The following is a 72,089-nucleotide window of genomic DNA, read 5'->3' on the forward strand; positions in this document are numbered from 1 at the left end:
ACTCCTTTTATTTTAACTCACCTTAGACACCTTCACTTCATTAATATGTTGCCCTTCTATGCCAGTCTTATCCCAGATGTTTGTGTGTAGGTCACATTTGCTCTCTTTGTAACTTTTATATGTTTCTCCGGGGCCAATGCCCCTACTAGGTTTGGTTGTGTATGTTGCTGCTCTCTTTTCTGTCTTTCAAAACTTTTATAGAGTGTCAGCTGTCTATCTGCTTTAATATCATAAACGCTTTTTAGTGGCTACAATTTTTCAACCTATATACACTATTAACCAGGCCTATTAAAAAAAACTAAAAATACAATGAATTAATTAATGAAATACAAAATCTTAGAGTTTTTTTTTTTCTTTGCAAATGAACCTGAGCACTGAAAATGCAATGTGTGTGTGTCTGCATGTGTGTGTGTAGGTGTGTGTGTTTGTGTTTGAGCAAAACAGCAATAATCCATATGGATTGTAGGCCTTTTGGTTGTTACATCATTCAATTTATGGCTATTTCTGGGACACTTTCCCCCCCAAGAATCACTGGATCCTTCCTGCTTATAGGCTGTCGTTTCTGATCCTCGGGGTTTGGCGCATGTGTGGGATGGCACTGACTGAGTTTAAGATTGAAATGTTGAATACTTTTTTCCCCACCACCTTCTGAACGTGCTGCCCGATACTATCCCGATCAAATAATCTCGACCTCAGAGCCTCCGACACTGAGAAAAATGCTCAACGAACAAAACAAAACAAAAAAAGAATACTATATACTCAATGACAACTGGTCAAACTGTATGCGGATATGTTGACTCTTTTGAATATACATGTTCGCACATCTTCACTGCAGAATAATTTCAAACGAATCACAAAAGCAATCCTCCGTTTCCTCTTAGCAAACACAAAGCAGGATATGACGTCAATGAACGCTGCATCTAAAGAGCGTCGTTAGGAGGAAAGAAACAGCACAAATATACTTTCATGAGAATACTGAATGATAAAATGTACAGAATATGCTTTTTTTTTCTCCAAACAATCAAAATGAGTAATGCATACCTTTGACTCTTTTATCTTGTAATGCCCTAGCTCTAGAACATGTTCTGACACTCTCTGAAATCACAGTATTTTTCAAGTCAAAACCATATCTACAATAATCAGTATTTTGTTTTTAACCGTAATGAAAAAAAAGGAGCCCTCTCCCTCAACCTCCAACCCCCCACCCCCACCCAATCCCCACCCTCCCGCGAGGACGCGTTTCTAAAAACAACATGAGAAGAGAAAGGAATACAAGGGTTGTGTTGACTCTCGTCGAGAATGCGGCGGTCGTCCCCCATCCGAGCGGCCCTCTAATGGAGACCATTAGGCCAGAGCTGATGTCTGATAAAGAGAACGATATCACTTCAAAAAACCCAAGGAACAACACATAATCCAAACAAGGTTGCTGTACATAGTAGAACCGGAGATTTCCGTGCATGTTATCCATGGGTGATGGCGGGGGTGGGGGAGGTGGGGGATTCGGCTGTAGCGGTGCGTGTGGGGAGCGGGCGGGGGGGTGCCAAGGATCTCACTCAGCTGATGCCTGAACAGACAAGCCACCACTGATTTCATGAGCTGCAGAAGAGGATTTTTGATTACAGTAAGTATCAATAAAAAGTCAATGGGACTCTGAGACATCGTTTCTCTCTCGAGAGCTTTCGCTTTCTCTTTTTTTCTTCTCTTTTTTTTCCCCTTTTCTTTTTTTTCTTTTTTTTTTTTAGCAAAAATATCATGCAGTCTTTAGTTCCAAAAACCCCCTGGTGGGATCTCGTGTTTGTTTTGTTCGTTTCAGCAGGAAAAAGAAACTCAAAGCCTCCAAATTCTTCTTTCACAATTATTCTTAAACATTCAAGTCATCCTATTAATACTTTGTACAGCAGAAAGGTCTTTCGGATTTCACATGTGTATATATAAATATAATATATAGAAATATGCATATACATATGTTCAACTCGTATATGTGTATACATATTTTGGAACTGTATCAAAGCCAATTTAATGTGCTCTCAAAATATGGCCCATGATTCCTTGTGGGATGCACATCATTTCACATAGTACAACCAGTAGATAAGGTTGAAAAATCCAAAGGTGATAGGGAAAATGACCCGGGACCACTTGTCAATGGTGCTAACATCTGACAGGTTGGGGATTTTCAACTTGAGCTTGGAGGAGCGTCGTCTTAGCCGACAGTTGGCCCGGCTCCGCATGGCGCTCCGATCCAGCGAGTGGTGGCTGAAGCCATCTCGGGGCGCCATGGGCTTCCTGAATTGGACCCCGGAGCTGTCAAAGGACATGACCGAATTCCGAGAGTCACTGACGCTGCTCCCCACGTCAGAAGGCATCACTTCGTTATTCATCTCCAGCGTGGTGAGGAGGATGTTTCCATAAGCATCCACCTGTGCGAAGCGGCAAAAGACACAAAGATTCAGCGAGGGCTGAAATGCCAAGGAGCAGCCCCATTAATCCCATTAAAACTGATACTTATGTTAAACCCCCCCTCCCATCCCACAAGCTGTCAAGCTTAAGCAAAATGCAGGGATGATATGGAATGTCATTTCTCGCATGCAACAGAAATAGTTAACAAGACTTTCTTTATATATTAGTGCTATTATTATTTTCTTTGTTTTTAACAAAAGTTACTTTATCGTGAGGTCTGGCCTACAGCTGATATGATTGCTAAATAAATGTACCCCAACTTTTCTTTGTTCCTCGAGATACAGATTTCTTCGCTGTGTAAATGACCTGAAGGTGTTGGTTTGAAACGGCACGGAAATGGAGTCCTTGCAATGTGAAAGAAAAATGAAGAGAACATTAAACGGCTATAAAAATACTGGCAAATAAGCACATTTTCTCAGAAATTACACAAGGCATAAGACATAGAGTTAACAGGAACAACTTTTGAATAAGCATAGCATTTTTAGTACCTCACACACAGGAAAACAGGAAGGGGGGAGGGGGGGCTTTTTTCACTCCATTTTAGCATCTGTCATTGGCAAATTGCATAAGTGCTGATGCTTCCTTATCTTGCGTTTTGATGTTTATCCAATTTTTCTTTTTTTCATTTTGCAGGAAAACAGGCGCTGAAATATAAGGCCGGCCGAGTGAGAGTGAATAAAGCCTACAGCATAAACATAGACAACAACCTAAATAAGAAATGGGAATGTTTACACCACTGTTGAGTTAGATGAATAGGTATCTCAATGAAAAAGGCTATGTTCGATAAAAAGCAGTCAGTGCTTGAGGGAGAAGCAATGGATGATGGTCGGTGAATGCATATTAGGCTGTGGTGGCATCAGTATGCTTGTAGAAGATTACTTCAGGGACTAGTGTATGCATATGTGTCTTTGGATAAAATGGCTGTGGCTCAAAATCTTATGTGCAGAACATCGTTGTTTTGTACTTGAACTCTGACTGACACAGAGAGGTGGAGTACAAAAAAGGGGGGAAAAAAAAGGGAGAGAGAGAGAGAGGCGGCAGATGAAGATGCAAACCTGTTCCCTCAGGCGCTTCTCTTCGTATCTTGTGCGCTCATTGTTGGCTTTGTTCAGCCTCTCGCTGAGTTTCTTCTGTTGCGCAGGGCCCCGACCAAAGAACACGTAATTTACAAAGGCATATTCAAGCAGGGCCAGGAACACAAACACAAAACAGCCCATGAGGTAGACGTCGATGGCTTTCACATATGGAATCTTTGGGAGCGTCTCCCTAAGGTGGGTGTTAATAGTGGTCATGGTAAGCACCGTTGTCACACCTGAGTACAGCAGCACACACACACACACACAGAAAAAAACGCAGAGACCGTCAGATACTGCACATGTACACGCTTTTACTCCAAACTGTACATCGTGTATCGTTACTTACTGCGTGGTGATAGAAGTGGTGAAAGGAGTGAGCAATTTACTTTTACTTAGACAAAAATGGCATTCCAGTGTTCTTTTCTCCCTTTTAATCTTGCATTGCTTTGCTAATATAGCAGTATCTAACTAATATTTGCCTTTAATGCGTGTTAGAGGAGATAAGGAGAAAAGTGGGATTGTTAAGTAAATGTAATTGGATACATATTTTTACTAGAGTCCATTGATTGGCTCCAATGTAGGAGTTACAGTTTGCCGCTTTCACAGGGCCTCTGTCACTAACACAGAGAGACAGCCAACCATTCACATCTATCTCCAATTTACAATCACCAGTGAACCTAACATAAGCCTGTCTTTGGACTGCCAGAGAAAGACCATGAAAACATCCCCATGCAGAAGGGCCCAGCCGGGGGGTGGATTTGAAGAGAGGATGCTGCACCATCATCGTGCCACCGTGCCACCCTGAGCACATCTTAGAGTTACTATCATAGCGTTAGTCAAGATTTTGATGCACTTTATTCAATTATCATGGCAGACAATGCTCTGAGAATACTTGAGAAATTGGACAAGCGTCATGAAAGTTACCAATCTTGGTAGTGTAGCTGGGCCCCATGTCACTACTAATTATTTGCAATAAAAATAATATATTTAAAATAAAGATTTTTTTAATACTGTCTCACTGAAATAGTTGCGTTATTCTATTTTTGGACTAATTTCTGGGAACAAAAGAAATTCCACATGATCGCAATGTCCTGTTGAAAATATCTGACACTATGACCTTTAGGTGTGCATTTGTTGTAATTATCTATAAGTCATTTGCCTGTATATGCTTCAGAGTTACACAGGAACAAGTAACACTGCACGACAGCCACATGTTGTTCATTCCTGTGATAATAAATATATTCTAGCAGGGATAGTTATGAGTTTAATAATGCAGCAGTGGCTGCGGCTTACCCAGGGCCACCCGAGCTGCAGAGGCATCGTAATTGATCCAGAAGGAGACCCAGGAGAGGATGGTGATCAAGATGGAGGGCATATATGTCTGCAAGATGAAATATCCAATGTTCCTCTTAATCCTAAAACTCAGTGAAAGCCTTGGATATGCACCTGTAAGGAGAGAGGATGGATGATTTTGGAAAAGAGTAGGAGAAGAGTGAAAACACATTAATAAAAAGAAAAAAAAGAAAGAAAGGAAAAAAGAAGGGAGAAACGTTGGCACAATTTAAGTGTTCCAAACTCTGCACTTTGACAACACGCAGGGTAGTCATTTCTCCATTTGTTCAGATGGAGCACTTAATTTCCCCAAAGCGATGGATTCCTTTCCAGGGACAAGTTCGATTCCAATTAAACATGGCAGAAAGTCGCAAACGAGGCAGATTTTTCTGCAACCCCCTATCTCAGCAGGCAGCTCCAGCATCCCTCTGAGAATTGTCACAGTGAGCTGCTCTGCTTTTCTTTTGCACTTTCTCTGTCCTCTAAACATTAACAAACGGCCATTTTTAAAGGTGGATAATTGCAGTGCATGCCTATACACTAAGAGAGGAAGGAAAATGTGTGCCGTAAGTCATTTATTGCAGAATCTTACCAGAAAATGTTTTCTAGGAAAACTATCAGCCAATGTAAACACTGATGGATGGTTTCTCTGCTGTCTAGACTAGATATTTTTTAAAAAAAACATAAATAAAACTAGAATACAATGATGTGCAAAACATTTTGAACACAATATTTAATTGGAAATCGTGCAAGGGCATGTTTATGTCTAACAGAATTTTATTTTGAGTATGAAACTGTCAGCAAAAGTTGCGACAGGGGCATATTTACCACTGTGTTGCGTCTCGTCATGTTTTTAAACAAAAAAATGAGCATTTGGGAACCGAACAGATGAAATTCCACAGGTTTGAAAGGTGAATGTGTTATCCAGTGTCGGTTTTTACTTTTTTACTCTGGACTGACGATGTTATAACTCCAAGAGGATTTGGTTGGACATTATTCTGCTGAAAGTACTTTCGGCAAAAAGCGCTGCTTCAAAATCTTCATGAATTTTATTGAGTATTAATGGGAGCTTCACCGATGTAAAGGTTACCCGTGCCATTGCACTAATGCACCACCACACAATAGACACTGTAGTTGTTGGCTTTGGACCAGTGTGTTACCTGACTTACCACCTTTAAGTCACCGATCTGTCATCTAGTCATTGGGAAGAATAATGCATCTGTAGTGCGTCTCACCAAAGGACAATTTTCCACTTTTTTTTTCTTTGCATGATTTTCACTTGTATTGTATTGTAAATGTAGCAACCTCGAATTACCTGTAAATCTTTTAATGGACTGGTAAATTCGCATAAATGCTTTATCAAATGTGATAAAGTACATGCCAGATAAAGAGCAGCAACAAATATTATTGGAAGTCGACAAACTCAATGAATTATTAATCATACATTTGACTTTTTCCTCTGTTTACCCTTGTCTGGTTGCTTAAGGGAAGTTGGAATCAGCTGAAACAAAACTAAAAGGACATTCATGTCACACGTCTAAGGTCGCTTTTACATCTTTGCTTGTTGAAAGTCCGATGAGAAGATTAATAATCCGTACGCTGAATACGAAGCACAGAGAGAGTGAAGTGTTAGCTTAACATAAATACTGCAAATAAGGATAATGAGCTAGCATGCCTGTATTCAGAGGGGAAAAAGCTCACCTACTAATAAAGCTATTTATCTCTCTCAAGCGCTCTAATTAACACATCTCATCCCCGGAGTCACTGACGTTTGCCGAGCAAACTGACAAGATTGCAAGGAGGCACTGCCACAGGCCAAGAAGTATACAGTACAAGGCAGTATAAAAGCTGCTGCTTTTGCACTTTTTGTTTAAAGTAAACAAGATATGTTTTGTTAATTGGTAGTTTAATTCCTGGAAAAAACAGCCTCCCTCTCATCATAGCTCTCCATCTTCATGGTGCACTGTGCACAGCAGTGGTTTTCTTGTTGTTATGATTCTTTTAATAGCAATAATGATAAATAAAAGCTAAATCAAGAGTTTTAGAAGTGTTGCATGAGTAATCCTGATGAGACAGTTAACTCCATGAATAACCAGAAAAGGAGACTTGTTCATCTTCATCGTATTAAGTTCTCTATTATCTCTAATTTGTGAAAAAAAAGATGTTTGCTGGACCATTTCAGGCTTCCATAACCAGCAGCTCAGTTTCTAAATTTCTGCATTTTTATTGTGCTTGTATGCAGGTTCTGTCTAAATAGATGTGAAGCATTCTTACCTGTAGTAAAGATGACCTCCTTGGACACCAATTGGGTGGCCACGATGGAGAACTGAGGTAACTCTAACTTGTCAACGCCCGTAACAGCATTGTCTCCTCCTTCCCAGAAGAATACAATGTCATCTGTTGTATATCCATCTGTGCGAAGGTCAGGGCAAATGAGAAGTCAGGGGAGGGAGGTGTAAATGCGATAAAGAAATCCTCGTTAAAGTCAACCACATTTCTGTATGAAGTCTGATACATGAGTATGGATAATAAGTCAGGGCCTGCACTGCTTTCAAGTCATTGAGAGTTCAGGAACATTGTGTCTTTATATGTCTGTTGACTCCCTTCCTAAAATAGCTTCACTCTGATCATCTTAACAATTCAACAATTCAGCTGCAAGACAAAGGAAACGAAAAAGTAATTCTAAGTTTTTTAGATGGTAAAAGCGTCTGTCTGTCTGTCTGTCTGTCTGTCTGTCTGTCTGTCTGTGAGTGAGGTGATGCCACCAAAGCTGAGGTTTGTAAAACTAACACAGCATTTTATAAAAAAACAAGAAAAAAAAAAAAAGAACATCATATCAACAGAAAAGCATGGTGGTGGTAATGTGATAGTCTGAGGTTGCTTTGCTACTTCAGGAGCATGAACCAGGATTCGCTACCAGAAAATCCTGAAGAAGAATTCCCTGCCATCAGTTTGTATCCTGAAGCTCATGCATACTGGGGTTATGTAGCAGTCAAAGTCCAGACTTAAATCTAATTGAGATGCTTTGGCAAGACCTTAAAAGGGCCAGACCGTTCCTGCTAAAAAACAAAACAAAAAAACCCTCCAATGTGTCTGAATTAGAACAATTCTCCTCCACGGTGATGCGAAAGACTCATTGCCACTATTTGCAAATGCTTGACTGCAGTTCTTGCTGCCAAGGGTGGCTCAAAAAAGTGCATGTGGGATTAGTTTTTCATAGGGACGGGAAGATTCGGATAGTTTCTTCTCCTTAATAAAAGCTATCATCATTTAAAAACTGTATTTTCAAAGCTGATTGTGCGCTGTCGATCTTGCGTGCTGCACAATAACATTTAATATTTAGTATCTACTGTTATCTACTGTTAGCTAGTTTATTGTGATGGTGTTGTATTTATTATGTTGTTCTTTTTTGTTTGTTTTCTCTTCTGTTCTTTTTTTTCTTCTCTCGACAGGTGATCCAGGTGTTTTTTTTCTTTTTTCTTTGTTTGTTTGTTTGTTTGCTTTTCTTTTTTCTCTCTCTCCCCTCTATTTTGTCTTTCTCTCCCCTTCTTTCTTTCATTCTTTCTTTCTCCCTGTCCTATCCCCCAGTCATGTCTGTCCCGTCTGTAACAACTGAAAATAAAATAAAATAAATACATAATTATATGAAAGGTCAATCAAATGGACCAATATGGCAAGGCCATGATGATCCACTTGGTAAAGTAAGTCCACTAGGCATCTTTTTTGGCCTTCAGACAACAATTCTGATGGCTAAAGATCCAAACGGGACAGGCCAAAAAAACCAAACAAAACAAAAAAACCCCAAAACAAACAAACTGTATTTTGGGTTATGTTTGTCTAATATTAAAATTTGTTTCTCAATCTGGAACATTTATGTGTGACAAACTTTCATGTTTTTGTTACAGTTTTTCATTTGGTGCTTTGGTTAAGTGTAGTCAGGCAGTGGGAGCAGGAAGAACACATTTTTGCTTAAGACTTAAATCTACCAATCCATAATCACATGCTTCACTATCCCATCTCCTGTGAAGATATAGCCCCGTATGCATTAATATCTACATAAATTAACATATACTGTATCATAGGTATGACGCTCCCACATATTCTCAACTGGCAGTGCAATTGAAAGTGACCACAGTTAGATTTATGTCAGTAGGCCAGCATGCGTTCACTGAAGAGCCGTTTCTCAGTCTGAGAAGTATTGCTCCATTTCACATTCTACTACTCTGTGCTCAAACCTGGACTGCATTCAGTAAGGGACCAGGATTCATTACTATTAAATCTCTCTTTTAGGTTATAGGAAATGGGACATTGTCCATGAAATTGAAACAAGTGGCTGACTAATAAATCAAACTGATGTTTAATGTGCACCATTCACTAGTGCATAGCTTCCATGGGTGTAAATAGCAGAAATTCATGCAACTCTTTAATTCACAGCCTGTCCATATTTGATTGCTTATTGAAATCCCCGAGGGTAAACGCTAGGCAGTTTTATCTTGAACAACATGAACCACAAAATATCTGGTGTATTGAGCAATTGGATTTGATTGATGGAACGGTCAATGAAAATGATCAAGCAAATACAATTTTTAATTACACTGCAAGCATATTTTTCTCTCGGATAATGATTTATTGAAATTAAAGCATTTGGGGGAAAAGTATGAGTTGTATTTTATAAGAAAGTTTAAAGTGAAGTGCAGACTTTTAGTTTTTATTTCAAGGGCTTTTTTTTCAGTAACTATTTGGGAATTACAGACACTTTTAAACACAGCCCACTCGTTTTCAGAGGATCAAAATGAATAATTAACACAATTTTTAATATAAGGATTGTTTTTTATACTTGGATGAAAATCCTTTGACTGGCTGAAGTCTTGATTGTGGTTCTCTCTGCCTTCAGGTTTGTATTTAGTAACTGAAAAGCATGCTCTGTTGGATTGAGACCAGGAAATTGATAAATATCCCAAACCTTTCCTGGTCTTTTTTGATACTTTGTTGATGTTTGTAGTTTTGCATTGTGCATCTTTTGGCAAATTATGGGTAGAGCACACGCTACTTTGAGTTTATGATTGTTTTTTACTTTGTTTTATTGGTTAACACAAGTATTGTTTAATGGCTTTGTGTTGTGGTAGTGGTAAGACTGTTTATTAATCCTTCAGTGAGCATGGCTAACTTATTAGTCTTTCCCAGAATGTCAAACTGCCCCTTTAGGACATATTGGATAAGTTCCTATTTTTGAAAGAATCACACTACCTTATTCAAAGTATCTGGGTCCAGACTACCTTCTAAATGAATCATTGCTGATAAGCCCTGAATCTGGTGCTAACTGGAACCTAACCAGTAACTAATTACTGCCTTCTTGCAACCGATATATTGGTTACATGTCTTATGTACAAATTATTCATTGAAATGTATGATGTGGATGTGATGGGTAGAGTTAGTATATTATTTATTAATGCGGACACTATGTTACACATTGAAAGTTCACTACGGTTTGCAGTATTAATTACTGGCCTTTGCCACTGAATAATCCACGGCTGGCTTGGTCCATCCGTCACGGTGATGGCGGACTGTGACTATTAAAACTGGGACTTCAGCTCAGCCAAAACTTAGCCGCAACATTAAAAAGGCAGCAACGGGGCAAAAGATTTTGCCAGTAATAGGAACTATATCTCGACCTCACTTCCTATTTCATCAACTTAAGTGATGTCGTCATCCAAATAGATTCAATTTTCCTCCCTTTTCCTGTAAAGAAAGCAGACAGTTCGAGTGTATCGGTGTTTTCCCAGACTACTGAAAGGAACCAAAGAAGTTATCTAATTTTTGTGCGTGTATTTTATTTCAGCTCAGTTTTGCAGTCATTTACGGTCATACTAGTTTCTCTCCTCTGCTTTCTTTGTTGATCTATGCACCCTAAAAGCCCTTTTGGATTGATTACTGTCTCTTTTGGAAATGAGTAATCAATGCACATCATCAAGCACTGCAACTTTTTCTTTTTCTGAAGGCAGTCATGAAGTCATATACGCCGAGGGTTAAACATCAGACAATTGCCATACATGTGCAAAGATGACAGATATGTTTCTAATTCCTCATGCTACAAAATAAACCAAAATAAAACTTTCTGTATTTGCATCTGATTCAATATAGATTACCTGTATTGTAGTGATTAGCCAGCAAAAAGTCATGGTTGAACATTAGGGTGGAGCATACTGGGGGCTGTCTGCATTATGCTAAACTCTTGAACCTTTTATGCATCAGTTTATGAAGTAAAATTATTATCAGGCCTGGGGTGTAAAAATATGACAAAAATTCTAATATAAAATAGAGTTAAGCTCCCAAACTAACCATACTGCTTTTAAATAATTATTCTCAACTTTTCTTCCTCCTCACAGTTTGGGCCACTCTCCTTAAAAGTTGCTTTAGTTCATTGAGGCTGCAACATTGATTCTATTTCATCCATCCTGCTTGAGATTATTGTCCTGCTACATGGTCCAGTTTCGGACAAGGTTTAGTTGTTAGACAGATGGCCTCACATTTGATTGTACAATCATTTGATATACAGAAGAGTCCCTGGTCATGTCTCCAAAACAAGCCCAAATCTTCACCCTTCCACCACCATGCCCACATGTTTGTACTGATATGTTGTTTTTATTTTTATTTTTCCAAATGCAGTGCATTCTTGCATACTTTTCTAATTGTAGTGTCATGAACTTTAACATTTAACATGCTAACCAAGGCCTGTAGGGTCTGAGAAGTAGCTCTTGGGTTTTTTGCTATTTCTCTGAGCATTGCACAGTTTGACTGAGAACAAAAATTTATACTTATGGCTGTAGGTATGTTATTTTCTTTTGAAGGGTCTTTTGCATTACTCACAGCTTTCAATTTCCAGGGTGCAGTTCTGTTCATCAAGAGGGTACCTCCTTAAGTCCATCATGCAAGCAGCAGTAGTGGTTATCCTGTGAGACAAAGACAGAATACAGACATGAAGACCTGGTACAGATGAGACCAGATGAGGGGAGTAGTTAAAAAGTCCAACAACAAGGAAGATCGTGCAGTGGGGTAAGGAGTGGTCTTTTACCTTGAAGTTTAAAGTTCTAATCCTGCATGAATCCAAAACTTGCGTTAACCTTTTTACGGCACGTGTGAAGCTCATGGTCAGGAGAGCTGCAGGAAGTAAATTTTCATTTTTTAAATTCTTCCTTTTCCTAACATTTGGACATTTCTCCTTTAAAATAGAGGTCATCATTTGTCGTGTTGTAGATAATAATGAACCATTAGTATGACGATTCCATAATCAAAATTCCCTTTAAGAGTAATTATTCTGCAGGTCACTGATATGATGACAGTTTGTCAATACTCTATCTGTCCCTATGGGTCTGAACATACATAGCTTTGTAGGTTCTTTTCTATAAAGAGGAAAATGTGAGACTTCAGTGTGATTTATACATTTGTGATTTTTGAAGTCTGGTGATGTTATTTTGTTTTATGTGGATCACTAACTGCTCAGCGCCTGCATAGGATTTTGTCGATTTATGTTATTTATTGCTTGCTCTGAGATATGCATTTCTGCCAGGTAGCTTTAGAAAAATGTATGCATAGTAGCTTAATGTCAATAAATCAAGGAGCACGGGAAAGCAGCTTTGGCTACAAATTACACATGTGGGGGTCTTTGAGATATTCACCGGTGCAGCAGATTTTAGTTATTACATTTCTGCTGTTTATACCAGCTAGTATGGGTTCATCATACCAGTTCTCATTTGCTTACTGTTGCCCTGTGCAAGTAAAATATATTTACAGTAAATTAACTTTTAGGTCATCGCCTCGTGACAGAAGCAAGCAGCACATTCATGTGAGAACATGATGGCATCTCATGAAGTTTCAGCTTTTAGAGGATACAATACATTTGGGATACACCGACTCACATTAGCCACACACGCTGCCAGAGTCCATGGTTTTATACTAATATAGCAAGCAAATGTACACAACCATCTACCATAACTAGAATTAGAAATACATTAGATAATAAGCTCTTTGTGCTGGAAATATATTGCTTGAACACAGAGTCTGTAAATTGGTCATGGTGGCGTGAACACAGTTCTGCTGGCAGGTAATTGGAAAACAAAATATGTTCTGCTGAAGCTGATTTGGCTATATTTACACCCGGCATGTGTGGCTACTAAAGCCATGATGGCAAAAGGCACCATGAAGGGTAATGAAAATTATACATATACATAAACAAAGTGTGCGACACGTATGTGTTTATTATTCACAATGACACTGTGTTGTATTCTGCTGCACAAGCAGTAAGCTGTTCAATCTGCATGCTGTTCTGCTCTACTGTACCACACCTCCCTCTTGTCTCACAGCGATCTTCTGCTGAGAGGGTATAGCAGGGCCACTATTGTTACACACTGTGACAAGATAACATCATGCCTAATTACATTAACAGAAAAGGTCCCTTGGCAATCGTGATTCGAGACCCAAAGTTGAAAAAAGTTAACAATAATTACAGTTTAGAATTGCTATATGAGTCCATTTAGTCGGTTTTTCCCTGCACTTGTAATATGAGCACCATGAACACCATGTTAGAGAAGACAGGGTTTGGAGTAAAATAGATTTACGCAAACATGCAACTGGGATTGAAGCTCATAGATAAAATAAACAGCTGAAAGGAGATAGCGCAGCAGTCCTTCGATATCATGATTACAATAATAAAGACAAGGAAAAAGTAGAACATCCGCAGTTAAAAGAAACATTGGCTACCAGTTGGAAACAAACAGAGGTCTCCTGGGTTGCATTTGAATGTTTTCTCTTGTGTTTTGCAAACCTGTCCATCCACCCAGACCACCTCCCTACATACCTTTACCTGTGATCACTACAGTCTACTACAGGGGTGGGCACCGAGGGCCGGTGTCCCTGCAGGTTTTACATGTGTCCTTGAACCAACACAGCTGATTTAAATGGCTAAATTATCTCCTCAACATGTCCTGATGTTCTCCAGAGGCCTGGTAACGAACTAATCATGTGATTCAGGTGTGTTGACCCAAGGTGAGATCTAAAACCTGCAGGGACACCGGCCCTCGGGGCCTGGAATTGCCCACCCCTGGCCTACTACTACTACTTGCCTGTGAGATTGTTTTTTGTTTTTTTTATGGCATCATCATATTAAAAGTTGAGTCCCTTGCAGTTCAGACAGCAAAAAGAACACAGAGACAAAAAAGGAAGATAAATTATCAGAGATCATTTCAAATCATCTGGGGCTTCTGTTATAGATAGTCTACATAGTAGCCAGGTTTGGTCTTAGTGCTGAAATTGCACAGAAACTCAAGGAGTCAACAGAATTTGAGCTAATAGCCTCGTACGAACAGAAAGCAGCCAGTTTCCATTATCAATAATCTTGTCTCTTGCCTATAGATTATTCATCATGAAGTGCAGATATCTGCAGTTTTATGCAATCAAATCAAACCCTGTTTTGTGTTTTTTACATTGATTAAATGAACAATTTAACATTTACCTTTACTGCAGTTAAATTTATTAATTAAAATAAATAAGGGTAAAATCATAACTCTCTATGTTTTTTAATGACTGCACAGCAAACACATCAACAAAACATCCAAAAAAGAGTGCTAACGTTATGGGAAAAATGGAGAAAACTAATACAATTGGTCCTTTTTGATCATAAACAGGAAGACAAATCCTGTCAAGACACTGTTACTATTCTTAAAAGACAATACCCCTGATACAGCAGCACAGTGGAGCAGTGAAATCCAGGCAGCTGCAGAAACAGCAGCTCAGAGTAATGGACAGAAATGAATTCTTTACCCCTCGGCAAAAAAAAAAGAAGAGAAGCCCACAAGAAATGAAATTGACTTTATATGTGACAGTTAACAAGGCAGGAGAGAATCATCATTGAGTAGGCACGAGCTTGGATGGCTCACAGCGAGGGGCTGGGATTTGGAAATGTCAGCAGATGTAGGTCAGCAACTTCTAGTCCCACAAGAGATGGTCAGCAGCCTCAGACCTGTGCATGCACTGCAGTCTGACACTCAGCACTCTGTACGCTCTGGATTTTAAGTTTATATGCAATGCAATTTAGTTGTCTTTGGAGGTAAAAGACGTATGGTGAGGTATGGGAAAGGGAAGCCCATCTCAATGGGTCGGCCATTGGAATTATGGCATCTAACGCCTAAAGAAACCTTTGTGGTCAAAATTCTGTTTTGATGGAACTTTGTAGCTTCTTTTAAGTCACTGCATTGCAAAAATGATTCATGAGCAAAAGGGCTGACTAGTATGCAGCCAGTAATATAAAAAATAAATAAATAAAAGGTTCATTCCACTCATTTCAAAGAATTATGCCAACATAACACCACTACTAAAAGCAATCTGGAGGTGGATCCCAGAGGCTCGGCACTACAGACTGGTAGGCTTTCAGATATCTGAGCAAAAGTTGTGACGCCTACGCAGTCTACTCCTGTATCCATCCCTGTGTGGTAGTTTGCTTACCAAAGAAGATCACTGTAGTATCACAGTGCTTGGCTTAATAAACAGAGCAACATGAGAGAGCAGATTTACAGAAACGGGAAGAGAGAGAACAGAATCTGGCGAGAGCTTAGCTCAACAAAGCCCTCAATGCTCATATTGGCTCGTTGGTTGTATGTAGAATGACCTGTTACAACCGAAAACAAAGAGCTTAAAGAACCAAAATGCTGTAATGATGGAATTTCATTGTTTGCTTTTTTCTTTGTATTTGCATTCATACAGTTCCTTCATCTCTGGATGCTTGTGGGCAAGCACAGCACTCATACTTCATTTAGGCAAAGATACCAGTGTCACAAGCATTTCAAGTAAGTCTTGAACTCAAAATATTAAGTTCGAAACTTTTCTGTGTGCGTGTATGCCTACCTAACTTGATCCTCAAGCAATAGCTGAAATAAAAAAAAAATATATACTAGAAACTGAATTGTTAAAACTGCTTAAAAGGGTTCAAAGCTAAACTGTATGGACTATTACCTGAACAGTGCATAATCCTGTTAAAGTATTACCCTAAAAAAATGTTAATTAAATCTATGAATAAAAGTAATGGGGCAAAAAGTGCCTTTTATCCCACTTTAATTTATTGCTGTTTTTAAAGTACGAGAAAAAAGAGACAGAAGTACTTTGAAATTATGCACAAGCCTAGTTAGACTGTCACATCAGAAGAACTGGTCTGTGATCTGAACCATTCTTGGAGCGTTGATCATTGCTGCATCCACAACTCTCCATTGCAATTTGTGTATTACAATACGGAAAATTTAGAACTAAGGATAATTATTAGCATTTACTTTATTAAAGTAAATTAAGTTGTAGCGCAGAACAGAGTAGTCTTTGAGTTATAGGTCTGAATATAGCATCTTTTAAAATATCTTTTTTGTGTGTGTTTGATCATGAGAAAAATTGATTTTAAAAAAAGTTGGTGCAATCTGACTGGTAATCTGGCAGAACAAAGGCTGCTGGTACAAAGAATCATTCACCATTCAACGCTCAATGCCACATCAGTGGGTAAAAAATGACGGTGCCGTTGTGAAGCAGAGACACTTTTAAGCTTTTACCCAAATTGAATATAAAAATAGAAGTAGTCGAAGAACGCAAGTTAGATTAGAATCACAGTAAGTTGTACGAAACAAAGTACATTTTTAAAAAAACAAACAAAAAAAAAAACACCAGTGCTTGCACATTTCACAGTGAGTGGGTAGAGCACAGCACAAGGTGCAGTAGTGTGTGTAATGTGATTGTCCACAGTTTGTGTCTATCCCCCACGTCCTGCTCCTGAGCAGGACGTGGGGGATAGACTCAAACGGGGAGGGGTTGCAATAAAATCCATTTAAAGACACCGAAAACCTCAAGCACTCTGATTTGAGAGTCGCAACAATCAATTGGCTTGAACTCAGACTACAAACATTTATTGTGCATTGTCTGTTCTGGTTGTCCTCACAACCTCTGGGCAAAAGACAAACAAATCAAGAAAGCAATTTCATTACACGCTCATGGGAAGCTTATAAAGGCCCTGGAATCACCACTGCATGTACGATTATGCACTTTTTTCTAATTACACACTGCTGACAAAAATCAAATCTGAGACCATCTACTATACAGCTTACAGCAGACAACACCAAACTGTAGTACGTCTAAGGACGAGCTGTTGAAGAATTAGCTGACGTTAGAATCCCCTGGAACCGACTTAGCTTTCCATTTCGTGCATGCGGGAAAAAAAGCCAGCCGAGGTGCAAATGCAGGTGTAATGCAATTTTCTTCTGGCTCTGGTCCATTTTGCTACCCCTGTGCCTCTTTCTGCGGGCGCAGAGGAACCTGCATGTGTTGAGCCGCGCTGAGTGGAGCAGCTGGGAATGTTTATTCAGATCAGGTGGCGCAGTGTAATTTGGTACCATTTTGGCACAAGTCTCCACCTGCTTAAATTGGCCGCCGCACAAAGTTGTTATTTTTTTTCCACACACATTCAAAAACTAACAAAGCTAAATTTTTAATGGGGTAAAGTCAGAGATTTCACTTGGTTTATGCTGTTTTGTCAGTGCTATTTTTCTATTTGCTTAATTAGCACCAGCATGAAACAAATTTAAATACTTTTTTTCAAGTTCCCTTCCTTAAAATACCAAAATAATGTACTAGCCTTCATAAAGAATGTACTCTCCAAGTCCCCCTCTAGTCGTTCCCAATGTGATCATCAGCTGGATGTATGTAAACAATGTTGGATATATAACGCTCTCCATCAAACAGCAACAATAGTCGTGTGAGAGAAGACGATCTGACTTTCCTATTCAGACACACGCCCCTCTTCTTTTTTTTGTTTTGTTAAAATAATATATTCATCCTATTCTAGACTTGGAGAACAGAAACACAAGTACAGATTGTACTTGTCTGGTCAGAAGCTAAAATTAGCTTGGCATGCCTGTGTGGAATTGTCACAGTAGATCCAGATGAAACCGTCTCACAGATATTTGTTTGCCACCTCTGCATCAGTGAGGATGCATTTCTGTTGAAGTGATAATAGTCCTGTGACGAGTCATAAGAAGAAAAAGAAATACTTTTGCAGTCACATCTCCTTTTGTGTCAGCACCAGTTTGGTAATTTGGCATTTCTGAATGCTGATTATTGCATTAATAATTCATTATTTCATATGATGTAAACCCTGTCGCTGACATTTTCCTTTATTCGCCGAACAAAACGCCTTCCCAGCTTCTTTGCCTCTGTCACACTACTTTATTTTAATAACTTGTGTTAAGAAAAGCAGCAATCCATTGTGAGTTCCATAAACCTTACTTTAAGCAGTGCCCAGGGGATTTTTAGATGGGTCCCTCTGTGCACATTTGCTGTTGACTGAATTGTCTGGTTCGTCACAGTGATCTGGGACATTGAGGTGGTGAGCATTTTAAACCTTTTTTTTAGCCTTTCTGGGTCAATGAACCTTTGCTTTAATGTATTCGTCACTGCTTCCAAAACATTGTGATTGTTTCAGGTCAAGCTTATAACTTTGCAGACCATTAACTTTAAAAATAAAACTTGAAAGTCTGTTTGTTGTTACCAAAAATAAATCTGTCATATTTCATCCTGCCAAAGGACCGGATGATATAGGCTAGCAGAGGTGATCTTGTTTTTCCAGCTTAAATGTGGTTTAAGGTTAGTAAAATATACCACTTGATGAAGGAAATGACCGGCAGCACAGCAACAGTTGTTCAGGTTATCGTAAGAGCTTTATATATGGATGTTCAGCAGTTTGCAAAAGGTTTAGCAATATCGAAATACTTATGATTCTGCTGTGCTATTTATTTTACACCTAATGCTGTTTATGGTCACAGTGAGACGGGTCCTTTCCTGGCACACGTCGAATGTTTTTCTGTACTCACATTATATTTTCTGAGGCTTAGACTTCTTCTAGTATAAAGGTAAAATGTAAAAGGCAACAAGAACTCGGTCCAGTTTCTTTCCAGGCTGTGGGCAGAGAAACATCCTGGACAGATTTCTAATCAATTGCTGAGGAAAATGGAGCTGCACATAGCCACACTCACACTGGGACATTTCATAGTGTCCACTTCATTTTCACTTGACCTGCCAAACTGCCATGTGGAACCTCTAAGTTCAGCTGTGTAACAAACTTTGGTAATGATAAAAATGATAAATAATAATTACGCAGTCTCATCTGTATTAACATTAAATGGCTCAGTCATACTACAGCAAAGACAGGATAGCAACCTCCTTGCAAAAGATTGGTGGTTGCATGTTGATTGCATTGAATTTTTTGGGATTTGGTGCCCAATTGTAAGTAGCTGTGGTGACAGGACGGTGACTGCACAGGTTGCCTGGTGGGAGACAAACAATTCTGACTTAAACGGTAAATCACAGACAGACTGCAGATAAAATAACTAACTAACTTACAAACGCATTGCTATCTGTTTGAGCCAGTATACACTGATAAGGGCACGCCTGTGACAGGCCACTTTCCAACATGGGGGTCAACTCAGCTGGTTGTGGTTTGGTTATATTACTGTACAAAAGCACGGCTGGTGAGTACCTGTGTCATTTTGTAGTTCGGTTGAAGTCCTGGAACACCTATGTCACTGTTTTTGGAGGAATTGGTTTGTGCTGGATTACTTTATTAACTCTTGACCCCATTCAATAGCACATGATAGCAAACTGATAGTACACTGACTCTGTCCTATTGCCATGCTTTCCCAGCTTGACATACCAAAGTTGCTCTGCAGACAGTGACTGTTTGAGGGTTGTTGTAGACCTGGTCTATTTAAAAGTTCATTTCACACGGTCGTAGCAACCAGTAGTCATCAACCCCAAAATTAACTGCACTCTTAGTGTCACAGCATTGCTATTATAATGTGAAGGCAAATAAAACAACAGTTGGACGGTAAACAGAGAAAAAGAAAGACAGAAGAGTGTGGCACAATGTATCCACAGCACCGATGCTTGCCTGATAAGCAACATTAAAATTAACCAGCAACCCACGTAGTGCGTAGCGTTTTTACTGCTCTTACCTTAATCCATATAAGACGGTGCCATCAGGGTGCAGTCGGATCATACGGTTTTTTACTGTCACACCATGAAGAAAGGACTTCTTGTCGTTAAGGAAGTAGGTGTCAGGGAGCCAAAGCTGGTCTGCTACACGGTTGTCCAGAGTTAGGTTTAGGTTCAGCTCACCATAGGCCAACCGTTTATCTCGCCAGCTCTGCTGGAAATACATTGTGATGGTATAGTCCTGGGAAGAAGTAAAGGAAAAACCAACATAAACCACAGGCAAAAAACAAACAAAGAAACAAAAAAGTACTCGACTGTACTCAAGGGTAAAAGTAGACGGTTGTTTTAGATTAACTGCTGCTCAAAAGTTAAGTGCAGAAGAAACTAGAAGATGCTTAAGCGAATCTCAGATCAGGAAAAAACATCTAATGTTTCTGATTGTGTTAAGGAAAAGTGTGAGGGAGAAGGATTAGGAGGTGGAAATGCACTGAAGTGGAGAAATATCGTCTTGCAGCTAATGTATCCCCTGTAGCCAAAGGGCTGTGCTGTTAATAGTGCTGAGAAAAACACGAGTACAGGCGCTTAATGTAAAACCTACAAAGTGCAAAAAAAAAAACACGCTTTCAATGCATCTCAGATTATTAGAGTTAAATAACAAGTTTACCCACACTCTGCATTTGAGCTTGATGCCTATTAAGAGATCTGGTATCCTTCCTTTCTGATTTATTATTAATGACATAACATTTTTTCAGAAAACGTCTCACCCGTGTACAAATGAATGGCCACAGGGCTCGTAATGAGAACTAAACCATACTACTGATAAACAACTCAATCACCCCTTTCAGTGACATTTCTCATTAATAATCAGCAATTTCAGATGCAAATTCGAGGAAAGGCACTCTAACGTCATTTTAAAAAACACAACCCAATAAAATTTTCTACTCGAAAACCTGCAAACACATTGACTGGCTGAAAACACTGACATTTTATGTTTTTGTTTCATTAAGACCATGAATTTTTAATAATCAATCTGAGTGACTGATTGTTGGATGTATGTCAAATCACAAATAAACTTTGAATTTTTGTAAAATTATTCCATCACTCCAGAAGCAAAAAAAGCCACACAGCAGAAAATAATAACAATAATCATAATTTTTAAAAAGCTGCCACAAAAAAAAGCTGGGCGGCTATATCATGCTGAGTGAAAGAAAAAGAACGCTAAGAGACAGGATGACGTCATTTCTCAGACATCAGCCATATTGCCTTATCCAGTTCTCCAGCCTGCCTCTCTGACAGTCTTTGTCAGAGCAAACGAACACATCGTGTATTACCTGCAAACTAGTGTGAGGAGTAATGATGAAAAAAAGGAAACAAAAAAGAACCTGCAGTCAAATCTCAGTGTCTCATTCAGTAACAAGCAGAAGCGGCTGTCCACCATCACGCGTATCCACAGTCTGTGTGGCCGTTCAGCCCAACCGAACTGTACAAAACACAGTTAGTAGTGTTTGTAGCTGGAAAGCCTTTGAGCAATCCTGCCTTTGCTGATTCCATAAGCAAGTATTTGCCTTGGTATTTGCAAGTGCTGTGTGATAGTTATTTACTTGGTGCTGATCCCATGCAAAGTAAATGCAGGGATAATATTGCCAATACTGATTAGAATGATCATTAATTTGCAATTTGACCACTAAATTACTGTGATCGGATACCACAGTAATTAGTGAACACACCAAAACACACCTTTAAGCTTTTCGTGTATTTTCAAGTCTTCAAAAAAACTTATTTTGAACACCTGGAATTTAAATGTGCTTGTCTCTAAAGCACTTTGGATCAACTTTTATTATTTAAATGTGCTGCAGGCTATAAATAAAAATAGATGTGACAGTCAACACAGGAATATTCAGATATTTTTCATAGCGAGTGTTTGAGATATATTTTTGGGGAAATTTGGTATCTGATATTTAATATTTGCATGGCTTAGCATGAATCTAGTCTCTGCTTACAAGGTTGAGAGTTCCTAGTGTGAAGCCCTCCTTAAAACAATGAGATCTGAACTTACCATGTTTACTTCTGAGATGGAGTCTATACTTGCTATGTTGATGCTCATTCCTACGACGACTGGAGGACCTGAGGAGAAAGGAAAACTTGGCGTCACCAAAGCGCTTTTTATTTTTTATTTTCTTCTTGAACACATATATTCTTAAGCGAAGCTCTAACAGTAAACGGCTTGATAAATTCAGCAGCATGCACCCAGCCACATCAGATTTTGTGTACTGACTGATGCAAAAATCAACACTGTGTTATGTTTTTGCATATGAAAACAGCCATTTTTCCCGAAAATGCACTGCGCCCTTGTTCAACAGCTCAAATACCCCCACCCCCAAAAAGGCAAAAAATCACACTGAGCACAAATATAAAGGTTAGTGCTTAATATGTGCAGTTGCCAGTGGGTGGATGCAAAGCCCAGCGTAAAGATGAGCCCCTTTCAGAAGCCTCTGAAACCACACGTAGAAAATGCTCCCATCCATACACGTTTCTATACTAGCAGTTTATGTAAAAGAACGAAAGGAGTGAACTACGCCTCATTTACATGATTACAGTGCATGTTACAGATATGCATGCTGACTCCCTTACAAATGCAATAACCACATACCCACTTCAGTGGTCACACAACTTTAGGTTTACGAGGTGTATGCATTCACAGTGCACATAAAACCACAGTCGCTGTAACCAACAGCCAGTGACACCATGTGACTGTGCCGTATACAGTCATGAATATGCATGAGACATTGCCTCAAATACAGGAAGGCACACTGTAACACTAAAAATGTAGATACATAACTGCAATAAGCGCTTGTTTGTTCTTTTCTTAATGCCTTGCATTGGCCTTAACGAGTGAACATATCTGTTACCCCTAGTTCTCAGTGTTTTATTGGTGCAAAATACAGCCTTCCCATTCCCTGTTCTTCAATCTAAATCACCTTTATTTTGGTTGATGGAGCCACAAAATATAATTTGCTGACACGGAAAACAGAAACAGCAATAGCAGATCAGCGATTGGTTCATGTGGCAAAGCTGAATCAGGAAATTCAGATGATGTGCCACAGTTTTATAGTGGAAGTGGCATTTGCATAGGAATCATAACTACGAGAAGGAAAAACAGCAACTCTGCTGCAGTGTGTACAATCTAATATATCATCATACATACCCGAAAGACATCAGACTTATAGCTTTTTACTAAAATGAATCAATGCGATAGCTACGTTATTAGTGCACTGCTGCTGTGTGAACTGCATATGATATACTACTGTATATCATATGCATGGATATACTGCATCTACAGTATATCCTTTTTCAGGGACTGGTGGCACACATTACTTAGAAAATAGAAAGGAATAAAGACAACATGATAACTTTTTTTTATCATAAGCAATGACTGATTTGTTATGCTGATTGTTTCTTCTAGTTTTCTCTTTTTTAAATAAAAGTTTACTAGGCCATCATTTCCTGCACAGTTTTAACTGCACAGTGAGATTCCACAGCATTAGCTGCTGGTAATAGTTACTGAAAGTGAAGAAAAATACTTTTGGAGTTTAATTGGAACAGAAACATCAATCAGGAAGCACCACCAATAATTACTTTTTTGTAATAACACAATAATTAGCACATTTTATGAATATGTATATTGTTATAGCCTACTGTGACTCACAGAGTGACATACAGCTGATGGTTATACTGCACAAGTTCACATACACAGATTTTAGTCTCTTTGCCCAAAACAGATCTAAGACTTCACCTCTGGATCCTCTAAAAATATAACACTCTGAAATAAAAAAAAATATATTAAAAAAATATATTAATAAGAAAAAAAAAGTTGACAGCTGCTTTAGATGACGAGAGCTGTGGTGATGTTAAAGGTTGGAAACTTGCACAGTTCAGAGGCCATAAGGATTTTAAGTGTATAAAAATTACTAACATAACCCAGATCTGCCCAAATAATCTCACCATACAGAGTCTAGATGCATAAATAGTCCATATGACTATGCTTCTGATTATGGCTAAAAATAGAGTTCAATCTAGGCTGTCAGTCTGCTCTCAATAACTATAGTGTGTGTTTCTGTGATACAAACATCGACCCATAAACTTTATGTGTTGCCTCAGTAGCTTAGAGCACGGAACAAACTGTGCAGTCTAATTCATGACCAACTCTGACCAACATAATCACGTATGACTAAGAACATTTTGTTTCAGCAGAAAGGTGAATGAAATAAGCATTTCTGCTAGAATTAGCTTTGATGACTAATCGACTTATTTAAACTGTTTGTGTTGACAAACTTCATCAATTATACTAAATAACACTGCAATTGGCACTGACAGATTGTCTGTGTTTCTCTTTTCATACTGGTGCAACATCCACTTCCTTTATTAAATATTTAATTGTGTACCGCATTAGAACATTTAATTGTACTCCAGCACTCTGGAACAACTTTAAAAAAAATACAACAGGGTCCGAGCTCTCCAAGCAATTCAGAACAGAGTGCTCACTGATGTGACCAGGAAGCCAAGACGGTTGTTGAATGTGGCTAAAACAAATGGTTTAACAAGTGATAGTTTGCATGCTTGGGAAGGTTCAGACAGCCTCTTGCAGGGCATTCTGCAAGGAACTGACCCAGCTCGAAATGTTGAGTCTTTGTTTACATCAAGATCATAACCACTAAATCATTTTGCACCTCATTCCTCCTTAACCACACTTATTTTACACATTTCAGTGCATCATTCTGCTCAAACTATCATCTGCAACCTATAGCTGTAACGGTACTGACACACATGTATGGGTAAAACATTGTTAAATTTAAAAACAAAACCTGTGGCAGCTTTGTCATGTATGAAATATTAGCACATATGGTCATAATAGCTGGATTGGCAAATTAGCTAATGGGATTAGAACTGTGTTACCATTTTCCTCTGATATACATCAGGCATAACATTATGACCACCTGCCTCATATTGTGTTGGTCTCCCTTTTGCTGATAAAACAGCCCTGATCCATAGACCCCTGTACTGGACCCCAGTAGGTGTAAAGTAGTATCTGATACCAAGATGTTAGCAACAGACCCTTCAAGTCCTGTAAGTTGAGAGGTGGAGCCTTCATGGATCAGACTTGTTTGTGCAACACATCCTAAAGATTGGATTGGATTGGACTCAATTGGATTGAGATCTGGGGAATTTGGAGGCAAAGTCAACACCTTAAACTCGTTGTTTTGCTCCTCAAACCATTCCTGAACCCTTTCTGGATTATCCTGCTGACAGAGGCCGCGGCCATCAGTCAGTACTGTTTCCATGAAAGGGTGCACATGGTCTGCAGCAATGCTTAGGTAGGTGGTACGTGTCAAAGTAACATCCACAAAGATGGCAGGACACCAAGGTTTTCCAGCAGAGCATTATCACTTTTGATAGATACTGACCACTGCAGACCAGAAACATCTCACAAGAGCTGCAGTTTTGGAGATGCTCTGACCCAGTCGTCTACCTATCAAAACCTTACTCTAGCCCATTTTTCCTGCTTCTAACACATGAACTTTGAGGACAAAATGTTCACTTGCTCCCTAATATATCCCACCCACTAACAGGTGTCACGATGAAGAGATAATCAGTGTTATTCACCTCACCTGTCAGTGCTCATAATGTTATGCCTGATCGGTGCAATCTTGAGGGTCATGAAATAACCCCCGAAGCCTCACTGCAACAATCTATGGCTTTAGAGAATTAAAAGGCATATCAGATGTCTGCTGTAAAACACAACAGAATCAGACGATCAAAAAAACAGCAACAATACAAACATTCTATGATGTTCTATGATAAAATGTGATAACATGAATTAATCTGCTACTATTCTGGGGATCTGACTGAAAGACCCGCACACGTTCTCTCCTATACTCTGCAAATTCTTCTTCTTTGACTCGTCCCACTACTCTAAATACCCTAAAGCTCTGTCATCTTCCCCGACCCACCTTTTCCTTAAAAAAATGGATGATGGAAGGGGGTATAGGGCCATTTTCCATCACACTTTGTGAAAGCAACCAGTAACTGTTTTCCCCAGACATGCCAAAGTACATTCGTTCGCTAGATGAAAACAGAAAGCACCAAATCTCACCTCTCTCTCTCCCCCACCCTCCCTCTCTGTCTCCCTCTGCATATGTTGACCCTGCTTTAGAGGAACAGAGTCACTCACTTCACCACCACAGCTTTCTTGAAATAAAAACTGTTGCCTGCACTTGCACTTCACAAGTTGGAATGAAAACAAACACCATTAGACGTAGATTTTCAAAAAAAAAAAAAAAAAAACCAACAGTAGCCACCACACACTTTCTTGTTCTCCACTGCAAATGTTTCCAAGCATCTCTTAGTCTGTCTTTTTGATAACAAAAGTTGGGATCTGTAAAAAAGAATGGTGTGAATAAGAGGAAGAGATCATAATGTCCCAAGGCAAGCCATATTGTGTGCGAACAATTAGCGAACTAGCGTGTAACAGTAAGTTTTTCAAGAAGCCTCTGAATGTGTCAGCCTGCTCCGGTTTGCTGACGGGTTGCTGGCCAGCATCGCAGTAGGAACAGCTTGTAGCACATGTCTGATGATGGTCTGGACATAGATGTGGTGCATTAAAATGGAACAGAGGCAGAAACAATATGAGTTGATCTTTAGTCGCCTACTGGTTTCTCCTCATGTGGTTCCTTGTCAAACTGGGCACAGGGACATCACTCGGGGAACAGAACAGATTTACTGAAATTTTACTAAATTAAAGTCACCCTGTGGGGTTTTTGATGTCCACTCGCATGGCAGTGTAATGACCACATGCTCTAACAGCATGAATATTTTCCTGTGCGTGTGTGCTACATGGGTCGACTGTAAAGAAGGCGAGCAGTTGTTGGTGGTAAAGAATCAACAATTAATCACATTAATGTATCAAATCATTTTAAATGTAAGTGTTTATCAGTAACAGGTGGAGGTAGCAGTACTCAGTCTAGTAAATATGTTTAAATATACTTCTTCTTTTGGGTTCTCCTAAGCAGGGCATCATGATTATAAATATAATACTATGTTTTTCTTATTTTATTTGCTCTTATTTGCTCTTCATTTGATTTGGGTGAATTTGTATGCTAACATCACAACATCACAACACAATTTAGTGTGGGTTTTTTTTAGGTGGACATTCAGATGTGATGTATAATATTTCCCCAAGCTTTCACAGTGTCAGCAGAGGTGATTAGACTCAAGTCTCCATAACACCTATAGCATGTAAATAAAAGATGGCAACTGCCTCTGGGCCTGAAAAGTGAATCTGATACAAATGTGCTTTAAACCTACATTCTTTCTAGCGGCCAGCAGGAGGCAGTCTATGAGAAAGAACTGTAATTCCACCTTCATGTGTGACCCCCAGGAAACTTTATCCTGAAGGATTTCTGATCTCGTTTGCTAGTTTTAAGTTGTAGTTAATGTATCGAATGGTAATTTTGTAAATTATGCTGCCTTTTAGATTGAAACAGACAATAAATATACTTTAGATTGTGGCAATGATGACATGATCGACAAATCATTATTGTTTGGTCAAGTAGCGTCCTGTCCTTGGATTTCAGTCAAACTCCTCAGTCATGACATCAGGTTTGAAAGGAACTCTCAAACTACAGGCTGACCTCCATATGTTTTTTTGCCTTTTTTTCCCAGAAGGACGCTGACTATTTAGTTAAAATAATGGATGAAAAGACCAGCTGTGCTATCTTAAATGATGGAGAAGCTTATGCTGGTCACATATACTGAAAAGCACCAAAGAGAAACTTGCACAATTTTCATCAGGTTGAATTTTATTAAAATAAAGGTCAATAAAAGGCAAAGGATCAGTAAACTCATCTTTGTTTTTTAAAATACAAATCAGTCAGTGATCTCATTCACTCCATATTTTCCCCCCTGCTCCTGCAGTGACTGTGATGGGACCCCAACAGTGGGTCCCATCTCACATTTTGATAACTACTACTTTAAACGAAAGTAGTATAAAGTATAAATGTATTTCTTTTCTTGCCAGTAGCTTAAGTCATTATTGTCATGGCTCATTAGCATGGAGTGGTGTCCGGTAGATTTCCTAAATGGTTCAAAAACAGAAAATAAGCCAATCTGATTTCGTTCCTTGATGACAATTGTTTTTCTTTTTGAGCCCTTGCGTCCCCTCCTTTGCTTTTCATCTATTATGTATGCTGTCCTCTGAAGTCCAACAATGTGTTGCCACATTTATCTTGCAGTCTAACAGCCTTATTTTGCCTCAGGGCAAACAAGCTCAACTGATGAAGGGGGCAGTGAAGCTGCCCCACTTAATGTTTTCCATGGTAATGGCAGTTCAAATCAAAACAAAGTATGTTCATTGCTGGGGAGTGGCATATCCTGATTTCAACTGAGGGCAGGGCACACATGTCTTTGTAACTAATCTTTTAACAGCTAATCATGTTTTTTCTTATCTGAGCTGATAATCCTAACCTGACTAATATCTGAAAAGTCATTATTTATTATAAAGAAAATAAAGCAGGTTTAAAAAATGCCTTTGTTTGGAGTTTTTTGGTCACTATAGACTAAATATGGTCCCTCAAATGGTATTGAGCTGGTTATTTAATGACAAGCAAAAACCACGAGCTGCCTCCATTACGAAGTGTTAATAACATCAAAAGCTCCCCTTGTATGCTATGCTTCAAACATAGAATTACTACTTTTATTATCTGTTTAACACATATATGTGCAATATGTGCATTTCCTTTAATGTGTTAGCATAATGTAGATAATCAGCCACAAAGTACAGTTGCAGATGTTATTACAGATTTTTATCATAATCAGAACTCAAAATAGTGCTACTTTGATTCATGTCAGTTTCTATGCATAGTACATGTAAGAGCGTGACAGGTGAGGCAGGAAAGAAAAAGAGAGTCAGGCTTCCCTAAATTTGGCCTTTACTACCATTATATTTTCTTATAAATTAAAAACATGTCAATTAATGTAAACTTTAATCAGTCTGATGTCTGGCTGCAGCCACAAGAGGGCATCATGATAATATTCCCTCCATATTTGCGCTTATAATTTGGATGTTTTCATAAATTAAGCCAGATAAATTACAAAGAAAGAAAGAAAGAGACGATCAATAGCACACTCGACACAGGACCAGCATAAGGTGAACTCTATATAGAATCCTCCTTAAGAAAGCTAACAGCTAAATATGTGGTTTAATATTGCATAAATGTTTGACATTCTCTTGCAGCAATGGTTTCTGATGAAATACTTCATAATTTATATTGTGTTTGGACATTTGCATTTGATCTTCTACATGAAAAATAAATAAAACGGAATAACTTGGATCTTAATTAAAGAAAGCATTATTCCTCATAACCTGTCAGTCGAAAAAAGCCTTCTGAAAACAAATTTGCGAGATGGCAAAGAAAACACCGCCTCTTATATAAAAAAACCCCTCTGATAATAAACCCATTGCCTAGCAACAGAGGGTTCCATAGCAACTGTGCAGCATTTTCCCTTCAGTGTTGCAAGAGAAGCATGATGATTTATCCAGCTGAATCTGTATTTGTTTTTGTTTTTTCATTTGTTTTTTTCTCTTTATGTTTTGGTTTTATTCAATGGAAACCTTTTTTCAAGACAACACAACAATGTGCCCTACAAAATGCTCTCACTACAGCGGCCTCAGTTAGCTGCTTCATGACAGAGATCACCCGAAAACAACAGCGGAAAGTGCAATAAATAATAAAAATGCTACCTTTGCTCAAGAAGCCAAAGGGTGTCTCTGATATACATCAGCAGAAGATTACAAAACAACACGACATCTTAAAATCCAATATTTCAGCAGCCTAATTATACAGCAGGTCTATTCCGCTAGTGCACCGGCTTTCATGTTACATTCATCCCGAACACTGAGGAAGGAGCAATGTGTCTTTTTTTATTATACTGTAAGACCTTTATGTACTCCAAATGAACACATCATATACATTAGAGTTACTGTAATTTTGTGGCTACTAAAAGCAGGGTCAGCTTGGAAAGAAACAAATGCATCAGATCAAGTAATCATCACGAGCGCATGTGAATAATATACGGCTAAAACTGGAACAAGGTGGTGATGTTTGCTTTAGGAAACGCATACATTGAGAGGGAGGCAGTTCTGTACCTTCATGTTTTCCCGCATGTATCAGTGTCTTTATGAATGAAGTTATTTAGGTCACCACAGGGAGCTACTGTAGCTGCTGACTGAATGTATTCACCCTAAACCCTCAAGACCTTAAATATCCTCACAAAGCTCTATAAGTGAAGAAGTCATCTTTTGACATTTTTAGATCAACGTCTAAAAAAAAAAGATAAACTGCAGTTTCAGCCGTAACGTGTGCAGCCAGTTTAGGTCTGTGCAGTACGCTAGGTTTTTATCACTTTTAATTATTATTATTTTATTACCATCTCCACACCCCATTTCTTGAGCTAATTAATATTCTTCTGTTTTCTACAAGCTTCAGGTTAGCAAAGACCCGGAGTCTGTTTCCCAGCATGCAGTGGGCAGGACACAAGTCTCTTGCAGGGCTAACACACGTAGATGGATGAACACATTCACACCTACGGGCAATTTAGAGTTTCCAGCTGCTGTGCATGTATCAGGACTGTGGAAGGAAACTGGATCACTCTTTCAGAACCCAGCACAGCTTAATGTTTTCCCTGAGGTCTCATCGATAGGGTCAAATACATCAAGTACTGGGCATTTAATCAGGTTATTTTCCATATCTATTTTTAATTTTTAGCATTTCAAAATCAGTAAAATTAATATAATGTCAAGTTTGTTTAATATTTGGGTCTTGTGTGTATCCCATGATTGCAACCCGTTCTTCTGTCCTATTAATACACAGACAAAATAAGTTATTTGATACCAATGCTGCATTCTGCACTGTCCAAGGAAACCAAGTGCAAAACTGCAAGCGCCGCCACAACAGAAGAACCCAGACTACGCAGTGATAGCCAGTAAATAAAGCGAAATCATTAAACCAAAGGGGCCTGAAAAAGGACAGAAGAGTAGACAAAAGAAAATGATGAGGTGAAACAGGAGAGCAGAGGCAGTACATCACAGGAAGTCAGAGAGACAGAGGATAAGTAAAGGTGGCCTCATCTTATCGTCCTATCCTGTCACAAAACTCAGGCCTGATATATGAAACCTACTTAGATACTGCACTAAAAAGCTGGAAACGGAAGACGCTTCCTACTTACGAAACACTGCACATATTACAAATGAAATTTCCAACTCCTACATTATAATCCCACAAGGAACATTATTAAAGTAGTCTGAGGGGATGAAGACTGAATTGAAAGGTTTGACTTCTTTTTTTAGAAGCAAGTGCAGTTGTTTAGAGACACTAAAAAAGCAGACTGATACGGTGAAAACGGTTAATCACGAGGGTAACTCAATCAACCAAATGCTTAGTTTAAACAGATTTAACCTACAGTGTATCTACTGAACACAGCCAAATGAAAATAAAGCGTATTTATTCAAGATGAAATTTCAAATATCTCAAAATCACGCTTCGTGCTCTCCAAAGATGAACAGAGCTGGTTCTGAGATTGTTGTACGCACAGAGAAAGGGTAAGTCACCAATCTGTTTTGAAGAAATTCAAAAAAGGAACAACGTGCAGACTGTGGAAGGTTTGTTTTCTGTGATACAAAGGAAATATGCTAATGTTGGGTACTTGAGGACAAAGTGTGTCCATTGCAGGATTTTCCCCTGAAGCTGTTAGCAAACTATTGGCTAAAAAAGGGTATAATTCATTCAACAGTTCTCTGTGGTCCAGCTTATTATTTATTTACTCGTAGGCCTAATTTATTCAGTCGCACATTGACAGTTTTAATCAATGCCATTATTTTCATGTTCCCTTCTGATCGTGAACTGAACATTTTGAAAAATTGGCTTGAATAAAGTCATAAGATATGTGTGCTGCTAAATACAAGATGTTTTCTTTACAAAAGGGCATCTGTTTTTGTCTCTTTTAACTGATGCCATGATATCCAATTGCATCAGCATCATCACACACGCATTGGTAAGTCCTGCTTTAAATGTCTGTGTAATTACATTAACCTGTGGTAATTATGTGTAGATCCTCCTCACCAGTCACGACTAATATGTCTCAAGAGAGTACGATACATGAATTAGTTCTTTATTAATAAAGCAACTCTTAGTGTACCTCATATTCTTTCTGCTGTTCTCTCCAAGTCACTAAATTACAATGTACCAAAAAAACAAACAAAAAAACCCATCAGGAGTGAAGACAACCAAGGTCATCAAAAGGTGAACAGTACAAGACATTAGTGAGGATGTGTGTGAGGCATGTGTGCAGGAATCTCACTACTTAGGACTCTTCACTTTAGCTGAATTGCCATCTAGAGTTTAGAGTTCATTTATTTGCACATGAAATGCTGCTAGACCAAAGGAACAGAGAAAGTCACATTGCGCAGGTGAGATAAAAAAAGAAACTTAGAAAAACATCTCACCTCAAACAAAAGTGAGGGGGGAAAAAAAGCCCCGCAACACGACAAACAAGAGTCCACAGAGCTGGATAACAGACTCTAAATGACAAAGTCAAAAACAAGGGGAAGAAAAATAGTATACAAAAAACAAAAACAAGCTGCATAAATGTAAAGAAGGAAGACAAACTAAAGTCGTGTTAGATCAAATGAAAAAAGTGGAATCAAAAGGAAGAGTGACAGCGAGTGCTGCTGTGTGTTCAAAGACTCCGAGGAAGAAAGAAGGGCAGGAAGAGATATAGAGAAGTTGTGTTGTGCCACTAGAGGAAAACTTCAGTAGGTTTAACTCATCAGCCAGTTGACACATACATCTACTGTACACTTGAACTGCAGAGACATGTGACCGTGCAGGAGGATGGATACATCTGTCCAAATGTGTTCCATTTATTTGTGTTCACACAGAAAATCAAAAACTAAAAACACAACTACAGTTCAGATCTTGACATAAGAAAACCTGTTCAAGTTGTTTCTAAATTGTAGACTTAACAAGACCTGGTAAAGTATACCTACAGTGTCAGTTCCTGTTTCTATTTACAATTAACAAGAGAGCCCTGAATTGTAATAATATTAAACGTTGAAAATGAAAGCATCACCACTGACATCACCACTATGCATACAGATGCCAGAACAGTTCATACAAAACAGCGTTAAGGTAATTATCTGTATCAGACAACCTGAGAACGTATTATCACGATCAGTGTTGCAAAGTAACGCGTTACTGTAATTACATCATATTTTTCAGGAACGCAGTAATATAATAAATTCAGTGATTACATTACAGCTACAATTATGTCATCACTTGCATTACTTCTTCAGTTATCTTCATGCTGGGCGGATAGAAAGAAACAAAAACATCCAACAAAACGTTTCTTATTCCTGCTCACTTGTGCTGCGGTCAGCTGATTTCAGGTCATGTGCCGGGAGGAGGAAAATGGTGGAGCGGTATGGACATTACTTTTATATTTATTGCACAAAAGGACAAGAGTGAGATAGTCCGCTAAATGTCCGCATTCAGGACATAAACAACTGCATCGTACTGCCAACACCACTTTGGCTCTGTATTTGGAAGCATCTGCACATATAGGATGCTAACACAATGCAAAGAACACAGACTGATCTTCAGCAGGTAACAGGAGCAGTTACGTGCAGTCAGGCTTGCAGCAGTGTGGCAAACAGTTTGAGGTCTCTTTGGGCTTATTTTCAACCTTCCTTTGTCTCCATACCTAAATACTAAAAGAAAGATTGTATGTGTGTGTATGTCCTCATTAGAATAGGGATTTGTGTTGGTGCATGGAACTAGAGCCTAAGGTTTATATTGTAAACTAGTAATAATGTTTCAGTGCATCTCATTTTACGGAGTAATAAGAAAGTAATGTAATGAGTAGTATAACAAATTAAGTAGCATAAAGTAACTTTTAAGAAACTAAAGTAACAATTCCAGCACTGATCACAATTATGGTGTATGCAACATGAAACAAAATTAGAGAATCATCTTTTTCTATTATCACTGTTAGTCTCTAGCTTATTTACAGTGAAAATGCAAGCTGTGCCACCATGTTGGGTACTCTGACTAACTAAGAAGTAAAATATTTCTGGAAAAAACATTTGTCAGGCTAACAGCGAAATTCTCTGTCTAGGTTGTTATTAGCACACGGTCAAAAGCCAGCATCTGTAATGGCATGGTGTTCATTACTGTGCATGGCATGTGTAACGTGCATATCTGTGAAGGTCTCATAAATACTGAAGTAGATTTCCTTCAGGGGTGACTTTGCTTGTTTCAGGAAGACAATGCCAACCTATGTTCTGCACCTGTTATAACGGCAGTAAAAAAAACTCCAGGTACTGAATTGCGATGCTTCGGTGCAGAACTGATTGTATTATAACACAATTATAACACAAAAAAATTCACTTTCAAAGCTACAACACTGGTCTACTCCCAAATGGTCGCTGAATTCAATATAAATAGTTTGCATTTTATTGCATTGTTGTTATTGATGCTTTAAGAGGTGGATATGCTGTTTCACAAAGGTTACGCCACGCTTCCATCTTGCGTTTTCCTCTAGCCCTACACTGTGCACAAAATATTTTTATGTGGAAACCTTTTTTTTTTGTGGCCAGCTGTTTGAGTTCAGTAATGAGATGGGCTTTTAAGCATGTTTCCTAGTAGTAAGGATGAAAGCATCTCTCTCCAGATGCTGTAAATGGCTTTTTTTAATCTTTGTTTATCTATGTGAAACACTTTGATAGCTGTATCTTGCCCTTGGCCACCCTGTCATGGCCTTGTCAAGGACACACCTCCCATCAATCACTGCAGGTTCAAGAAGTGAGTCACTGGGGACCTTAAGAGGAATTTAAAAAAAAAAGAGAGAGGAAAAATGCCCTGCATGCAGGATGCCTCACCAACGCCTGACCTAGGGTTTTTGTACTTTGCAGTCCACTGCGATACATTCTGGTGCAATTCTATCAGCATTTTTCTCCTTCATTTCAAAGTTGCTGAAAACAACACTTTGAATGGGAAGATGAAGTATGTCCTTTCTCCTGCATGCTATCTCTCACCACCCTTGCCCCCCTGCCTGCCTACATACACACCTCATTTAATTCAAATAGAAAATCTAAGCGAAGGGAAAAGGAAAAAGTGCCCAGCTTGAGCATTTTTTCCTGCGTTTCCTCTGTAATAAATCACTGGGCATTCTCTCTTCATCAGGATAGATTTCACTTGCACATGCCCCAACATCCATCCTGGGATTCTGACAACACACTTATGTTTTGCGCTGAATAGGCATTACTTTGAGACTGAATTACAATGGCCTCTGCCATCAGCCCATATGCAAAACACCCCAACATTTGACATGTCGTAGCACACAGACTAAGAGATTGTCCCGAGTGTTGCACAGTCGCCTGCTAACCTTAATAGATCTACCTGCTACCACATATCATTTAATATCTGCGTCTGCCAAACTGCAGGTTGCATCCGACGTCCTGCGGGCATCAATCAGTGGTCGTGTTCTCAGAATTTAAAGTAATAGTGTTGGGAGTGCTCTCTGTAAAGAGCCGCACACGTATGTGAGCAGCATTTAGTCTATTATCTCAAAGGACACACGGGATAGCCTCATATCAATTACACTTACATTACGCTACAGCATCTTACAAGCTGAATATAAAGCGCTGCAGCTGCTGCTCTTACTTACATGTCCCGCCTTTTATATGGAGTCAATTAGGTGTCCATTCTACTCACCACTCTCGCTGTAACCGATGTGCTGTTTCATGGCTACATTTACCGCTTATCCATTACAAACAAGATCAAGCTGCAACTGGGACTCATTTGAGGTCAATGGGAAATGAGATCAGCAAAACCCGAGCTGCATATGGCAGAGAGATATGGCAGGTGACCGTTCTTTGATGACACGGCCACAGGCTGGACCGCCTATAGCTCGGGATCCGGCAATTACAGTTGCTGTCACAAGCTGCCGCACAGGTAGAGAGTCTGATTCGCGCCGACAAGTGGTCCTGAAAGCCATTGATGTTTTTTAATGGTTGAGATCATTAAACTGCAAAATTCTACAGTGATCCTCTTTTATTTGAAACCATTAAAGTCTTGTGTCAAAATGACTTTGTGGTAGGATGCAAGAAAAAAAAACATGTTGTGGAGAAAACAAGAACGCAGCATTGTTATCGACTTTGGAAGCAATGTGACATCCTGCAGCAGTAGCGGTTTTAGATACGGGCGACACGGGCGGTTGCCCGGGGCGGCATCGTGGTGGGGGGCGGCATCACGGGCATCGGCAAAAAAAAAAAAGATTGCTCGTACTCATGCTGCCCCGACATCATGCCAGCGCATATTGGGAATGTCAGCACCGATCGGTTTTCTATCGCCCATTTGCTGGGAGTAAGGGCGCCCTCCGTTTGCGAGATGCGCCTGCTGCTTGCGGCACAGGGAGGAGAGGGCGGGCGGCGGGGATTCTCTGTGTGGCTGGAGCAGCATCTAATAACCAACTCGCAAAATAAAACAAAATAAAAACAAACCAACTAACACGAAAACACCAGACATTATGACAGAGACATAACTTGCACCGATGTTTTTTCAAAATTTTCTATACGCGAAAAGTGAGCACGAGAGCCCTCGGTGTGCCTGCTTGCTGCTGAAGTCAAAGTAAACTTCTCCGCTACATACAGTCCAGTATATAGAGAGACGAGACGACGAGGCTCCAGTTACAGCAGTGCAAGTAAACGAACAATAAATATTTAAGAGTAAAAAAATAAATATACACTTCAGGACTCGGGGTAAAGGGATCAATAACAATTAAAAATGTATATTTTATATTTTGTTGATTTAAAGTCTCACACACAACCCGTTTTTAAAGTTTAAAAAAACGAGAGAAAAGGAGTGTAGCGAGAGGTGGAATTGCTTGCTTGTTTATTAAAGTGCTTGAAAAGTTTACAGAGCAATGTGATCGGCTCGCGATTCAAATTCTTAAAACATCACAGGCTCTAATGCAACAAGGGGAAACTCGTTGTGCTGCGGTCAACAAAAACTACGGCTACCCAGCCCTCCTCTCTGTCAAAATCAAACCAGTGAATGACAGACTGACAACGCCCTCTTAATGTCACCGCTACCACCCACGTGACTCCCGTTACACATCACCATAGCAACCAAACAAATGAAAACCCAGTGATCATTAAAATTCAATACATTTAATTATGGCTCCTACAAGGAGAAACGAGCAAAAGACACAGGTAAGCAGATGTGTCATTGGATAATGGCAGGTCATGTATCCTAAAACATTAAGAATCAGAATACTTTCTTAATCCCTAAGGGAATTATGTGGGTTACAGTTCCTACAAGAAGAAATGGTAAAAATAGTAACAGTAACAGACTAAACTCCAAACAATATATACAATAATATAACATTAATTAGTCAGTGTCAATTGTTGATTTGTCCTGTTCTCATTGTATGACTTATGTCTGTTTAGTAGCCGTTTCCATACTATGCATATTCTGTCTCTCTTCATGTGTGTGTGTGTGTGGGGTGTGGGGTGTGTGTGTGTGTGTGGGGGGGGGGGGGCGCCAGAGGGGGTGTTCGCCCAGGGCGCCAAACAGGCTAGGACCGCCACTGTCCTGCAGCCTGAAGTCTCCAATAAATATAGAAAGTTTTACACTCTTACAGTGTTTTGGTACATGTACAAAGTCTATGGAACACCGTTGAAACTATAAATACAAAACAGAATTGATTTGGGGTTTTCTTTTCATTCACAGAAGCAACACTTGTTGCAAATTTGAACACAAATTTGAAAAATTAGACTTTATCTCTTATATTTTTAGCTGTTTAAACTTCCGACAAATTCTGGTAACTTAATAACAAAATGACTAAGAAACATTGTATCATGTAATCTGTAAAGCATTGTGAGAAATTAGGTGAAGAATGTGACGCATTTCATTTCTTAGTCAAATTGTGGATCCTTTTTTTTGTTGTTAAAAATATGTCTTCATGTTGTTTCAGTGTAATGATAAATAATACGTACCACCTCAGAACTGTTAATGGTAGCATCAAGCAGCAGCAGCAACTCTATAGCTGACCTATGTTCCTGCTCCAAGACAACTCCAATGTAGAGTAGGAGCACATGAAAAATATTTAAATTATTATTATTATCCAACTAGCACATTTTGTTCTGCATATAATTATAGCATAAATGTGAGAAATGCTGTTCTATTAACAGACTGGAACAATTTTCCCTTTATTGTGAGACAGTAAATAATCGAATGCACATCAGTGTTAGACTATTTTTTTCACTGTTAGCGGCCCGCCTTTGACACACCTTTAAAACAGGTGTCTCACAGATGGTGCATTCTGACACTGTCATAGGGAACAAGGTTAAAAGCCTTAAACTAATAATATCAATTAAATGTGTTAAATAAGAAATTGCATTGACGGCATCTGATGTTTGTGTCTGTGACACAATACTGTGTTTTAAACTAAAAATCACATATTGGTTTTCAACACCAAATTCTTTATTTGCTACTTTAATTTGGTTTTGTTTTAGTTATTTTTGTTTTTTTAAAGCTCATAACCACCATAAAACATAAAATGCCCCACGACCGCAGAGAATTCCCCAGAGATTCAGTCACCTCTGTAATGGTTTCAGATTTATTCCCAGTGGAGCTATACGCTGCTGTGACATTCCTGTCCCCGGACAGGGTGTCCTTTATTGTCCTTTCTCCCTAAAAGGTACACGGTTGAACTTTAATTAATCCATCTGTTACAGAAACATTCTCCATCTTCCCGTGAACCGTGTGAACCTTTAAAGTCGTGGAGAGAAAAAAAAAATAACAGAAGAGATCACCACTTGCAATTTCCACTAGTCACATGTATTTCTAAAATCTGCAGGGCTGTCTACACCGAGACAACACTTCATAAATTACCCCTGCACAGCACCTTCTGTTAGACATTTACAGGCTCTCTTTGCAGGCTCATTTCTTTGTCATCCTGCTTATGCACATCTACAGTACGCTCGCTGAAATTCATTTTCTCCCTGCTGCACTACCGACAAAATACCATTTAAGACACACTAAGCCACTATCACTGTTTATTACACCAGACAAGGACAAAGTAAGGTAGGAGAGTAGCTTAGTAAAGCATCACTGAACTGTTTTTGTGCTGATAATCTAAATTATTTCCCATGTTCAGTATAGGAACGACAGAAAGACAATGTAAACGCTGACCTAATCAAGACTGAAAAAAGCTGATATTGTGAAACAGCCTCATAAACTATAGTACATGCAAAATACCACTGCAAGAGTAAGAGCATATATATATATATATATATATATATATATATATATATATATATATATATATATATATATATATATATATATATATATATATATATATATATATATATATATATATATATATATACATACATAGCCTTCTTCATGGGAAACTGAACACTCTACATTTCTAAGAACAATGACTGGCTTTGAATCACATGACCATGTGCCTAGCCCACCTCAATTTTATATTTATATGGCACCAAATCACAACAACACTTGCTTCAAGGCACTTAATTGTCTATTTTGCTTTTTTTTTGCTACTCTATACCAGTGCTGTGTTAAAATCATGCTGCCAAAACAATCTGGTCAGATAACAATGATTGCTACTACTACTACTACTACTACTACTACTACTAATAATAATAATGATAATAATTGTAAAAATAATGAATTATTGACAGAAATTTTTTTGAAAACTGGGACCAGTGTGGAATTGGCACGTCTTCCCTGTGCCCATGTAGGTTCTCTCCAGGTACTCTGTCTCTGTCTTCCCACTGTCCAAATACATTAGGTTAATTGGTTAAACTTGCCATAGGTGTAAATGCAAGTGCATAAATAGTAGTCTGTCTCTGCATTAGCCTTGGACTGGCGACCAGTTCAGAGTGCACCTCAGTTCTTAGCCTGTGACTGCTGCAACAGGCTTCAGTGTCCCCCAACAACCCTAATGGGTAGATGGACAGATACACCTGTTTTGTTTTTTTCAAACCTATCAAACTATTCAAATGCTCCTTATTTCTGTGTTTGTTGCATGATGAAGGCAGGAAGATGAAATGTGCATTTTAATTAAATAAAGACCTTCAAAGTCTTTGCTGAGTGGTTTCCCATTAAATTCCCATGTAGCGTAACTTACAGTTTTATGCAACCACATTAAACACTGTGGAAAGCACTTTCACTGATAGCTTCCCCCATTTAATGATGTTTATAAAGATTTCTATTTGTAACCATTTGAACCTCTTAATTAAAAGAACATTTAGGTAGGTAGAGGATTGGTTCTTTGTTTCTTTAGTCTACTCTGATATGATAAAGTATTGTCTACATTGGTTGGTCATCTAAAAATACATTCGCTCTATGATTACAAGCTCATCTCAAAGTCACTATTTGAAAAATGCTTGCCTCAGAACACCCCCTGGACATCTGCCGACTACATTTAGTGGCCGGGCTTTCAACTTCACTCAGTGCTCTTCGTGATCAACACTTGAACTTGAACACCCTTTTTGCCGACCCTTAAAAAAACATTTGCCCACCAGACCATATTTAAGCATGTATATCCATAAAATCTGCAGTCCTGGATTGAGTAAATGCACTTTTTTTGTCATCTAGAGATGTCCCACACTTGGTCACGGCTCTGCGGGAAGAATGACATCTTTACAGCATTTGTGATATGTCACCTGTCATGGTGTGTTAATGGTGGAAGCTGAGATCATAAAACCCATTCCTGTGATGATGACAGCTTGATTTGAAATGTGTCCTCCAGAAGGACGAATGTGTGAATGAGCTGAGCTTGGCCCTCTTATCGTCTCCAACTGACTGGACGTTTGTTTGTTTTTCCATTTGTTAGCTTGTTCACACTGATAGCAGGACAGGGAATTGTTTTCGCCAGAATGAAACTGTCAGATCACCATGCCCTTTTTCCTGACTGAAAGTACAAACCATCCTTAGCACAGTGCATGACCTCTGCTAGGTCTCTTACTGGAACATATGGTGATCTGTCGAGTATTATTGATAAGTATTCTTTTCACAAAAGGTTAATGAACAGAGACAAAATGACTGTGTAAGTAGGAGGGGGATAAATGAAGTATCCATCTGCAGAAACAACAACTTTGTTACAACTGTAAAAATGCCGTAACACCTAAAGGTGGCGGTATCATTACCAAAATGTATTTCTCTATATTACTTCCATTGTCTGAATTCTGATTAAAGGAGGAGGATAAGCTTCTCCTGAGAGCTAGAATACAGTATTTGAGTCACAGTGGTCAAAATTGTAAATTTCTTTTTTTTTTTTTAGATTCACACTGTGGCTGCATACTGCAATGAAAAAACAAAAGTGCAAATTTCAAACTATCTTTAAATGCATCGCTTAAAAATTACAGTGGATGAAGAGCTTTGATGGACAGTCTCACACCATGCTGCCTTTGCTGTCTGGGCTCAAACTATGTTGAGATTATGGTGGGGTAATGTGGCCCAAAATGCATCAAAGATTGTTGCTATTTTAAGCATTCTAGTTTGTTTTTGCATTTTTTGCTGATAAGACACATAAAAAAGGGTAAAGCTTCTGTGCAGGGGAAGTACCAAAACCAATACTTACTACAATACTCTGAAAATGTCTATGTTTTTTTAGTACTGTAGGCAATCCAGACATGTAAGAAGAAGAATGCACATGAGCAAAAACACTATGCACTGCACAGCACGTATTACACATGGAAAATAGCGAGCGTACTTCGATCTAGACTTGTCCATTTAAAAAAGGCCAAAAAAGGGTTATAACTGATTTGCAAAAGGCTATATGCAAATGATGCCATCATGCTTAGAAAAACATCTAAGAGATGAAATGCAGATCTGTTAAAGTAATTCAAAGTAAATGAATTTCAATTCAGCAACAACATCCAAGGTATTAAATATCCTTCTTATGTTATTCTGAAATACACATTACCATTTTTTGAGACAGGTGGCAACTCTGTTGTGAACTATGTTCCACGTTAAGACATCATAATGTAACTTATGTTACACATCATCATAATATTAGTAGGCTACTCAGCAACCATCTCAGCCTGCATCCTTTGAACGAATTATAATGTCAAAATTAAATTAATGGTCTGTCACCACCAAGTAAGAGATTTTGAAGCAATATTTGTTTTAAATAAAGGAGTTTATGTTTAAGTTCATTAGTTAGTCCCTTTTGAGAATTCGAGAATTGTGTAGTTCTACTGGTATTGGTACTGACAACTAAGTTTCTGGTACAGCTACAACCCCATACCATGGGACAAAAAATCAACATTGCAGTACATTGTCTTGTGATACAATAATTAATACCCAGGAACCAAATATCGGGAGAGACATCCCCAAGTTAGCCTAACCAGAGTCTCTATTCATGACTATTGTACAGCCTACTGTATTATTGTGGAGTCGTACAATATAAAGCACGTTGAGGCGACTGTTGTTGTGATTTGGCCACTATATACACTAAATAAAATTGAATTGAAAAGGACTCCTTGTTGAGTCCTTTGTTTTGTTTTGATTTTTTAGATAAATCAGGGCAAAGTAAATGATGTTAAACAACTTGCAGCAAAGGAAGAAAAAAGTCACTACAAGGTAACACCAAACAGTATTATAAACTTATTATGTGACTGGCTATAAGGTCTGTTAAGAAACGGTTTGGCTATTTCATATACTACATTACGGTTTTTTTGGTTTTTTTAGGGACTATCACATTTACGAAAACCTACATGACTACCAAGGTTGGCTGTGTTATCCAAGATAAACAGCATTTGTAGTCAAGGTTTTATTGAAGTGTCGGACAACTTGACAGAGAAAAAAATAATTTAATGCGGAGACATGCAAGTTCTCGAGCACACTTGAGTGTCTTTGTGTGCATGCATGCAAGGCTACGTGAATGAGAGAAGAGTGAGATAAAAGGGTGAGACGGAAGAAGAAAGGCAGAAGAGATGAACAAACAATGGTTTTCAAACTGCAGGCTACACTGTCGAAGGGTCAGGCTAATGTTGGGGTCAACTGTATAATAAATTGTAGCAGCTGTAAACAGTCTTCTTTCTTTCATAAAGGTGGAGTAGGTGGAGTAGGTACAAGATCTGGAACACTTTTTAAATCTGGTTTGTTGAATATCTCCTCATGGTCTCCTATCCACTCTGTGAGGCATCGGTATCTTTTTTTAAAAAGCAAACATTCGATTGGCTAAAATTGTGTATGCATAAAGGCAGGAATGCGCATTCTTTTAATCAGTTTTATAAAGCCATGCATACACATGACCCTCTTTTATAAATCTCAGCCGTTGAGTAATTGTACACACATGCAGAAGCCTGATTGATTTAGCCATAAAGGGATGCAGACAGTCCCTTAATTAATCATTTACATATAAAATCAACAAGGAAGATGTGCAATTTCGCAGAATTTGTAACAGCGACACTCTAAGACAAAGAAATGAAATCACAAACAGGAAAAACGTGTGTATACCCACTGGATCTTTGATGAAAGTAATATGCCAGACTGATCTATATAGCGCCTGCCTGTCAGCAACAGGGGGCGATCTAGCTCATGCACTGAATAGCGAAAAGGCGTTGTGAGGGCAAGGGATCATTGCGAGTGCGAGGGGCAAAAAACTGGAATATATTAACATGCTGAGCATCGCAATGTAATCACAGAAGGAAAGATAATGAAAATCAGACAGAATACATGTTTGTGAGAATATAATTTCTACAAGACGAGCAAAAATCAGGCAGTAATGAAGAGCTGCATTCATTTTGCTGTAGAGAAACCTCAGAGAGTTCAAGGTCCTGAAGATGGATGCAGAAGTTTCTGAGTTTCAGCTTAACAGAAAGCTTTACACTAGCTGCTTGCTAGTGTAAAAAAAATCTTAGATGCAGAGAAAAAACTAGGGCTTCAGTCACATGGGCCTTAAGACCAATCAGTGACCATCTGGCAACCACTGGTGGGAAGGGAAGAAGGTGTGTTCCAAGTTGGTTGGCAAGTGGCTGATGGCAATTGCTGTAAAATTGATTGCCAAAGCTCCCATCATGAATACCTAGAAATTGGTTGGTGGCCCCCTAGCAACCACGGCTCATTAGGAAAAAAATGTTGACTCCTGAGTGCTTGGTAGAGGTTACCAGTAGTAGTGAAGCGATATCTGTCACAAAGTGGTATATAGTGCAGCACAGAAAAGATCCAATTGCTTTGGTCACTAGCAGATGGCCACAGTTGCCTGCAGTTTGTAAGGTAGTCCTCACTTGTCTGCAAACTCTCACTAATTACTCTCAAGGCAGTAGTGAGACTAGCTGTGAAATGTGAAAACCAGAAACAGAGACCGTTCAATTTCAAAGTAAAAGTTGCAACTTCTGAAATGTTTTGTCTGCAGCAGCAAGGCAGGCATATTGCACAAGTCTAGTAGGGACCAAAGCAATTACAGAGAGATTTTTGATGCAGAACCCTTGTGATTGGTGGTTGCCAGAAAGCCATCAACCATTCTCTAGGCCTTTTTGACTGGGCCTTGAACATGTCATTGATAAGACTTCCATCCAAAACAGACCAAAGCATCAGGATTTCATAGCAATCGGCATACACATTAGAGCAGTTCTTCACAATAAAATTATGTTGTCTAGAAGGACAACTAAAGAGAAGAAGTTCTGGAGATCAAAATGTGTACATGAATAATTAATTCCTCCAAACCATCAACGTGTCTTTTAGACCCCATTCCTACAAAACTGCTCAAAGAAGTCCTGCCATTAATTAATTCTTCGATCTTAAATATGATCAACCTATCTCTAATAATCGGCTATGTACCACAGGCCTTCAAGCTGGCTGTAGTTAAACCTTTACTCAAAAAGCCATCTCTAGACCCAGCTGTCTTAGCTAATTACAGGCCAATCTCCAACCTTCCTTTTATATCAAAAATCCTTGAAAGAGTAGTTGTCAAACAGCTAACAGATCATCTGCAGAGGAATGGCTTATTTGAAGAGTTTCAGTCAGGTTTCAGAGCTCATCACAGCACAGAAACAGCTTTAGTGAAGGTTACAAATGATCTTCTTATGGCCTCTGACAGTGGACTCATCTCTGTGCTTGTCCTGCTAGACCTTAGTGCTGCGCTTTGATACTGTTGATCATAATATCCTATTAGAGCGATTAGAACATGCTGTAGGTATTACAGGTACTGCGCTGCAGTGGTTTGTATCATATCTATCTAATAGACTCCAATTTGTTCAAGTAAATGGAGAGTCCTCTTCTCACACTAAGGTCAATTATGGTGTTCCACAGGGTTCAGTGCTAGGACCAATTCTATTTACATTATACATGCTTCCCTAGGCAGCATCATTAGAAGACATAGCATAAATTTTCACTGCTATGCAGATGACGCGCAGCTCTATCTATCCATGAAGCCAGGTAACACACACCAATTAGTTAAACTGCAGGAATGTCTTAAAGACATAAAGACCTGGATGGCCGCTAACTTTCTGCTTCTTAATTCAGATAAAACTGAGGTTATTGTACTCGGCCCTGAAAATCTTAGAAATATGGTATCTAACCAGATTCTTACTCTGGATGGCATTACCTTGGCCTCCAGTAACACTGTGAGGAACCTTGAGTCATTTTTGACCAGGACATGTCCTTCAATGCACATATTAAACAAATATGTAAGACTGCTTTCTTCCATTTGCGCAACATCTCTAAAATTAGAAATATCCTGTCTCAGAGTGATGCTGAAAAACTAGTTCATGCATTTATTACTTCCAGGCTGGACTACTGTAATTCTTTATTATCAGGATGTCCTAAAACTCCCTGAAAAGTCTTCAGCTAATCCAAAATGCTGCAGCAAGAGTACTGACAGGGACTAGGAAGAGAGAACATATTTCTCCTGTTTTGGCTTCCCTTCATTGGCTTCCTGTTAAATCCAGAATTGAATTCAAAATCCTGCTCCTCACATACAAGGTCTTAAATAATCAGGCCCCATCTTATCTTAATGACCTTGTGGTACCATATCACCCTATTAGAGCACTTCGCTCTCGCTCTGCAGGCTTACTTGTTGTTCCTAGAGTATTTAAAAGTAGAATGGGAGGGAGAACCTTCAGTTTTCAGGCCGCTCTTCTGTGGAACCAGCTTCCAGTTTGGATTCGGAGACAGACACTATCTCTACTTTCAAGATTAGGCTTAAAACTTTCCTTTTGCTAAAGCATATAGTTAGGGCTGGACCAGGTGACCCTGAATCCTCCCTTAGTTATGCTGCAATAGACGTGAGCTGCCGGGATTCCCATGATGCATTGAGTTTTTCCTTTCCAGCCACTCACTATGTGTTAATAGACCTCTCTGCATTGAATCATATCTGTTATTAATTTCTGTCTCTCTTCCACAGCATGTCTTTATCCTGTTTTCCTTCTTCACCCCAACTGGTCGCAGCAGATGGCCCCGCCTCCCTGAGCCTGGTTCTGCCGGAGGTTTCTTCCTGTTAAAGGGAGTTTTCCTTCCCACTGTCGCCAAAGTGCTTGCTCATAGGGGTCATATGATATGATTGTTGGGGTTTTCTCTGTATTTATTATTGTGCGATCTATTGTACAATATAAAGCGCCTTGAGGCGACTTTTGTTGTGATTTGGCGCTATATAAATAAAATTGAATTGAATTGAATTGAATTGAATTGAATTGAATTGAAAAGGCTGCAATAAGGAAGTGGTCTATTGCTGTCTTAACATTGTTGCAGCCAGCAGAAAGTGATTGGAGGGTTCAATGGTCTTCTGCTTGACAGGTAGCTTTGCTCGCTAACTCGCTACCTAATTTGCTAATTCAGTCAACTGGGTGATATATTCAATACATTCAAAATGGTAACCAGCACAGGTCTCAGTATAGATGTTAATAACAAAAATTAATCTTCATCACTGTGAAAGGGTTCTGCCTTTTAAGTCCAATGTCTGACAACAGTCATGGCACCAGATACATTGTTGTCGGACTGGTACTGCCACCGCTGGCAAAATATGAGAGATGTCGAGCAGAGAGTGCAGATAGAGTCTGGCACCTCCCGAGCTCTTTCAGATAGAAATTTGACACTTGTCATTAGATGCCAGAGAGGTGTAATCATTCTGGACCATATTTACATCCATATTGCACCCACAAGATTTTTGCATAGTACATTATGCACAGTATACATTGAATGTTCTCATACTCAGATATTTTACACACCATAGCATGAATGTCTGTTCTTAGACATGCCGACCTTTTTTTAAAATGATGTCTACAGCTTATAATAATAATCTAGCAGGTATACTGAATGTAAAGCAATCCGTTCTGTAAGTGCTCTGGGCCCTACTTATACTTCATTTCTTTGTGAATCTGGTAGTATTGTGGGATCAACTGTAGGGAAAAAAAATCTCAAAGCTCGCCAGAGTGCTTTACCATGTGCAAAAATGACTTGTGCCCAAAAAAGGATCTTGGGACCAGTGGTCTCCTTGATAGCTGCAATTTTCTACAATGAACCTTCACCAGTTACAAGTCCACTGTGATTATTTACTGGGTACCTGATCTATTGCCTTTTTCAGACTCTTTGGCTCTTCAGCACCTGGCCCAGGTTTCCAAGGGGCTTTGCCATTGTAACCTATATAATTAAAATGTTGTAAAGGTGCACAGGCACATGAGGAATACCTTGCAGCAGAGCTTCCCGTGTTCACTGAAAAATGGGGCTTACTGTCAAAAACACTTGGTCAAGAGCAGCCAACCATGTGCCAAGGAGAGTCAACCGTCTGTTTTCCCCAGCAGGTGATCTTACTGATGAGTTACTTCACTCTACTAGCTCAGAGTTTCAGTCTGCGAGATTACTCTTTGATTCGCTTGATAACATGCAGCCAGTTTCAAGAGTGTTGGCATTCTGTAGCATACGATTGGCATGTGTTGAATGGTTGCACCCGAACAAAACCTGCAATGATAAAATATTGCTAGCTTAAGGAAGCATAGCTGTCTACAGAAAGCTTTGCCAGTAAGGCTGCTTTGGAGGCATTTCGGTGCTCCTTCTTGTGTAGATTTTGATGTTGCGAGCTACTGTGAAAGAGTGAAAACATAGACGCTAGATGCACTGTTACCTGAGAAAGACTTAAGACTCTCAAAGATCAACTGATCACTCATAATAACATGTACTAGACAAAGAAATTACTATCTGTATATTTAGATGAAGTCTGGCACTGCAGTTAAAAAAAATTGCAAATCGTCATAGGTAATTGTAACAATTGCAAGTCTTCAACAAGCTTAACCAGCTTACGGATTTGAAAAATAAATGCATGTGCATCCACAGCCCCTGCTCCTCCTCTCGACAGGCAGAGTACTAAATCATTTATCAGATTTGTCAAAGGGGATGGTTGTGGAACAGTAGACAAGTGTAAATGTTACATGTTCTGGATCTGATTCTTGTACCTGTGGTTAAATATGAAAGTTAAAAAAAATTCAAATTCCAATATTTCTTTATTTCATTTTGAATAGAAGAAAATATTTCTTTTAAACCCCCTCACTCTTATGATAACATACATCTCTTTCAAATGTAATAACCCAAAACATATATAGTCAACCAAAGCCCTCCATGACTATTTCTAGTATTTTTGCAATTACCTTGAATTTCCCAACAAATATTAGCACTTTCTATGAAATCAAAGACAGGGACTACCCCGGCAGAAGGTGCATCATCATCACTGAATCATGATAAAGACCAACCAGTTTTAGAAAATATCATTAAACACATGACCAGCACCACTGTGCTCCAATAACTAATAAAGCTTTACTGCTGCAGTGGTTGCTCTTACTCCCTACAATGTCTGTGAACTTTAAAAATCTATAGTCTCATTAGAGTGTCCTATTTTCCATTTAGTATGTGTTCAAGCTTTGCAGATTTACTAATACTCCCAAATTGGGCATATTCCCCAAATCCACTATTTTCCCATTAATTGTAAGACACTGTCATACATCACTGTGAGTCATCTGCCTTACATGAACAACACACGTATAAGCCCGACTAAACAAGTCCACACAACACTTTTCAGTATGCTGGAAAGTTCTCGTGGAATGAGCACATTTTAAGAAAAGCATTTGAATGCACCATTTGCTGCTTAGTTCAAGCTAGTTAGAATCATTTAATGTCATTAAAACTGTGTTTCATCCTTATTTCTTTATAATTCAACATTAAGTGGGAAAAGATAGAGCTCATCAGCATCAAGGCAGCAAATAAGCAAGTACTGTTGGCAGACGCTGTGAAATGCAGCTGAGCAGTGACACGATCAACCAACCATCCATTTTTTGGTAACTTGTCAGTGTTTTTTTTTTAATCCAAGACACAGATTTCAGTACAATCAGGTTCTGGATTACGTAGTAGTAATTGCATTGGTATGAAAACACAACTGATTCAAAAAGAGCAAATGTGTTTAAAAAAATTGTGCTTAAAAAATGATTCTTTCTTTACCAGGTCTGCAATGCGCTGGCTGAATTTGAATCAATGTAATGCATCATTCAGAATTGCGGTCGAAAAATCAGCACTGTTACCATGGGCGGTTTGTTAGGCAGTTACAACCAAGGACTACAATCCAAGGAGAAAACACGCACACCCTTTTTGCAAGAGATCACTAATCAAACTGTTTTTTCTGCAAAACTGAAAAAAAGTAATAGTAATTCAACCAATATCATGATAGTATAGAAGTAATTTGGTGCTGTTGAGCTATTATCTTGAATTCCAGTTAGTTCACAGATCAATGGGAAGAGGAGAGCACTGTTCAAATGGAATGACTGCAGAGTGGACTTTCCATTTGAATAAACGATCTGAATAATATCACGCATCACCGTCCTGTTTCTGACCACTCAGTGCACAAGCTTTTTCCTCCAACATGCACCTCTGGGCTCATCTTCACTTCTAATATGGGTGTTGGCCAAGCCGATAGGAATCGCACTCACTGTCCTGCATTGTGCCAAATTAAAATCCTCTTTCTTGAATCTCCAGTGCTGAAGGTCATCAGCAGCTGTAGCAAAACAGAAGCAGCTGAGTGATGTTGGAAATATCAGGACATGATGGACTACAGCTCTCTGGCCCGAGGGTAAAGCACAGCTACTCCCTGCCTGGGATACTCACTCCTTAAAACTTGCTCTACTTACTCCAACACATTCGCAGCTTGCTACAGAATAGCAGCCTGTGACTAACAAATCTTTAGGCAATCAATATCAACATAGATATTTTACATCATTCAAAGTAGAACCAGAAATCAAGGCATTTACTTGAATTGATGGTAATATACAGATAAAAGAGGACGCTGCAGTGTTAATCCATTTGTTTATTAATATAAAACATTGCTGATTTCTCAGCTGCACAAAAATGAAATCATTCACATAACACAAAACGCTGCCTATATCTTTTTAACATCGAACATTTCGAAACAGAAACCTTTATTTTTATTCAAAATTTATGCACCAAATTCCTGATTATATTCTGATATTTAATACATACTTTGGTAATTCACCCACAAGAGATATGCGATGGGAATTATGGCATTGTGTTTTTATATATTATGTAAGTCATTATGGCGAAGTAAAGTGATTGTTGCTTGCTTGCCAATTCGACATGCCGAATCGAGCTTTTTTTGTATTTTCTGACCTTTAACAACAACAAAAACGCTACACAGATTCAACAGTTCTTGGTCACATTTAATTCTTTTGTCTGCTTTGAATGGTGGAACTGGTGAGCTACAAAACTGTTGCTGGTGAGCGGGACAATAAGGATGAGTTCAGACCCGAAACACTCTTCAAATTGCTGCCAACTGTCATGAAAGCACTAATTGAAACGCCAGAGAGAAAACACAATAGACTTGGCATTTGCAAGCACCAGCTACACAGCTATGGCGCTACATAAATGGGGCCGAGGAATGTGTGAATCTGTTGCAGAAACATTGACTTTGAAACATTTGTTTGTATTTGAGTGATATTTAATATCGTCAAACGGGACTGGGTCTTGCTGGGTGATAATATCCCAACTGAAATTGGCTGCAAAACTAAAATGAAATGTGCAATGTCCAAAACCACTGCTAGGCATAACGAGCTTGTTTCAACAGTCGGAAGCAAAGTGAAAATGGCATTTCGTTGCTGCTTTGTCTCATTTCCTTTCACTGAGTCTTTGAAACAACTCTGGAATGGCAGCACTCCAAAACACAGAACAAAGACCTAACCTCAACTATAACATATATATCTATATATATATATATATATATATATATATATATATATATATATATATATATATATATATATATATTTCTTTTTACAATAGCTAACATCAGCCTAACACATCTTGGCACATAAGCCTTCATCAGAGCATCTGCTTTTGGCAGAGCAGCCAACCAGACGAAGGTTATATGAGGAGGCACACCTGCTATATGTTTTTCACTGCTTGCTCTCATTCTCATCAACTGTAGTGTAGTCACAGGACTGACAAGCTGCAGCCTGCAGCATATTTAAAAAAAGGTACTGGTGAACAGTGTGCATATATTTAATAAGCGTAATTTAGATCTTATGTGTTAAAGAAAACCACTATCAGCCAAATAAGCCTCCTAAATGTATGTAAATGTATGTTTGTTTACATTTGAAATGAAATTCAATCAAATCTACAACCCTGAACATTTTTTACAGCAGAAGAAAAGCAACGCTGCCACAGCTGGAAATGTTAAGTTTATGTTATCTCAATAACTTAAATGTCAAAAGGAAACCAAGCACTGGCTTTTCATCTTGTACATTGTAAGTACGCATGATCTACTTAATTTGCAAAAGAAAAGCTTTAATTCTTATCCAATTTTTTCCCCAAATCTTCATTTTACACAAAAGAGACCCAACGAATTACCTATTAAATTACCAACAAATTAATATAGATTGTCCAGCTATTTTCATAGTGCTTTACTTCTGCTTTAGTTAAATAGCTTCAGCAAAACAATCACTCTAAGTAGCAAACAAGAACGAGTTGTCCTCCATGTTGTATACTTTAAAGAATCATAAAAGCAAACATTATTGTAATGAGCAAATGCACAATTTCCAGTAAAAGTTAATGGGCCAAATGTATGGCGTAATGTACAACGCAGAGGCCATAAAACATCTCTAATCAGAAGTGCATTCAGAAAAGTATTGAAAATCGGTGCATTCAGTCTGCCAGATTTTAAAAGACATAGCGTTTGACGGCTCATCTCCATGTATGCCCTACTTATAGAGGAGCAGCCATCTTCGATTATGTGGATAGATGCATAGTAATGACATGGTAGCAGTCACTTCAAAGCTCATCCCCATCTTTTTTTTTTTTTTTTTTTTTTTTTTGCCACAGGCCAACTCTTCGGCAGCTCTCGGCTTAGGGATGACTCGTAGATATCATCATGACCAAACCTTGAATTGTTAAGAGCCTCGACAGCAGAGCCTGAGCCCCATAAACAGATATAATCATGACACGTACCTCCAAAATCAGGCCTTAAACGGATGTCATATCCCTTCAGCAACTTGTCCACGGTGGTCTTGGCCACAGACATGCCGGCGCTTCCAATGGAGGAGCTGGAGGGGAGGTGAAAATCCAAGAGCCATTTTTAAGCAACAAAAGCAGAAGTGTCCAATACTTTTGTCACAAACATTTTGTATCTCTACAGCAAACCTACTGGGTGATAGTAGCCTGAAAACTGTGCTGCACATACTCTATATTCCTTTTCAAATGTGACATTTGAAAAGGAAGCCCTGATGAGGTGTTAGCAAAAGGGCAGAAGGGGACTTTGGATGTTAAACAACACCTTGCATACAAATAATCCCATCCACGCGTGCATCCCACGTCCTTCAAAGTAAACATTATTTCACTACCAGACTCCAGATTTAATCAAAATGCAAAGAAAATAGCACTGCAAAGAATTACATCCATGCAGATGCTTTTTTATCTGTGTTACTCTGAGGTGCACCTGATAAAATGTTAAGACAATCCCATGTTTGTATCATAACTAGAAAGGCTTGAAAAATGTGCTTTGCATTGTGCATTATCCCCTTCTGCCCCACCTACAGCATATTCATCAAATCGGTTGAGGGGATGCAATGATGGTGCACCTGTCAAACGTTTTATATTGATGCCAGTCCTTCAGAAACAATGGTGTTAAGTGTAACAACGTCACAGTTTCTTTGGCTCGCCATCAGCTAAAAGCCCAGCGTGATTCAGTGGCGTGTGTTTTAATAAGCACGGGGTTATAGCAAAAAGCCTCCCATCATGCCGTCAGAAGCACGGGCCTCATCAGTCCGAGCCTGGAGACAGACCACCTCTCCCAGGAGGAACTGCATAGTCCACTCTAGTCTGAGTGGCATCTATAACATTGGTGCCATGACCTGCATCACCTAGCAGAGAGCAGCTCTCCAGCTGAGGTTCCCTATTACAAGAAGGGTGCTGAATGAGTGTAGAGGGAGGGTGTGCATGCGTGCGTCTGTCTGTGTGTGTGTGTGTGTGGGGGGGAATTGCTCCCTTGGTATGGCAGGAGCACTACTGCCCACGGCTCAGTCAGGGAATCACTGTTCAATTAGCTCATAGGCAGTGCAGCTGTTCATCAAGCTGGGCAGTTGCAGGGCCGGAGGGTTTGACACCTGACAGCATCATGAGGGAATCTGCAAAAATGAAACCCTTTCATTTGCTTGGGCCAGACTATTGTAATGGAATCAGATGTCAAAAGGTGCAGCCCAGTGTTCTCAGTGAGCATTTCACTCTCATAAGGGAAGCTGTAGGTTGCTGCAGACCATGAAAAAGGAGTAGGTAGGCCACAAGGGATGAAAGCTACATCAGTTCCTCTAAGACCAAAACAACTATGGAACTGATCAGGAGACTGACACTGAGACGTTATCCATGAAGGCTTGTGCAGCAATTTGGCAATGGTGTAAACATTTAAAAGCCATGACACATGAATTAAAAAAAAAAATACGTTGCAACGTTAAAGGGCTACCCTGTCATCTATGTGGAGAGCAGCAGAGGATGACAACCCGCCAGGATTCCTTCTCAAAATCAGATTGAAACACGTATATAAATATACAAAAAGGAGCAGGTGGGCGACAGCAGTATGAATACGAACATTAGTTGGCGGTGAAAATTAAAAGGGTTTTGCTTGCTGGATACAGTGCTGTAGTTTACAGCTGCGGACAGCTGCTTAGAACAGCGTAATCAATCGATGATCGGCTGATTGATTGTATCGCTTAATCATCGCTCAAGCCTACAGTGCCTACTCAGGGCTGTCATTTTACACAGTCTTCCCAGACAACACACACACACATGTATATCCCCATTTTGATATCGGGAGTAGGTTACGTTTCACAATGGGCTTCTGGTTGTGCACGCGCATGTTTTTACGCTCGCGCGCGCCAAAGCGCCGTCTAATAGGGCATATATCGGCAGCAATGCCCCTAATAAGTAGGCCTGGGTACCCCGTTAATGCGATTTGCTACATCTGAGCCTTTTATTGACCGGTAATCACGTCTACGGGTGTGACAGTTAGTAATTTCTTTTCTTCTTTTTCTTCCAAGCGACATTTTCTTACCTTTGAACAAAGCATACGAAGGACAAAGCCGCCAGAGCAGAGAAAATTCCACATAATTTATCTTCTTGACGACCCAACATCTCCACAAATCCTTCTATATAGTTCCTATAATCCAACCAGTCCAGTGGTCCTCCCGAAAATGCACAAAGTAAAAATCGGCAATCAAAAAATAATTGCCTTTTAAAAATGCCGAATAAACTAGCCTACATCTATGCATGCGATGTCTTCATTAAAATATGCTTTAGGGATGGGAGTAAAAAAAAAGAAAAGAAAGAAAAAATCTGGTAATTGGCCCCCGCTGCTTCTTCCCCGGCTATGGAAATCCGTGCAGGTCACAGAGCCCCTCGACCAACACCAGAAGATCAGACATCTTGCTCAAAAAACGGCATACCTAATACTTTTAAAAAGTGATGACAAGTGTTCTTCCCCCTTAAAAAAACACAAACCAAACAAACACGGGCATGAGTGACTGAGCAGCAGCCTCTTGACGATCAAATTGGTGGATGAAATTTCCCAGTCCAAATCTGCAGATGAGGCATGGTTCCAGCGATGCTCTGGCGCCAGACTATTCCACAACGTGATGTTGTTAAAAGATATTTGTTTGAGCTTGGAAACGCTCGTCGTCTGGAGGGGAGCGGTGGGTTTGTATTACAAAAAAAAGAAAGAAAAGAAAAGAAAAAAATTAAATCTTCATTCCCCCGCTTCTTTTCTTTTTTTTTGTCTTCCCCCCTCTGTTGTTGTTGCCGCTGCTGATGATGATGATGTAGATCAGCGCAAAGTCACTGAGGGGAAAATGCACATTGAAAAAGCACTGGGTAATATCTGATGCAGACGTCAGAGCAGGCTATATCACTCCTCTGGTGGAGAAAAAAAATTAGATGCCGAGAAATATGGATGCCCCCCCCCCGATACGCCAAATGCAATGTGTCACAACGTCGGATTAGCCTACATGTTAAAGACGCAAACCTAATCGAAAAGTCCACTTGCCTCCGCTGCCCGGCGTTAAATGGCGTTTGAATACGTTATTAGGGTCCGGTGGTCTTCTCCTGGAAACACCGAACCAATGACCAAAGAGATATGATGAGGGAATCTCGTCTCCTGTGTTTTCTTTCTGGGGTTTTTTCTTTTCTTTTTGGATCTCTGTTTTTAAAATAAAAGAAAATATCCTACTAAGGGGTGAGGAGGGAGGGGGACACCTAAGGTGAATTCCTTAGCGACAGGCTGTTCATGCGCTGAATTGTCTCTCTGAAGCCCATTAGGATGCTGGGAGTGTGTGCCGGTGCGTTTCCGTGCGTTTCTTCCACTTTGCCACATTTCTGAAACACGCGCACTTACGCACGAAGGCGCTCACCCACACACAAGTCATGCATACGGGCACACTCGCGCGCGCACCCACGGCATGGAAACACGCACGTCGAATTTATTTATTTATTTCATCCCTCTTCAACATCTTTTTTTTTCCGTATTAGTAACATAAACACTGGAAAATTGGCAACACGCGCACACCACAATCGGAGAATCACACGAGCTTGTGTTTTATACAGAGGAAGAGGTTTTCTTCAGGGATCTCTGTGCTGTCCAGTTGCTAAGCAACCCAGCCAGCACTGATGCAGTTGTGGTGATTCGAAGGCTATGCGCAAAGGCTCGTTTAAAGGAGCAGACCCGGCTCTGTCGCCGTTGTGGTGTCAGTGGGACAAAAGCAAACAGCGACTGATGAAGCTGACCACCGAGGCATTTGTGTTACATTAAATGCATGCAAGAACGAAATGTGGCGTGACTCGGGGTTTCACACTGTACTTTAACTGCCTCATCAACAACGTCATTGTCATGGCCACAAGCACTGTCACGAATAACCCGTCTCTAGCTTCTTCCTTTCTTGCTTTTTTCTCCTTTTAATTTCTTTTTTAGCACACTCAAAGCATTTGTTGCTGCTTCTGCCTCAACTCTGCTGTCCTCCATTCTAAGGAAATTTCACTTTGTCCCTCCCCCACAGGTGATGTCACAGCACTGAGCCAAAAGGGTAAGGAAGTGGCAGAGAAGGAAAATAATTATCCCGTTTAACTTCCCATTTTAACCGATGCTTAAATGTACACAATAAAGCAGATTCATGCCACTGCTGTATTTTGGCTTTAGCTTCGGAAGGAGACCATTGAGCGGCCTGTCTCTGACCATCATAGCCATCATCGCTATTGCAGTTAAATACTGAGTAACACCAGATTCATTCTATTATATAATAAATATTCTAAAAAAGACTTTGGTAAGATCATGACTGACTGTGACCTGAAACCCAAGGGCTTGGCAATTACGACTGGCTCTCACACACACTCATACTTGTTGCATCACAGGAGCTGATAGTCAGACAAGCTTGAAAGTGTGATGGCTCCAAATCTGGTGTAAAGCATCTGATTCAGCAAACTGAGTGTTAGTTTGTTCATGATGTTGGAAACACTTGGCAGCTGAACACTAGTTTTGTTTAGTTTTTCTGCAGAATTTTTCTTCTATCATAAACCTCACTGCTCTTCAGCTGGGGATTTCTCTGAAGAGAGGCTTAAGAGGTAATATCCCTGGATACTTGAGAAGTGATTTTGAATGGCCCTAAAAACTCATATTAACAATCACTGGACATTGTTTCTCAGGATCATTTAATGATCATGCCTGTATTTTTTTTCTTTATCAAGAAAAATGAAAGCGTAACAGTGATACAATTACACTCACTAGTTTCCTCATTATTAGAATACAAGTACTGTAGATTACTGTAGATGTTCTAATTAATGAGCAATGCCTAGCTATAGCTTAAGGTTGATTTTCAACTGTACATAAAAGAAGCAAATCCTCCATTGGGAAAGTGAATCCTGTAATAAGCATTTTTGCAATGACCGGCAGGGGGCCACTCCTCTGTTTGCACAAAGAATTGTGATTGTAGAGAAGTGCCTCAATAAACACTCTCCTCATGTGTTAGTTGTCTCAATATGTATATGCCACTATAAAAATAGTATAGGGTGGGCCATTTATATGGATACACCGTAATAAAATGGGAATGGTTGGTGATATTAAAGTCCTGTTTGTGGCACATTAGTATATGTGAGGGGGCAAACTCCTCAAGATGGGTGGTGATCATGGTGGCCATTTAGAAGTCGGCCATCTTGGATACAACTTTTGTTTTTTCAATAGGAAGAGGGCCATGTGACACGTCAAACTTATTGGTAATGTCACAAGAAAAACAATGGTGTGCTTGGTTTCAACATAACTTTATTGTTTCATGAGTTATTTACAAGTTTCTGACCACTTATAAAATGTGTTCAATGTGCTGCCCATTGTGTTGGATTGTCAATGCAACCCTCTTCTCCCACTCTTCACACACTGATAGCAACACCGCAGGAGAAATGCCAGCACAGGCATCCAGTATCCATAGTTTCAGGTGCTGCACATCTCGTATCTTCACACCATAGACAATTGCCTTCAGATGACCCCAAAGATAAAAGTCTAAGGGGGTCAGATCGGGAGACCTTGGGGGCCATTCAACTGGCCCACGACGACCAATCCACTTTCCAGGAAACTGTTCATCTAGGAATGCTTGGACCTGGCACCCATAATGTGGTGGTGCACCATCTTGCTGGAAAAACTCAGGGAACGTGCCAGCTTCAGTGCATAAAGAGGGAAACACATCATCATGTAGCAATTTCAAATATCCAGTGGCCTTGAGGTTTCCATTGATGAAGAATGGACCCACTATCATTGTACCCCATATACCACACCAAACCATCACTTTTGTTGTTCCAACAGTCTTGGAGGGATCCATCCAATGTGGGTTAGTGTCAGACCAATAGCGGTGGTTTTGTTTGTTAACTTCACCAGTCACACAAAAGTTTGCCTCATCACTGAACAAAATCTTCTGCGTGAACTGAGAGTACTGTTCTAATTTTTGTTTTGCCCATTCTGCAAATTCTGTGCGCCGATCTGGGTCATCCTCGTTGAGATGCTGCAGTAGCTGGAGTTTGTAAGGGTGCCATTTGTAAGTAGTTAATATCCGCCGAAGGGATGTTCGACTAATGCCACTCTCCAGTGACATGTGGCGAGTGCTACGCTGTGGGCTCTTGCTGAATGAAGCTAGGACAGCCACTGATGTTTCTTCATTAGTGACAGTTTTCTTGGGTCCACATTTTGGCAAATCCAACACTGAACCAGTTTCACGAAACTTAGCAAGCAGTTTGTTAACTGTAGCATGGGAGATGGGTGGTCTCGTAGGGTGTCTTGCATTGAAATCTGCTGCAATGACCCGGTTACTGCGATATCAACACAATTTCGATCCGCTCTTCACGTGTTAACCTCTTCGACATGTCAATGGCTGTGAACAAAGAGAAACTTGTAAATAACTCATGAAAGAATAAAGTTATGTTGAAACCAAGCACACCATTGTTTTTCTTGTGACATTACCAATAAGTTTGATGTGTCACATGGCCCTCTTCCTATTGAAAAAAACAAAAGTTGTATCCAAGATGGCCGACTTCTAAATGGCCACCATGGTCACCACCCATCTTGAGGAGTTTGCCCCCTCACATATACTAATGTGCCACAAACAGGACTTTAATATCACCAACCATTCCCATTTTATTACGGTGTAAATGGCCCACCTTGTATATTTAATATAATATAACGTTCATTATTTTGAATATAGCCCTATTTGGACTCAAACTGATGACAAAACAGGGAATGGTTTCGAGTGGGGCTAACTTGTGATTAACTAGCGAACGTTTTCAGTTGGGTCCATCCCTCACGTGTGATATCTGGTTTCAAAAGAAGCGAGACATTCAACGCTAAAATGTTCAAGTTTTTTCTTTGAAGACAAACCAGCTCAATGTATTCTCATTTTTAATTGGTCTGCTCATGTCTATGTGCCAAGGCAACAGGAATTGTAGGTTTGATAAGTGCTACTTGTCCGCATGTGTTTCATTTGAAGGCAGTTCAGCTCTCATAGGATACGTTGGTGAGCCACAGTGGAGCAGTGGCAGTACATAATGGAGCGTAATATGGAGTTGAAACCTGTGTGACAGCAAGCTAGATGAATACTTCCAGTGTCTGGGCATGCACAGTCTGCTCTCTACATTATACAGTTTTTCTCTCCCATCCACAACATTCCCCGATTAATGCGATTAACTCTCATTGAGATCTATGACAAGGAGACCCAAGTCCCTGAGATGTGCATGTTCCATGCACATTTTTTTTGGTCCATTCATATGTTGCATAACACGTGTGAGTTAGTGGGTCACCCTTGCTCCTCAGATATAAATAGTATCACATGGTTAATGCATTGGTGCCTTCCAGTCACTCGCTTTTCCTCTTGCTGTTCATAGGCATCAGTCAAAGGCCCCAATCGACTCTTAGTAACACATGATGCTGTATGTTTAACTCAAGTGTTTAGACAACATGCTTTATCATTTCTTCATACAACTTCACCATCAGTCTGGGACATGAGTGGATAGGTGTGTTTTCAATGGTGGTGGGGGGAGGGAACTTAATGAGAGTTCATTTAACATTAATTTGTTGTGGGATTTTTTACACTCCCTCTGATTAAAGAACACAATCAAGGCTTCTCACGAAGGGGTTTAATTTACAGCAATGAAGTCCTTAACTGTGAGGTGAAACAAAAGCTTTAGCTCATGTTTGTTCATTCTCACTGTAAGAGGGATCCCTGTGACTACTTTAAGGACAGAAGCTTGATGACCTGAAGAGGCTGAATATTTGGAAAGATAGCAATGGTGGTCTGAAACTAGAAACCAGGCTTTACAATATTCTCATAAATATGTGCCAAAAGTATTTGCTCATGTGCCTTCACATGCATATATCCAATTTTAAATCCTTAGCATTTAATATGATGTCAACCCACCCTTTGCAGCTCTTCAGCTCTCCTGGGAAAGCTTTCCACAAGGTTTGGGAGTGTGTTTCTGGGACCATTCTTCTAGACGCACATTTGTGAGGTCAGACATGGACGTTGGATGAGAAGGCCAGGCTCGCAGTCTCTGTTCTAATTCATCCAAAGGTCTTCTATCTGTTTGCGGTCAGGACTCTGCGCATGCCCAGCCCCTGAAATACAAGCCACCCCATAATCCCCCATCCACCAAACTTTACTCCTGGCACAGTGCAGTCAGACAAGTATCATTTCCCTGGCAACCACCAGACCTAGACTTGTCCATTGGATTGCCACACAGAGAAGCGTGATTCGTCACTCCAGAAAACTCGTCTCCACCGCTCTAGAGTCCAGTGGCGGAGTGCTTTACAACACCATTGTGCTTGGTGATATTGGGCTTGAATGGAGCTCCTTGGCCATTGTAATCCATTCCAATGAAGCTCTCTACACACTGTTTTTGAGCTAATCTGAAGGCCAAATGAAGTGTGGAGGTGTGCACCAATTGACTCTGCAGAAAGCTGCTAACCTCTACGCACTATGCACCTCAGCATCCACTGACCCTGCTCTGTGATTTTACATGGTGAATCTCTTCACCGCTTAGTTGTTCCCAGTTGCTTCCACTTTGTTAAGTGGCATCCTATCATGGTACCACTGTGGAATTCACTGAGCTTGTGAGAGGGACCCATTCTTTCACAAATGTTTGTAGAAGCAGTCTGCATGTCTACGTTCTTGATTTTACACACTTGGGGCCATGGAAGTGATTGTAACACCTGAATACTTTTGAATACTTTTGGCAATATAGTGCATTTATATATATGAGTGATGTGATCAAGATGAGTGCAAATATACACACAAGTCTGACAGCAGCATTCAAAGATCCACAGGTGATTTCAGGTCTTCAAACACAAGCAGATACACACAAGCCAAACTGAGGTTTGCTGCCCTCCTGACTCATGACCTAATTAAGAATGACTTGGACAGCCCTCCAAAAGGCTCCTAGAGTCAGAGCAGAGCTAAAGCATTTAGCCCATGCAAAAGCACAGCGCCAGGTGCAGCAGAGCATTTTGTTTTGGCAGTGGATGTATGCACTGCATGACTTTTCTATGATTTTTCCTCTGTTCGCCATAATAAACTATGATTACACTCATAGGTCAAAGCGGCACTGCAGGAGCTCACCACCTCGCACTCGCTGCAAACCTCTGAGAGAACCAAGGTTTAACATCAGTGTGCATCACGCCGCTCATTGACCGCAGCGATGAGATCGGAGGCTTTGAAAGCACACGGCACACGACTCTGAAGCACTACCTTGAAGCAGGCTACCAGGCAATTGTTGCTATGCTACCACAGAAAGCCCAATCAAAGTGCAGTGTGTTGCTCATTGAGGCTGAACTGCACCGCAGTGTTCCAAATACTTGTGAGGAGCGCTGTTTACACTCAAACCGTGGATTGCACACAAGAAAGAAAGAAATGCGCGTTAATGCTTGCGTTCTGTCCGCCTCGGGTTACTGCAGGGGAGAAAGGAAAAAAAATACATGTAAACAAGTCAGACAGATGCATCACATGAATAATCCACCTCTGCTCAGATAAAGTATGAACTGCAGGATGCTAAGTGGAAATCCTGCTTGTGATTCGTGACCTCAGACTGGCGTGAATGGCATCTGTTGGTGATTATTAAACACGCTCATCAAAAGTGAACACACTGGGTGTTCCACACACGGCTCGATTTGTTTATTTCTGATGTTTGGTGAGCTCACAGCAGCATATTCCGACATAACTGGAAATTAACAGATATGTTCTGATTGGCCATAAAAACAAGATAGCCTGAAGGAAATGAGCTAAAATGTAGTATGTATCTTCTTTCTTTTTCTTTTAAAGATAAAAAATGATGACATGTGGCACTTGTCCTCGGGGAGGGGGTGGGGGAGTTGAATAATTAATGAGATTAAGCAAAGGTTACATGTATCATCATAATTGTAAAATAATCCCCCTCACCCACCCACCCCGTGTGTTTCTGTGCAGCATCTGCAGGAGGCCGGCAGCTTTAACACACTCTTACCTGTTCATTCTTTGAAGTGACAAAACTAAAGGCTCGCAACCCCTGCAGGCGACACACAACTAACTGGCCTGAAACGCTCATCTGTCCTCCACACACCAGACGAGTGCACATCTCAAGCAGTCACATGGCACGCCAGCTCCAAAATTAGCATGGGCGAGGCGCAACACTTGATGCTAAATAGCTATTGATGGAGGAGAAGCACTAATAGGAATCTGTAATTCTGTCCCTTACCTCACCCGTGTCCCTCTGCAGCCCTCAGTGCATTTCACTTTATAGCACTTTTTTTGGGGGGGGGGGGCGGGGGTCATATTTAAGCAGACCTTTGTGGCCTTTCATTGATACAATCACAATGAATAATTAAGTGTTTGTAAAGGTCTGGCATCAGGTTAATCTTCTTCAATGGTCTATCAATATCAAAGTAGCATGTCTGTAATGCCTACAACACCCAATGAAGTCTTTAGCAGGCTCAGTCTTTGTCTTAGTGTTAGAGTAAGCGGATGTAACAGTTTCTAAGGACATGCTGTTGGCATGCACGTGCCATATATATATTTCTCCTTCTGGACTTCAGCATGCCACTGATTTATCTTTTATCAAACGCAGCCTTACTATATTTCTCTGAGGATGGCTTCAAGCCGCAAAGGGTTATTCTGCTATCCATCTGGCAAAGGGTAGCTCATGTGATGCCCTTATTTGCATTCAAAGTGTCATCACTTCAGTTTTCCTTACATTCAAATGTCAGAGCCTGTTGCAACACAGCCTTTGGTGTCTGGATAACACAGAACAATGGATGTCAATACTAAAGCAGACATGGATTCTCCACTATATACTAAAAAAAAATGCGTTGCACTTCATAAATAGTAGGTTTTGTCAAAAATAGCACTGTAGCATCCCCCCCACACCCCCCATCTGTATTCTACGTGGGATTTCTACATGGAACTCCTGCGAGAAAGGGTTAATGAATTCCTCACACAGATAGATATTGCCATGGAAACAGCTGCGTGACTGCTTGCAGCTTGTATACACACAGGAGGGAAAAAAAAAACAGTGGTGCCAAAGGTATTTTGAAATTCAGCGAACAGAGGCTTTCCAGTGCACACAACTGCATTTAAAGATTTTTGATTTTTGATTATTATTATTATTTTTTTAACAAGCAACTGTGAGTGAGAAGTAGCCACTTTATAACCCCCACCCCCGCCTCCTCCCTCCATCTCCTGCTCTCCGTCTTCCAAATTCAAAGAAATGTGATTGACACTGGAGATGCATTTGCAGCAGCCGTGGAGCTGATGCATTCAACAACGACAACAAAAAACACACGCGTGAGGTCTGGATATGGTAGATGGGAAATAATACTGTGCCATGTCATTTTGCTTGCAATAACAAAGTAAATGCGTGTAGAGCAGACACTCAAACACACACATATGCACACACACTAATACAATTCCAGCAGAAAATAATTAATTTACAATATGAAATAGACCTTAAACAATGTGCCTCGCAGCTGAGCTGAAAAAGAAGGAATGGATTGAAAATCAATCAAAGCCACCTGCGCGCACACACAGACACACATACACACACTGCATTTGTACACGCAATAATTATTTGTCCCTTAAGATTATACAGTCCTGCTCATGTTTTTGAAAATGGGCGGCACGGCACGCTGTGTGCTGGTGGGAAAACCTAATCCATCTCAGCACAAAAACATGCTCTTTTAGTGCCATTAGCCATCCTCCCAATACTGAGTCAATAGTCTCCATCCAAATGGACTTTTATGCTTGAGTCTGCAAATATGACTCTATAGGTCGGCTTCTGCAGGCATTCACCACTGGCACTCAGTTCCCGGGGCAAAATAACTGTGTTTAGATTCATAAATATTTTCAGACGCATTGAAAAAGCTTTTAAGTCCATAGAGAGGAGTTAGCATAGTGATGTGAGGTGCTGTAGGTGCAGGCAGCACAGAGCGGTGTGTCGGTACACAAGCAAACAAAGAGACAGAAAATATAAACAGGGACAAGTAGTGACACTAAAGGTGGATAAGCCTGCTTTGCAACTTGCTGCTTCTTGTCCGTTTTGGACCCGGTCCTCGTGCACTTTGGAGTCTCCCTGGAACCGAAGGACATTCCATCAGCATGCGTCTCATCCATTACACAGGACGTGTGTAGCATGCTCCATTTATTTATGTGCTTTTTTTTTTAGAAACACACTCAACTTTCTTCATGCTTTGCAACCACATAACTCACCAGGGCTATAAGAAAAACCGTGCCGTTCAATACTGCAAATTTTGGTATCGATCCCAGGGCCAGTACTGCCGATACCAATATCGATACCGATACTTATACTAACCTATAAAGCAGCTTTTGTAGTGGAGAGTGGTGTGTCGTGATTTATTGAGATGAATCATCATTAATTTGCTATTTCTGAACACATTTTAATGAGCACTAAATGCCCATTATTTTTAATTTCCACAGTAATGTACAACAAAACACACCTTTCAACTTTTTACACATTTTGAAACTGGGTTTTTTTTACGAAATGAAGTGTAAGTGTGCCTGTCTCTAAACTTTTGTTGTTTAAAGTCAACACAAAAAGGTTCAGACGTTTTTCAATAGTGCATGTGTGAGGTATATATATTTTTTATTTCCAAGGAAAAAATTTATATAACACAAGTCAGAGGGCTACATACTGAACCTAGAGAATAGAAACAAAGTATCAATGCTAACACGCTACTATCGATCCGTTACCAATACCAACACCGACATCGCTACTATCAATATTTGGATCGATCTGCCCACCTCTAAAGACAATGAGTGTAGAAACCACTTGTGTTAAAATGAATTCAGTCAGCCACAGCTTACATCACACCTTTACATTCATTTAACCAAAAATGAGTCATTTCCAGAAGTCAGCACAACCTCAGCTGTAGTTATTCAGTAAATGTCACAGGTTGGGGATCACACGGGACCAGGCCAGTGCAAGTTTCTTGCTTTTTTTAAAACCACATTCATCCAGGTTAATTAAAAAGTGATGGACTTCAGCTACCTCTCCATCTCGTCACACAGCAGCATGAACTGTGGTCAAGCATAATTACACAGCTGTAAGGAGATCATAATTGGATAATATTTTTTAGTAATTCCTTTTGGGATCTGATCCTCCTGTGGGAATTTTTAATTGATGAGATAGCTCACAGCTGCCAGAAGTTACAAGATTAGGTGACTATCATAGCTTATCACACAGACACGGAGAAGCAGGCTAAGTCATAAAGCAAATTAGTCAGAGGCTCGGTGACTTTGTCGGGTAGGTATGTGAAGAGATATTATCTTTTTTGCTAAATGAGCTGTGAATGGACGCTATCATTTTTTTATAGCTTGACATGGCATGGCAGCTTTACATAAAGACATTTAAAGTAGACATTTGTAGGTCTTTTCAGTCAATAAATCAAATATAATCCTATTTAAATTAGGAAAAGGGGATCTGTAGCACAGTAAGAGTAATGAGGAGAATCAATATAAACACAAAGGGATTTATGCAGTACAAAAGGAAATAACTGTTTCCCAGATGGTTTTTTTTTTTTTTTTTAAGAAATAGACTTATCCACTTTCTTGCTCAGTGAGTTCAGTAAGAAGACTGATGCAAGTGTCAAGTCTGTACAGCAGATATTAAGATACAGTGAGACGCTGATTAGCTGATCTTAGCATCTCCACTGGCGATAAGAAAGCAGTCAGTTGGATTTGTGTGTAGGTAACAAATTTGCCGGCAGCGTCTGCAGCGCTAATTAGCTAACATGTAGGCACTTCTTATCCCAAACAAAAAAAGAAAACATTAAAATAGACTGCTTTTACATGACATCATACACAAAGGCTACTATGGGAAGTCACTGCCTTGGACAAAGACATAGTCTGACACATAAAACACGTAAAATGTAACACATATTCCTAGAGCCTTAGTCACACAGGGCCAGAGATCAGTCACAAGGAAACAAAAACTGCATTCCCAGACCAATTGGTGAGTGACTGCTGGTTGTCGCTTGGTGAAATCATTCACAAAGCGTGTGTCACACCAAAAAGCCTCCTTGTAATTGCTTTGGTAACCAGCAGATTGCGGGGCTTCCTTGCATGGAAAACGCTGACTTGTTAGAAACAACTTACCAGTTACTAGCTGACTCGTAGTGAAAGTGTGAAAAGTTTAATGTTCCCGTTTTTAATCTGAAGATGAATAGTTCAGTTTGAAGTTTCAGTACTAACTGGCTAGTTAGTGAGTTTTTGGCAAAAGGTCACCATCTTCAATAAAAACTATGATTGACTGAGGAAATCTGCTTTGGGCCAAAGCAATGACAAGGAGGTTTTTGGCAAAGCACCTGCTTTGTGAATGATTTGCTTGGAAATCAAGCAAAGTTGGTTGCGAGTTGGTCGCCAATCAGTCTAGGCCTGTGTGATGGAGGCCCAAGACGTCAAACAATTATTTAAGAGAAAGTGGAGGTTCATAGAGTACACATTAGTTACTTGAAGCACACCTTGTGACTGACAGAACTGACAGAACTTTGTCTGCAGAACTTTGTAGAAAAGAACTTGACAGATTTTCATGGAGGTTACTGGAGAGGTGGTGCATAGTCAAAAAAAACACCCTTCCTTTACAATTTGAGCTATACAACATTTTTCTAAAGTAATGCACAGTTGAATCAGTTTCTAAGCTGTAGATTTTAGACAAAGTTTAAAAATAAAGTGAGGTCTATACCATGGTGATGTACTAACCTTGTTACATTGTTATAGTTTTATGGCATTTCACCATCAGGGGTACAGCAAGAAAGATTATCCTTATTGAATCATCCTAATAGCTTTGGAAATATTGTAGTACTTTGTATAGTTTTATTTTCATATAATATATCACAATAATCTATCAGTGAGTGCTCTTCTAGAGTCAATGTGTTTTCTAATTCATCATTCATAAGAGTTACAATGATAAATTTATTGATCTTAAAGATAAAATCTTCTCTTAATATTCACCCTTGAAACAGTTGCCATTATTAAGAATTTAGAGCTCTTAACTGTAGCCTCAAACTACAAAGAATGAAAAAAATAAAAATCATAGTTTTTTGCAGCTTGTTGTGATGTATCTCAGCACTTTTCAGCTGGCAGGTGGTTCTCACAAATGCTGTCAAGTCACAAGTCTCCATCATCCATCCACACCTCCAGAATCATGACTAAGACCAGTTGTAACTGACATAAAGTGACATTTTAAGAATTCCTAATTATTTCCAAGACACTTGTGCCAACTGGAAGTGGGGTTGTCAAAGAAAAGTATAGAGTAATGATAAGTAACAGAAACTTGAAGGTAATATCGCAAGGAGCTTTTTTGGTATGAGAACAAAATGTCTTGTGATGCGAGTCGGTCTTACGGCTCTGTCCTCCAGCTTGAAGCAGGTGAAGCTGGAAGTAAGGAGAAGCGAGGGAATGTCTTGAGGTTCCACTGAACAGAGAGGAAATTTGTATCTGTTAAGCTGCGTTGATTCATTGGAATTGATCGATCAACCCATCCCAGATATATTGTGGTCATTTTGTACGCCAGGGCAGTAAAATCTTACTTATTACCCCGTTACAGTAATGTGCAGCTGTTATTTATTGCATGCATTATTTAGCCTGATTCACTTTTAAATCACTTCCTGTTGTATTTCCCGAACTTTAACCTGTGTTTCAACCACAATCCTTTCACAATACATACCTGCCTACTGGGCACACAATTATTAATCAGGGTACTTTTCAATAAAAATATGTTCCAAAATTTAAAAAGAAGAAGAAAAATGCTAAATAAAATAGTGGTGTCCAGGTTGGGGACCGCTGGGTACCGGTCCGTGAGTCGTTTGGTACTGGGCTGCAAGAGTTGAGGCTCAGGTGTAAAGTTTTTTGTTTTTCAGGGTTTTTGTCGTTAACTCGGTTTCCCTGGGTGTTTTCCTGTGTTGTAGTTGTGTGTCTTATTTTGTAAGAAATATTTACGCGTCACCATAGCATCCAGAGAGCACTAAGGGGCAGAGAGGAGGATGTTACTCTCAGTGTTGTTGGCGCATTTCGGGAGGACACTGCTAATAAAGTTACACAATTACATACTGAAGTCATGTTTATTATTATATTTACAAAATACCACCATATTTGTCTTGGTCGTATCATTTTATTTTGTTGTATTTATCCACAACACCTTAAAGGCCGGTCCGTGACAATATTGTCTGGCATTAAACCGGGCTGTGGAGCAAAAAAGGTTGGTGACCGCTGCTATAAAGGACAAATACAAAAATCCATGCGTGTCAACTTAATATTTTAATTATTTAATATTTTCATTTAAAATCAGAAAGAAAAAAAAAACATTATTTTCTCCTAGCAGCTTACATGGATGAAACATTGTCAGTAAAGTCCAGATTTAAGACAATCTAATTACCTCACATCAGTCAGTCAGTGCCAGCCTGTGGAAATGTTATATCAGGCTCACCGTGTAATCTGACTTATTCCACTCTTCTTGTACATTACAAGCCACTTTGCAACCCACCTCTACCCTTTCATGTGCTATCTGGCTTAGTTTCGCATTTGTTGTCACTGACTTATATTAATGAATGACTATAAAAACAATAAATTTAACCAGTTTATCATAACGTATGGTGAAGTTGTATTAGGGGTCAAAAGCCAGAAAGTTTTGGAACCATTAAACTATTGCACCCTGGTAACTCTTTTTCCATTGTGCCTTTAGTGGCATCACGTTATTCAATGAAAAGTGAGATAGTTGTGTTATTTTACTCTATAGTAATCCAAAGCACATGCCATGGTTCGGGGCATGTCTTCAGACACAGCTGCTTGCTGACCTTCAAACCCTTGCCTAAACCCAAACAGCTATTCACAGCTAATCTGTCAACATGCGCATTTCTGTCAACATGTCCACTTCTGTTGACACACCTACCAGTTTCTGTCAGAATCTCCACATTTCAGAGCTTCACAAAGCTGTTACTATCCACTGAAGATAACACGGATAAACACTGCTCTGAGCAGGGCTGGATTGAGACAAAAAAATTGCAAAAAAAATTGCATACACATTTCATTTTGTTTGATTATAGATAGTGAAACAGGATTTAATCAGGTTGATCAAGTTGTTGTTGTGTTATTTCTTACTTGCACTGCAGTACGTGACAATAATTAAAAGCTACACTTAAACTATTAACAGTGGTTCATGGTCAAAGTAGCCATTCATTTGACCTAAATCTTTGAATCTCTCCCTTCCTAATTATGTCCCTCCATCTATTTTCTTACATTAACTTCATCTTCCTCTGCTTCTTCCTCACTTCTCCACAGCTGGTGCTAGCAGCAGCAGTAGCCTCCTGTGACTGTGAGGCCTGGGTACTAGTTGTTGCTGGTACTAGTTAATTTGACACATTTTGCTGCATCTATTTTTAGTTTCTTTTAATTTTTTTCTCTTTGTTTTTTTAGCTCCACCTTTTCGCCACTTCTTCCCCAAGAAACTTTTTCTACAAGCTGCGTGAGCTCACATTGAAGGTAGGGGAGAGGCCGGTCACATTCAGAGATTTGATTGGGAAATCCTGTGTCAGTAATGAAAATGAATCAAAATTAGTCACTCCAGCCGGCCCATCGGCCCAATAGTCAGTGTTGGGAAGGTTACTTTTAAAATGTATTCCACTACAGAATACTGAATACATGCCCCAAAATGTATTCTGTAACGTATTCCGTTACGTTACTCAATGACAGTAACGTATTCTGAATACTTTGGAATACTTAATATATTATCATGCTGTTTACAACTACGTGAATGTACTATTGCTGTGATTTATTACTGTTACTGAAGGTCCGAAACGTAGTAAAGGGACCTCGGCTAATACGTCCGGGTTCGTGTCGGGCTGGTAGCCGAAAACTAGCTTTACTTTGTTGTCTGGGTCAACTTTGCTTGCCAGAGACAGAGAGAGGCGTTGAAAGGCTGCTCCAACGGAACTTATTTTTCCCGGAGGAAAACACGAACACAGTGTACAGTTGAGTCTTAATAGCTTACTTACAAATGGGCTCCTCAGGCTCTCTTCTTGGCTGCTGTGGTTATTATTATATTTACATGCTTCCAGCTCCCGTTTTTGCTCCGTGACAGCTCGGACTTTTCCTTTCTCTCCTCCCTCGCTCACAGACACATAACGGGTATGGTAGTCCATTCTCCCTGCAGCACGGACTACACTGCCCATGATGCTACATTCTTTAGAGCTATGCCTGTAGCAGTCTGCCTATTAGCTTAGCACAACAACAACAACACAAAGGCGCTCTCTCACCCAGGAAACACGCAGAGAGAGCGTCACCCTGTAACCATGGCAACCGTAACGCTGCCGCCTGGAACAACAGAACGTAGCTGTCAAACAAACCCAAACAATCCTGACCCGCGACAATATGAAACAGGGAAGTACCGCCGTGTATTCCATTTATTTCACCAAAGTAACTGTATTCTGAATACCACCTTTTTAAACGGTAACTGTAACGGAATACAGTTACTCATATTTTGTATTCTGAATACGTAACGGCGGTACATGTATTCCGTTACTCCCCAACACTGCCAATAGTACATTGACCCACTGTGAAAATGCCCGGTATGCCAGATTATCGGTCCAGCTCTGGCTCTGAGGTTCCTTTCCAAAGAAAGGAATCTGTGTTTAAAACAAAGGTACACACCATATATTTTCAGTCCCCTTTTCACTAACACTGCCAGAACCTAAAACATCACTGGCCACTTAAAAATGTAATTTTTATTTTATTACTTCAGCTCTTTTAAAAGGCTTCATCCTTGCCAGGGTGATCATAGCCAAAGCTATTGGCCGCATGTCAGCCTAAAGAACAACCTCTGTCCTCTCATACTTCTTTGGCACGGCTGGTTGCATCATTGGTGCACATTTCCCTTCTCAGTTACAATTATTCCCATTGCCCTGCCTTTGCCAGCAAGCTAAACCCATCCTTGGGTACTCCCAAGAATGCAGTTAAGCTATCCTTGGCCAAAATCTTGACAAGATTGAGACTGGGTTTTTCTCACAGAAATCATGCAAGGCACTCCAAAGCCAACCATTTGGTTGCACACAAAGCTATGAATCTGTAAAGTCCTTTGTAACTCCTCAGAAATTTTGACATCACACTAAAACATACAGTTTTTACAACATGAATATTTTATATTGCTCATCTAAACATCATTTAGTCTTGTACTTTTCACATATTCTTTAAGGATATTCAGTATATTAGAATGAATCATGTTGAAATGATAGAAAGTGTGGTTTTCTCTCGAAGCTCTGCCTCCTGGAAAGGCATTTTGGAGGGAAAACAATTGTTCTGTCTTTTATTTTGTCTCCCACTTTGGAAACCTTACTGTGGGCCTGAAGTTCTACACTCTGTATACCAGTGAGAGAGTGTGGACCATGTGAGATACTGTAGTTAGCATTGCATGGACCATGGAGTTTCTTTCATTTTGTGAAATTGATTAATATTATACTAAAACTGGAGCCTGTTAAGATCCCTGTTGGCATGTGATAGAAACATTACTTCTCACACTCAACAGAAAGTCACTT

The 72,089-nt window shown here is 39.6% G+C and overlaps 1 protein-coding gene across 1 annotated transcript; it reads right to left on the reverse strand.

Annotated features, from left to right (window-relative positions):
- Nucleotides 1-1,344: 1,344 nt before the first annotated feature.
- On the reverse strand, nucleotides 1,345-54,740 carry gabrb4 (gamma-aminobutyric acid type A receptor subunit beta4). Its single transcript, XM_031751132.2, has 10 exons — nucleotides 54,558-54,740; nucleotides 52,463-52,557; nucleotides 21,934-22,001; nucleotides 19,898-20,118; nucleotides 11,733-11,815; nucleotides 7,140-7,277; nucleotides 4,827-4,979; nucleotides 3,513-3,769; nucleotides 2,712-2,801; nucleotides 1,345-2,417 (listed from the first exon to the last, which is right to left on the reverse strand). Exons 1-10 carry the CDS (start codon nucleotides 54,635-54,637, stop codon nucleotides 2,064-2,066), a joined length of 1,539 nt encoding a protein of 512 aa, XP_031606992.2. The 5' UTR covers nucleotides 54,638-54,740; the 3' UTR covers nucleotides 1,345-2,063.
- Nucleotides 54,741-72,089: the final 17,349 nt, after the last annotated feature.

The sequence above is a fragment of the Oreochromis aureus genome, linkage group 10, assembly GCF_013358895.1.
Source record: "Oreochromis aureus strain Israel breed Guangdong linkage group 10, ZZ_aureus, whole genome shotgun sequence".
Taxonomy (NCBI): domain Eukaryota; kingdom Metazoa; phylum Chordata; class Actinopteri; order Cichliformes; family Cichlidae; genus Oreochromis; species Oreochromis aureus.

Coding starts and splice junctions, on each gene's coding strand:
- gabrb4 (XM_031751132.2), bottom strand. CDS start 54,637: ATGTTGGGTCGTCAAGAAGATAAATTATGTGGAATTTTCTCTGCTCTG. Junction 22,002..52,462: donor TTTAAGGCCTGATTTTGGAG/GTACGTGTCATG, acceptor CTTTCTCCTCAG/GTCCTCCAGTCGTCGTAGGA. Junction 20,119..21,933: donor CCATCTCAGAAGTAAACATG/GTAAGTTCAGAT, acceptor ACTTCTTCCCAG/GACTATACCATCACAATGTA.